At 38.6% G+C, this 72,089-nt stretch overlaps 2 protein-coding genes and 1 long non-coding RNA gene across 7 annotated transcripts; 2 read left to right on the top strand and 1 right to left on the bottom strand.

Moving 5' to 3' along the window:
• Positions 1-14,105: 14,105 nt before the first annotated feature.
• Positions 14,106-65,718, top strand: LOC131229456 (uncharacterized). Of its 5 annotated transcripts, none has more exons than XM_058225418.1 (18): positions 14,106-14,450; positions 31,289-31,351; positions 35,211-35,304; positions 35,397-35,505; positions 35,598-35,636; positions 36,739-36,822; positions 36,925-36,986; positions 38,433-38,538; positions 39,214-39,363; positions 40,851-40,919; positions 41,014-41,070; positions 41,164-41,289; positions 43,292-43,375; positions 43,552-43,662; positions 55,087-55,157; positions 63,676-63,903; positions 64,641-64,734; positions 65,000-65,718. In XM_058225418.1, the coding sequence occupies exons 2-18, from the start codon at positions 31,291-31,293 to the stop codon at positions 65,309-65,311; spliced, it is 1,857 nt and encodes a 618-aa protein (XP_058081401.1). In that variant the 5' UTR covers positions 14,106-14,450; positions 31,289-31,290; the 3' UTR covers positions 65,312-65,718. The 5 variants fall into 5 exon arrangements, with proteins under 5 accessions (XP_058081401.1, XP_058081400.1, XP_058081398.1 ...); XM_058225417.1 differs by having other exon boundaries at positions 14,107-14,450; positions 35,402-35,505; positions 41,164-41,427; XM_058225415.1 differs by having other exon boundaries at positions 14,107-14,450; positions 41,164-41,427.
• LOC131229458 (uncharacterized) lies at positions 60,100-62,418 on the top strand. Its single transcript, XR_009163335.1, has 2 exons — positions 60,100-61,229; positions 61,397-62,418. It is a non-coding gene; the product is annotated as an uncharacterized LOC131229458 (long non-coding RNA).
• A 2,516-nt stretch (positions 65,719-68,234) lies between the features above and the next one.
• On the bottom strand, positions 68,235-71,183 carry LOC131229457 (LIM domain-containing protein WLIM1-like). The gene is made up of 5 exons (XM_058225422.1): positions 70,890-71,183; positions 69,511-69,607; positions 69,365-69,408; positions 69,155-69,244; positions 68,235-68,642 (listed from the first exon to the last, which is right to left on the bottom strand). Exons 1-5 carry the CDS (start codon positions 71,022-71,024, stop codon positions 68,430-68,432), a joined length of 579 nt encoding a protein of 192 aa, XP_058081405.1. The 5' UTR covers positions 71,025-71,183; the 3' UTR covers positions 68,235-68,429.
• Positions 71,184-72,089: the final 906 nt, after the last annotated feature.

Genomic DNA, 72,089 nt, shown 5'->3' with positions numbered 1-72,089 from the left:
GACTTATACATGAATATAGCATCCAACCAAACAGCCGACAAGTTGCTCGACTGATTTATCGAAAGCCCTGCCCTTGCTGGATTGATTAATATTTTGAACTGCGTAAGGGGGGGTTAGGGTCCCTAAGTTCATTATTTTCTTCGAGAAGGGTGAGTCAGACCACTATCGAGCATGTCAATTGTTTCACCATGCAATGCGGTAAGGTTTTGACTCCTGATTTTTTGAAGCTTAGGTTGTTTGGTAACTCATTGACAGGAGCGGCCTTTACTTGGTGTATAAATCTTTCCCTTAATTTGATTAAGACTTGGTTTGAGATGGAGAAAGGATTTCATATACAGTTTTACTGAACTAAGCTTGAGGTTTCCATGACTGATTTGTCCATATTGTCAATTTCTTGAAAAATCAGCCAAGCAATTTATCGCCCTGTTCAAGAAAGCTAAGAACCAGTGTTCCATAATTTTACATGAGGTCAAATTTTCCAAGCTTGCCCCTTGACGACAAGAATTTTGAGCTCCATAAGAAGTTAAAAGGAGTACACTTTGGGCACTTATTTGAACTATCAACCCATGACACCTGCTATGAGTGGATTCTCTAAGAGGAGAGTCATAGGATGAACTTGTCACATGGCACATATTACCATGACCCTTACTATAAGTTGGTCAATATAGAAGTGGTGGTCAAACGTGTTATGTTTTGTTTTAAAATAATATTAAAATTTTGAGTTTTTAAATTTTTAGTGATTTCCCTTCACATTTGAAAAGTTTTGGTACTTTTGTGTTGTGGGTTTTGTCCCACATCGGATTTGACAAAGTAAACTATCTTGTATATAAGATAGTCTTTTTGTCTAGGGCTTGAGCCCTTTTCAGGGAGCATGTGAATTTGGTCTTGTGGGGGGGCTATGTCAATAGCTCTAATCTATGTCATTGACCACACGCGCGCGCGCCGAGCCGAGTCCGAGTCCGTGTGCGCGTACGCGTGCGCGTGCGTGACGAGACGGGTCAGGCTGGGCTGGGCGTGGGCGCGGGTGCGGGTGCGGGTGTACTCGTGTGGGTGTGTGTGTGTGTGTGTGTATGGGTACTCGCGGGACTTTATTTGTGAGAATGTAATCGCACTTGCGCCTTTTCATTTTAAACCACAGAAATGCATCCCTTCCAGTTGGTCGCACTTGTTGAGTTTAAACCCAACGGACCTAACCTTTTGTAAAGGGTGTTTATACACTACTTTAGAGTCTATATAAAGACTACCGATTCCAGTTTTAAATATACGAAATTATTATCTCTCTTATAAAACTCTCTTTGATACGGTTTTAAGAATTTTATTGAGTTCATCGTTGAGTTAACTCAGCACTTTCGGATTAAACTGCAAGTGGTTCGAGCCCGTGTACAGTGAGTGCACCGCTGGGACCGGGTCATAGTCGTTGTATCCTGGAGGTCGATTGGTCTAGAAACCTGTTGCGCTTGGGACACTGTCCAAGGGAAGCAAATTCGATTTCAAGCTGAGTGACTCAGTCATGCCTCGACTCAATTCAATAAGTTCTTCTTTCTCAAAATTTCATTTTCTTTTTTTGGTTCTCGATTTATATAGTTTATTTAATTCAACCAAATATTCCAACAATCTTAAAATCAAATTTGTTGAATTACATAGATTATGACTACAGTAACAGTAAATGCTTTTGCTGAGTTAGCCAAAATCGAACAGTTCGCTAGACAATGTTTTAAACGGTGGAAACAGAAACTGATGTTCGCACTGACCACCCTTAAAGTTTCATACATTTTATTTGAATCATTTACTATAGATCCAACAAATCAAACTGAAGTAACAGATGAAAATAATTGTAAAAATTATATTCTAAACTCTTTATCCAACGAATTATATGACGTATATGCTTCTTACGTGTCTGCTAAAGATATATGGACTGCTTTGGAAAAGAAATACATATTAGAAGATGCAGGTGCTAATAAACATGCAAATGCTAATTTCTTTCATTATGAAATGACAGATGATAAACCTGTCACAAATCAGATTCACGATTTTCAAAGTCTAGTTCACGAACTATCGACCGAAGGAATTAAGTTGGATGAGGTATTTCTATCAGGAGCACTAATAGAATCAGGGACCAAAAAGAAAATAGAAATGAGATAGATTCAAAGGCGAATCTTGTGGAATCAAGTCGAGCAAATAATAAGAAAAAAGGCAACTGTCATAACTGTGGTAAACCTGGATATTACGCAAATGAATGCAGGCTCAAAAAGAAGAATGCAAACAATCAATTCAAGAAAAAAGGAAACTGCTACAACTGTGGAAAGTCTGAGCATCATGTTAAAACCTGCAAGCTTAAGAAAAATAAAGATAAGCCGCAGGCTAATCTTACAGAAACAGGCAATAAGTCTGATATGGTAGTAGCTGTGGTGTCAGAAGTTTTTCTTGTAAACAACTTGGAGTGGGTACTAGACACTGGTGCAATTAGGCACGTGTGCAAAGATCGTAGCATGTTTATATCCTACCAAGTATTAGGAGATGATGAACAAGTGTTCATGGGTAATGCTAGAACGTCTCCAGTTGTAGGGAAATGAAAAATACTTCTGAAACTCACTTCTGGAAAGACTCTAATGTTGAATGATGTCCTACAAGTGTCTGACATTAGAAGAAACTTGGTCTCTGGTTCGCTCTTTAATAAGGCTGGTGTCAAGTTAGTATTTGATTCAAATAAGCTTGTAATGACTAAGAATGGAACTTTTGTTGATAAAGAATACTGTAGAGATGGTTTATTCATTGTAAATGTATCCAATGATAATAATAAGAAGACATCTAGTTCTGTTTATATCGTTGAACCTTTTTATCTATGGCATAGTAGATTAGGTCATGTGAATGTAGTATCTTTAAAGATATTGAAAAGATTATGTTTATTACCTAATATATCTAGTGAAGGATTCGATAAATTTGAAACATGTGTAGAATCAAAATTTATTAGAAAACCCTTTAAACGAATAGAAAGATCATCTGTTCTATTAGAGTTAATACACAGTGACTTAGGTGATTTTATAAATCACATGTCTAGAGGTGGAAAAAGATATTACATAACTTTTGTAGATGATTACTCTAGGTTTACTAGAGTCTATCTATCAAGAAACAAAGATGAAGCTTTAGATGTTTTTTCTAAATATAAAATTGAAGTTGAAAATCAGTTAAATATAAAAATTAAAAGACTTAGAACAGATAGATGAGGAGAATATGAATCTTCTCAATTTAGAGAATTATGTGAAAAGAATGAAATAGTTCACGAAACGACAACTCCTTATACATCAGAACAGAATGGAATAGCAGAACGTATGAATAGAACTCTAAAAGAGATGATGAATGATATGTTAAATAGTTCAGGTTTACCCTCAAATATGTGGAGAGAAGTAATTCTGTTTGTTTGTTATATCCTAAATAGAATTTCTTTTAAATCTTCTGAACAAACACCTTATAAACTTTGGAAGAATCATGTTCTTAGTTACAAATATATTAAAGTGTGGGGGTGTCTTGCTAAAGTAGGATTACTTGAAACTAAGAAAAGAAAACTAGATCCTAAAATGACCGACTGTGTATTTATATGTTACGCATAAAATAGTGCGGCCTACAAGTTTCTAGTTTTAAAAACTAAGAATAATATTCTAGATCCTAATACAATTATAGAAGCTAGGGATGCAGAATTCTTTGATAACGTATTCCCTATGAAATCTAAATCTATAGGAATAGAAGAAGTCAATAAATCAGATATTGCATCTACTAGTAAAAATACTTACGAGAAAGTAGTAGAAGAAATACAACCAAGAAAAAGTATTAGGGTTAGAAGAAAAACTAACCTAAGAGATGGTTTTTTCACCTTCTTAGTAGAAGATGATCCTACAACCTATATAGAAATAATTAACTCTCCAGATGCAACCTTTTGGAAGGAAATAATAAATGATGAATTAGAATCTATTATATCTAATAACACTTGGAACTTTGTAGACCTACCACCTGGAAACAAACCAATAGGCTGTAAATAGGTGTTCAGAAAGAAACTAAAATCAGGTGGGACTATTGATAAGTTTAAGGCTAGGTTGGTAGCGAAATGACTTAAATAAAAGGAAGGAATAGATTACTTTGATACATATTTCCTTTTAACTAGAATTACTACTATTAGGGTCTTAATAGTGATGACTTCCATATATAAACTAGTAGTACATCAGATGGACGTTAAGATAACTTTCCTAAATGGAGACTTAGAAGAAGAAATATATATGGAGCAACTTGAGGGTTATAAGATATCCGGTAAAGAAAATAAAGTATGTAAACTAATTAAAACACTATATGGTTTAAAACAGGCTCCTAAACAATGACATGAAAAACTTAATGGTGTTTTAAAATCAAATGGTTATCATATAAATGATGCAGATAGATGTGTATATAGTAAAATTTCTGAAAATGATTATGTTATTATATGCTTTTATGTTGATGACATGTTTATTTTTGGAACTAACATGAAATTAGTTAATGCAACTAAGAAATTCTTGTCATTTAAGTTTGACATGAAAGACTTAAGGGAGGCTAGTGTAATCTTGGGTATTGAAGTAACCAGGAAAAATAGTGTTATCATATTATCACAATCTCATTACGTTGAGAAGATATTGAGAAAGTTTAACCATTTTGACTGTTTACTTGTCAGTACTCCTTATAATTATAGTGTGACTCTAATGAAGAATACAGAAAATAGTGTGTCTCAATTGGAGTATTTCAGAATAATTGGTAGCCTCATGTATCTAACAAACTGCACTAGACCAGACATAGCTTTTGCAGTAGGAAGGCTAAGTAGATATACACATAACCCTGGAAAAGAGTATTGGAATGCTTTGTCTAGGATTTTGAAATACTTAAAAGGCAGTATAGCTTATGGTTTACATTATAATGGTTTTCCTGCTATATTAGAAAGATACAGTGATGCTAACTGGATTAGTAATTCAGATAAGACAAAATCTACGAGTGGATATATCTTCACTTTGGGTGGAGGAGCAGTCTCTTGGAAGTTTACCAAGCAGACATGTATCGATCGGTCTACTATGGAATCCGAGTTTATTGCCTTAGAAAAGGCTGGATCAGAAGCCGAGTTGCTTAGAAATCTCTTAGCTGATATACCATTGTGGCCAAAGCTTGTATCAGCCGTGTCTATTCTTGTGACTGTCAAGCAGCTATAGCGAAAGCAAAGAGTGAAATATATAATGGAAAGAGCAGGCATATTAGACTCAAACACAACATAGTGAAACACATGTCACGTGATAGAGTCATATCTATTGACTTTGTGAGGTCAGAAAAGAATCTAACAAATCCTCTGACCAAATGACTATCTAAAAGGTTAGTCAATAATACATCGAAGGGAATGGGGCTGAGCTTAATATATGAACTGTCAGTGTCGGCAACCCAACCTATACAAGTGGAGATCCCATGAAATAGGTTCAATGGGTAAACAACAAGACACGAGGTAGACGATTGCACTGAGTTGTATGAGCTCCTTCTATGGTGTACAGTGCGAGCAGCAATACAAAAGGATGAGTTGTTAGAACTCTTAATGAATCCATAGCCATATATTTGGTGGTGTATACAGTTGCTGCATACACTTGATGGAATTCACCTATATGGGTGTGGAGGTGGAGGCCGCTTCCTATGAGAATCTAGGCGAATTCTTTAGAGCACTCATGAAATCCAGGTAACGGTGTATGGCCGAAACGCATAGAACCGCAGAACCACTTACAAAGGAAGAGTTGTGTGAGTGACATGTACTTGCGATCTACATTAAAATGATTCAGGTTCAAGACTATGGTGTTACTTGATTCCTGTAGACATGTCTTGCTTACTCTAATGTCGTTTCAAGTCTATGGTGATACCGACACCATTGCACAACTATTACGCTTTAATTCGAAAGGGTTTTATTTTAAAACATGTGGGGGATTGTTGTATTTTGTTTTAAAATAATATTAAAAATTTGAATTTTCAAATTTTCGGTGATTTCCCTCCACATTTGAAAAGTTTTGGTACTTTTGTGTTGTGGGTTTTGTCCCACATCGGATTTGACAAAGTAAACTATCTTGTATATAAGATAGTCTTTTTGCCTAGGGCTTGAGCCCCTTTCAGGGGGCATGTGAATTTGGTCCTGTAAGACGGCTATGCCAATAGTTCTAATCTATTCCATTGACCACACACGCTCTGTTCACTCCCCAAGTATAGGGTTGTGATGTAGTAATAAACTCGGTGAGACCGAGGTCGAATCCCAAGGGACTAAAACCTGTACGTAATCTGAAACTAACTAGAACTAGAACTAGAATGAGATGAAATTTAAATCGAGTGTAATTTGAGGAATAATGATGAAATAATTATCTAAAACTTAAACAATTCAAGGAAAGGAACTAGGAATTTAGAGGATCTACTTGTAGAGATCAGGGAGATCTTATGCCTGCTTCAAGAACTCAACTGGACTTAGAGTCCCATCTTTATTTAGTTAAAGAGTGTAATCGTGGAAATCAAGACTGAACTTTCATTGATATAGTTTTTAAGAGATGAAAGGTATATAAATTAGAATGGATTCCATCACCAAACCATGCCCAGGAGACAAAGTAAATAACAGAATTAAACTAATTACCAATCAATTAACAATATATGAAGGTTATGAATGGTACCGTCATCCGACCATGCCCAGGAGACGACGGTGAACAACAGGGCTTCCTGACGTCATAAACATAAAAAGGAAAGGAACATGCTCAAAGCTACCACAGACCCATTGTAATTTTGGTCACAACAGACCATTAAACACTAAAAACATCCCCTTAATTAAACTCAAATCAACATCAATTCAGTCTAAACAAAAGGCACAAGCAAAAATCTCCCATCAAGCTACAAGCTTCACCTCTTAGCCCTATCTAAGAGGTTTAGCCTAGCGACATGATTAGGCTAGATCCCTTAGACAAAAATAAAATAAAGGAAAAGAAAAATAGAAAGAAAAAGGAAAACAACTCTACTCTCGATCTGCTCCTGACGTCCCAGCCGTGGATGCCAAGATTGAATGCCCCTAACTCTCTCTTCTCTCTTCTCTTTATAGCTGTGAAGGACGGTGGATGGGAGCTTTCGCACCACAAAGGCGATGGAGAAAATCCGGGCGCGTGCGTAAGGCTTTCGCACTGTGTGCGCGAAACCGCAAATAGCCTTGCTTTTTGGAGGGATTTTCAGGACAGTGAACGTCCTAACCTTGGAATCTGACTGCATGGTGGGGTTAAAGGCCCATTTCTCTAGTGTTTGGACGGTTTGGATCGGTCATCCGACCCTCTCTATGGATGCGTAACAACCCAGAAACTCCGAGTTTCTCCGGACTGCATAAACAGAGCCTGCGCACCCATGGCAGCTTGCGCTAGCTGACGGTTGGGTTCACATTCATCATCGGTTGGGAAATCTACACTGTCCATTGCACTTTACGCGAAATTTAGGTTGGGATTGGTCCGTTTTGGATAGTTTTTGGTGTGGCTCACAGATTTTCTATTCAGCCGTCCATCCTGCGTTTGACGGCTGAAAACCTGATAACCGTTGTCTTCTAAAATTCCATCCTTTAGGCTTTGGTAAAACAGACCTTGTGATTCTAATGGACGGTCCAGATTTGACCTTCAGATCATCATGGTGGCCTACAACCGTCCGTTCACGGCCTCTGTGCGAACGCTGCAAACGGAGATTTCCGTTTTTAACTGGATAGTCAGTCAAACCGACTTGGACCAAGAATTCAGGACCGGTGCACGACGAGTGTAGTGGTGCACTATGCATGCACAACCCAGGTGGGGTTCAATGTGATGCTTACGAGCCATCCAATCCATCCATTCGTTTTGTCTCCCCATTTAAGGGGTTGAGACCAAGATTGAAACATATCCAGATATCAGGTGGGCCTGAAATCCTCAGTTTAAGGGATGATTTGTTCGTTGGGCTACTTCCAGAGGGATCCACTGGCTGAAATTCGACGTGTGCGGTTAATTTAGAGTCCTCAGGTCCTATATAAAGTTTTGAGTCAATCAGATGGTGGGAATCCTGTAATCTTGTATTCTAGACGTCTTTTAGGCCTGTTTAAGGTGAATGGTTGGAATTTCTCTGATCTCTGGCATGTAAATTCTCGATCTTGGTCCCCTAGAGTCCGTCCCTTGCCTTGGTGTCATCAGAGCATTAATTTTATGCTTTTAACACCTTTTTGTAGTCCAGACTCCTAAATACACCTTGCATCACAAACATGATTAAAGCAAGGCATTAAATAGTATCATGCTCGTAAATCTAGGTAATAAATGGGGTCTAATATGCAACATTTGACCCTCAACACGCTCGCGCCGAGCCGAGCCATGCGGTGTCGTGCTGAGCCGAGCCGAGTCTGTGTCCGTGTCCGTGTGCGCGACGGGACGGGTTGGGCTGGGCGTGGGCACGGGCGCGGGCGCGGGTGCGGTGTACTTGCGTGGGTGTGTGTGTATGGTTACTCGCGGGACTTTATTTGCGAGAGTATACTCGCACTTGCGCCTTTTCGTTTTAAACCAGAGAAATGTATCTCTTCCGGTTGGTCGCGCCTGTTGGATTTAAACCCAACGGACCTAACCTTCTGTAAAGGATATTTATACACCACTTCAGAGTCTATATAAAGACTAACGATTCCAGTTTTAAATATACGAAATTATTATCTCTCTTATAAAACTCTCTCTGATACGGTTTTAAGAATTTTACTGAGTTCATCGCTAAGTCAACTCAACACTTTCGGATTAAACTGCAAGTGGTTTGAGCCCATGTACAGTGAGTGCACTGCTGGGACCGGGTCATAGTCGTTGTATCCTGGAGGTCGATTGCTCTGGAAACCTGTTACACTTGGGACGCTGTCCAAGGGGAGCAAATTCGATTTCAAGCCGAGTGACTCAGTCACGCTTCGACTCAATTCAATAAGTTCTTCTTTCTCAAAATTTTATTTTCCTTTTTTGGTTCTTGATTTTAATAGTCTATTTAATTCAACCAAATATTCCAACAAAACGGTTATACGAATGTCCTGCCTTGAAATGAACAGATGTTCAAACCCCCATCGAGGTGAACCCTCGTAAGAATACTTTCGAGTTTTCAAAACAATATTCTTTTGACATCTCCAAGGTTGATGAGATCTTTGAGCTCCTCATAGAGGTTAAATTTATCTAGCTACCTGAATATCAGATTTCATTAGTCAAGGAGTTGAAAAAAAAGGAATATTGTAAATGGCACGGTTTTAAAATTCATTCCCCAAAAAAAATTATGTCATTCTTTAATAATATCTTTCAAGAGAATATCGACAAAGGCCTTCTAAAATTTCCAGACAGAAAGGAGGTCATGAGGATCGACTGAGATTAAAACAATCAACCAACCCATAGAGAAATAGATGATGGGAATACTCTGGCCAACAAAGTTGTTGTTGTCTCTCAGTAAACAGATGGCCATTCTAGCCTTAACATCATTCGTTGTAAAACGGCCTATTCATACCAATCATACGGTAGACACCTCGATAGTTGCCTCAACTAAGGGTAAAACGGTCGTGAAGCCTTTACACATTCTAGGGAAAAGTGCGTCATGCGCATAATCACCTTTCAAGCTGAGAGCTGCCATCAGATGATCAGTACAATTGAAAGATAAAGGGAAGGCCCCCATGAAAGATTTACACTCAAGTAATTCATCTACTAGTGTAAAGCCTAGAGAAAGAGCGGTCACCCCCTATCATGATCTGGTTGAACATTCACCCATGTGCTAGATTTGCTGCAAAAAGAAAAACTATGATAGTAGATGACCATCTCCAGATGCAACACACCAAATTTCCATGTAGATATCAAGGCTACCCATGACAAGAACCCAAACGGTCAATGTGCCCCTAACACCAACCACGAAGGTTGCTCCTAGGCAACTGGAATGTCTAGGCTCAAATGAAAAGGTCCCCATGAAGGCCAAGGCTATAGGTACAGCCCGAGCTAGAGGTGAAACGTTGGCCGATAAATCAAATGAAAAGGTCCCCATGAAGACGTGTGTTTGCTCAAACATTAAAAGCCGCTTAGCCATGATTGGTCCAGTTAAGGAAAAGGAAGCTGATTCGGGCCAAATCTAGCCCACCGATGCGTCTTGGGCCATAAAATGTAATCAATTCTACATGAGACGCTCCACCATTCCCTATTATACATGAATGATCAAATCGAGAGGTGGTAGCTCTCGAACGGCTGGTACTGAATCCCACTCCACCGACAGTCACAAAATCTTAAGAGAAACATGTGATGAGCAGATACAATGTTTAATTAGGCCTGTTTAGATTCGCATATGGTATTGTATTGTATTGCATTTGGGTACTATTCATGTATACATTGGACGGTTTTCAGAATACATCCAAATCAATCAGATACTAATCAATGTTTACATAGGAGGTATTGTTTGACATAGTATACAATACGTTATACAGATCAATGTTTGGATGGGACGTATTATGTCTGCGTATTGTACAATCTTAATTGGGTCGGGTAGCCTGTTTGACGTATATAACTTTTTGATTTCTAGCCCAGATGATTTTCACGTTAAAATGTACCAAATGAACGGTCCTGATCTTACACTGCATAGGTACTAGATATCTTGTAATCGTACAAATTTCAAACTTTCATCCGCTGCCGACTACAATGCAATGAATACGAAGTATTGACGGCAATAGAACCCATTGACAATACTCTACCGTCGGTTCGAAAATTTAGCTAAAGTTTGTATTGGCACGCATGGGATTCAATTCCTATTCACTCCAATCTTAAGGGAAGTTACACTACTTGGGGTGTACAAAGCTAGTCACAATCAAACTAGATATTAATAACCTGTTGAGTAGCTGACTAAGATGTAGAGGCATCATGTACGAAGGCAAATAGTTGCGGATCAATGGAAGACAATTCACAAGACAAACCGACTGTTAGAAAATGGTTTTTTTTTTCCATGGCTGGTAATGTTGCAACAACAAAAGCAGCCACGAGTCAAAAAGCCTATTAATCAAGAGACAAGTACAAGTCAGGATGAACCTACTGAAAGTCTTGCATCACCATATATGAAGTTTAAATCAATGTAGACAATATGGGGGAGCCTATTAATCAAGAGACAAGTACAAGTCAGCATGAACCTACTGAAAGTCTTGCATCACCATATTTGAAGTTTAAATCAATGTGGACAATATGAGGGCTTAAACCTCTGGTTGGTCGAGCGCAGGGAGATCAACTTAGATATTTGGATACTTGGGGGTGACCTTTACATGTGTTGATATCCATGTTGTCCATTTGTTTTCCTAGTGAATTTTAGGACATGGTCTAAAAAATGAAGCATATACAAATCTCGGGTGGACCCCACTACAAGACACGGTGGTCATTGAATGCCCACACCAAAGCTTCCTATGATACAACATAATCTTTAAAGACTTTTACCAAAATAATCTTAGGGCCCGTTTGGCCGGTCGGATTGGAAGGGATTGGATGGTATTGGAAGGGATTGGAAGTCAAATCCCGGGATTGGCCTGGCATGCCAAACAGGGTCGGTGATCTGATCCCAATCCCATGTATCTCAAGACAATCCGCCGACAACACCATCAATACATTTAAATCCCATCCAATCCACCCTAATCCTTCAAATTTGCCTGGGACGTGTTTGGTTTGAGGGATTACAAGGGATGAGAAGGATTAATACCGGGATTGGCCAGGCGCGCCAAACAGACTGGATATAGCAATCCAGGGATATATCAATCCCATGGATCTCCAGACAATCCACTGACAACACCATCATTACCTAGAAATCCATGCCATCCACCCTAATACCATTCAATCCCTTCCAATCCATCCGGCCAAACAGGCCCTTAAGGTTTGGCCGTAGCACATGTTTAGTCTCCCATTTTCATTTTTTCATTTTTTATTTTGCCTTTTGACACTTTTAAAATTTTGTTGAGGTGAAAATGCACCAGCCTCTTTATTTGGAATTTTTAATTTTTTTAGAGAAAAATTGATTGAAACCCTTCTTCATTCGAAGCTTCCTTGCTGGGACCCATTACCACTCTCTGGCCATTACATTCTCCAGTGTTCTATTCTTCAAAACATTTCTTTTTCGAAGCTCCCTCCATATGACCAACCACCACTCTCTGCCATTCCATTCTCCAACAAACATCCTCCTATGTTTCATTATTTGGAATTCTTTTCTTTTTTTTTTTTTGAAAAAATGATTGTTTGGGTCTTATCCATTCCATCTGACTAATGAGTTTCTCATATAAGGGTGACAACTCAGGAAAAATTAATTTTTTGTTTATTCTATGAACAAAGAATGTGTATTTAAACTATGACATGATTGACCATTTTTTATATACTTATTATGTGATGTAAGTATTATGAATGTATGTACCTTAATGTAAATTGTTAAATGATGGATAATGTTGTGAATGTATTTATATAAATGTATGCGGTTCAATGAAACAGCTACTTTATTTTTTTGACAACAACAATCAATTGCACATGACAACGACAATTCATAATACATGACAATGACGCCTTGTAACATATGACAGCGACGACGTATAACACATAACAATAATAATTGTAACATATGACAATGGAGGCTGCAACACATGACAACAACAACATAGAATACATGATAATGGAGACCTGCAATACGTGATAACAGATACTTGTACCACATGGTAACAAAGACCTGTAGCACATAACAACGGGGACCTGTAACACAACAATGATGACTTGTAGCACATGACAATGCAGGCCTATTAAACATGACAACGGAGACCTGTAGCACATGACAATTATTACTTGTAACACATGACAATGGAGACCTATTACATATAACAATGGCGACTCGTTGCTCGTGACAATGGCAACTCATAACACGTAACAAAGGTGACCTGTGGCACATGACATTGACGATTCGTAGCACATGACAATGATGATTCGTAGCACACAACAATGACGACCTACTACTCATGACAAGAATGACGGTTTGCAAATGACAACAAGGATCAACATAAGACCTACACGAAAACATTGATTCCATCAACCTAAAGAACATTTTTATACAATGACTCAATATTCACAAAATCATACAATTATATAAAAAATCATATTATTTCATTTTATCATACACAAAATTTTCAATCATACAATTACATATATACTATAAAATTATACAAATACATACATCCCACAAGTAAAAGAACCGTACAAATAATCATATTCGTATCTAATTAACTTTCTTCCCATTTCTTAGAAAAAATCCCATTGTTACAAGTTTAGATCCTTTTTTCCCTCTTAATTAGTTCTTAGACATTCGACCCAGTTCCCAGTTCATTTATTTCATACACTTCTTTCTCAACTTTAATTTCTTTGGGATCATTGGAAAAAAGAATGCCGAATAATGGAACACAAAATAATCCATTGGAGAGTTCACATGGAGGATGCTTTGAGTAAGGGTTTCGGAGAATGGAAGGCTAAAAAATTAAATATAACGTATGAGAATGCAATCTACGCAGAGTGGTGGTGGGTCTCATAAAGGAACCTTCCAATTAAGAAGAGGGATTTCAGTCAATATCCCTTTTAAAAAAATCAAACAAAAAAAATTCAAACTTGGAGGCAAAATGGTTTTCATCCATGCAAAATATAAAAAATTGACGGGAAGCCAAAAATACGCGAAAATGAGAATAGGGGTTCTATGGTTAAACCTTAGCGCCAATTTTGTAAAAATTCCTAATATTTTTTTACCATCTAACTTCTTAATAAGATTATACAAACCTAGATCAAAGGAAAACACATCTAAAAGCTTCTGTGGCCCATGAAGTTTTCAACACGGGAATTCAATCCTGACCGTGTGGTCCACGTGAGATTTGTATTTGCTTTATTTTTTAGAACATGTCCTAAAATGAGCTCGCAAAATTGACCAAAAGCCTTAAGTACAGCATACATCAATATGGGCCCCACGGACCCTGGCTGGATCCAGGGTCGCACCTAATACGCATCCTGGATGAACAACACAGACATCACGGTGGGCCCTAAGGTCAAGGCGTCGTGAGTCCGCGTTCTTCGCAGAGGAACGAAGTTTTTCTCGAATTGAGAAACCGTCGGAAGCATCGGATCGGGCATCCGGATAGTTTTATCCGCTTATAAATACGTCCTCGATCGTTGTTTTCAACCTTCCTCAGGAATCGTAGGTGGAGAGAGAGAGAGAGAGAGAGCCGTTTGGTACGCATGAGATGGCTCTCTCTCCCATAAATACCGAAACAACCTTCCCTCATTCTTTTCCCCAAACAACTCCAAACGTCACACAAGAAAATGGATTTCGCCATTTCTTTTTCTTCTTCTGCTAGCTGTTCCCTTTCAAGTTCCAAGGCATCTTCCTATCAGTTACAGGTGGATTTCAAATCTCTCTCTCTCTCTCTCTCTCTCTCTCTCTGCAAATCCTGTTACTGGATTGGATCGGAATAGTTTCGTTTTCGCACTGTGCTTGTCCAATTTGGCAATTCTTCGCATTTTCTTTTGATAGAAATGAAATTATTCCGATGCATTTGGTAATTCGTTCGTGGATATGTTGGAAATCTGTTTTTTTAGATGGGAATTGCTGTTGATTTCGGATACTTTTTTTTTATATATATTTTTAAATAGAAGAAATTCGGATTCTTTTCTTAGGCCATGTTTGGATGTGCAATTGGATTGAATTGCGAACGGTCACTAATCAAGTTGTAACCCTGTAGACGATGAAGAGTCCTCTTGTTACTATGCCCGATGCCATGTGTCAGTTTTGTCAATAGTGATCTCTCTACGTATGTACAGATTCCTTAGATAGAGTCCAAGCTATGTTAGGAGAGTTGTTGGATGAGAGTCCTATATAAATTTATATTGCCTTAAGAGTCCAAGCTATGTTAGGAGATTTGTTGGTTAAGAGTCCTATATAGATCCATATTGCATTAGATACCATGAGAGTTATTAGAGAATGTATTTGTTTGGTTGGAAATCAAGAAGTATAATCACATAACTTCTAGCTAGGCTCTATCATTTTGGTATTAGAGTCTCTTCATCTTGTGGTCATTCTTCTTCTGAAGGATACAATGTCCCTATAAACAATGACCTTGATCACATTCGGAATGATCTTGCCTCTCTACCTGTGATAGTGTCACCAATTTACATGCCCGAGTCATTGAGCTAATCAAAGCTGTTTTGAAGATCTAAGAGACCTTGGCTACGCAGCTACAAGTGCCACCTCCTGCTCTTGACTGAGGCCCTCCCCATCGTCCGCATCCCAGGAGCCGTTCCCCCCGCCCCCCCCGCCCCGCGCTCAATTTCTGAGTTTTCAAGGGCATCCAATCCAGCTTGATTTTCCTAATTTTGATGGCATGGACCCTGCAGGGTGGTTTTTTTTTTTTTTTTTTTTTGTGCCCAACAGTTTCAATGTCTTATCGGCATACTGATGTAGAACGTGTCATAGATACATTCTTAGCATGGTTGGACCAAAAGGAGGAGGACCGTAAATGGATCATAACTTTTGATCTGGGTATCATTATGACGCACCAGACCGAGTATCATGAACCGAAGCAGCACGAGAACTCGAGGACGAGTTCTTTTGAAGTGGAGGGGATTGATGTAGAGTGGATCGCGGACACTTTCATGTCCAAGATGGATAAGAGAAGGCCCGATCAGAGGCAGAAGTCATCAAGACCGTCAGAACCTTAAAACAGGCATATCTCACAAACCAGAATGAGTTACTCGACGTACTAATGAAGGGGCATTTTCACACCAGGCTCGAGTGGGGTCGCCTGTGGGATGCAGGGGCACACTCAGGGTGGGCGGGGCCCACGGGGGAGGTCTAGTGTTCAAGACTCCTCACCAGGGGTGATTAGTGCGCATTTCACACCGGGCTCGAGTGGGGTAGCCTGTGGGATGTGGGGACACACTCGGGGTGGGCGGGCCATGTGAGGTGGTACCCATGTGGTTTGGGGCCCATGAGGGGGGTTCAGCCGAGGTTTTAACCCATGAGATGTGGGCATGAGTTATGAGATAAAGGGATTAATTCGTCATGCTCTAATAGTTTGAGCTTTTAGAGCAAGTGATTAATTGTCCTGCATCAAATTGGTATCAGAGCGGGAGGTCTCGTGTTCGAGACTCCTCACCGGGGGTGATTAATGTAGGGGCATTTTCATACCAGGCTCGAGTAGGGTCGCCTAACTCGCGGTGGACGGGGCCCACGGGGGAGGTCTCGTGTTCGAGACTCCTCACCGGGGGTGATTAATACGCATTTCACACCGGGCTCGAGTGGGGTAGCTTGTGGGATGCGGGGACACACTCGGGGTGGGCGGGCCGTGTGAGGTGGTACCTATGTGATTTGGGGCCCACGAGGGGGGTTCGGCCGAGGTCCTAACCCATGAGATGTGGGGCTTGGGTTATGAGATAAAGGGATTAATTCGCCATGCTCTAACAGTTCGAGCTTTTAGAGCAAGTGACTAATTGTCCTGCATCACGTACCATATATGATTTTGGGGTAGGACGAGCTACTTTAGCCAACCAACCCGTCTATGCCGGGTTGCCCACGCCGAATTTGCGACATTCCATCATATCGATGGCCGAATTCCATGTTTAATTTCGTTTTTACTATAAATAGTAAGTTTTAGTTTGATTATAACTCTTCATCCGTTGGGCTGTAGGAGTTGTGCCTAACATGAAAAGTATTTAGAAAAATTAGGAGAATAATGTGGTTAAGCCACATAGGACACTTACTATAAATAGAAAATTTACTATTTATAGTAAGTTACGAATTTTAGTGAGTTTTAGTCAATGTTTTAAATATCGACGATATCAGTTGATATATCCCACGATATATCTTGTATCCCACTTTTGCGATACGAAATGCATAGGTTGTATCGATATATCCCATCTATTCGATTCGGTGAGCATTTTCAATTTTTGATCCATGTTTTTGCTATAAATCACGTTAAACCAGTGTCAAATGGTTACAAATCTATGATTCTTTATGTTTTCCATGAAAAATCATTGGAACTTTGATTTTGAGATTTGGGGGAGATGGGTTTAGTTGCAGAAAATTGAGAAAAATCTAAAATTCTCAATTTCTCACAAATCGGTCGCAATCTTTGTATCCAAACACAAAATTAAACATGTATGTAACCTCATTTAGTGATTCTTCTTTTGCTTTTGAATGTATTGCTTGGGTTCTCATACATGGCTTCTTATGTTTATAAATTATATGAATAAACTTTGAATATACTTACATAAGTTCAGTTGGAAAGCACATATATTAGGACCCCATACAAAGGAAACCCCTATTATGTGCACTTTTATTTTTGGTAATGTTTTGATTTCTATGTGTGTATTGATGTCTTTTTCAATTATCCCTGAAGTTTTAATGAAAAATTCAACCAATTTCCCAATGTTCCCATGTTTCCCAACATCAGCGATAAATCATGCGATACAACCGATATATCCTTTGCGATAACCGATATGTATCCATATCCCAAGGGTGCGATACATTACACGATAACGATATTTAAAACATTGGTTTTAGTTATAGTTTAATTCTTATACTTCTTCTTAGTCTTAGTACCCCTATTTAAAGGGTTGTAGACTCATTTATTTCATTTATCAATCAATCAACAAATTTCTTTCATATATTTTAAAATTATTTCTATTTCTTTTCCTTGTGGATTTGAGAAGTCTCTGTGAGGAGTCCAGAGAAGCTCCATGGATTCGGAATAGTTATCCTTGAGGAAGACGGTGATCGACCTCATCACGTTCATCCCTGTGTCACATACCTGAGGATCACTTGGTTGATATGGCTTTGGTCCATTTGACAGGTGAGGCCATGCATTAATATCAATGGTTGAGCAAGACAATTAGGCATCCTACTTGGGGTGCATTCACTCAAGCCTCGTGTAGTCACTTCAGCTCTTGTGAAGATGAGGACCCGGAAGGATGATTAGTGAAGCTTTGATAGACAACAACGATATGGGATATCAGGTTAAGTTCGAACACTTGGCTAATAGATTCTAAATTTTACTTGAAGCTTTCTTTATTTGTTGTTTTATTTTCGAACTTAATGAGAATATCAGACATGGCGTCAACCTCCTCAATCAAATCTCTCTTCATCATGCTCCTATGTGCCAGCTAGACACCAAGAGGAGGTTATTGTTGCGACCGTTGACCCAATTAATCGACGATTACCAATCTAGGTACACAACCTCTGCGTTCCTTCTCACCTCTACCTCCTCCATCGTTTACTAATCACACCTCACCTATGCCATCATCCAAACTCCCCTTTACAACACCCCAATCGGCTTTTAAACCTCTTAATATACCCCATGGTATCCACCGATTAAGCTTGGTTGAGCAACAAGAATGCAAGGAGAATGGATTGTGTTTCAATTGCGATGAGCAGTTCCGACTAGGGCACCATTGCGAATGTCCTCAATTGTTGCTACTAGAGTTCGGTGATAGTTCGGAATCCAAGCCTGGCTTGGAGGACTATAATGCTCCTATGATGGAAAAATTTCTGAATGCCCTTCTTGGTACTCAAAATTCCAATACAATGCGACTTTTTAGACATATTAAGAAATGATCAGTGACGATACTGGTTAAGTTGGGCGCCACCCATAATTTCTTACATCTTGACTGTAGCCAAGCAATGCTGATTTTTGGTAAGCCGTGCTGATCCCATTAAGGTTACTATTGCTAAAGCTAGTGTCATGCATAGTTCGGGACGTTGTCACAATATCAACTTATCCGTACAAGGCTACAGATTCACCCACAACTTTTTCCTCTTACCCATTTGCGGTCATATTGTAGTTCTGGGGGTAGAATGGCTCAAGTCAGTCAGAACTATTAATTGGAATTTCACTGATCTAACGATGTAGTTTCAATTGGGGAAGGAATCAATTCAATTGACTGACATCGCTTCTATTTTCGACACAGTCAAGAGATCCGTTGAATACTATCTCTGATGTTTTGCCAGTCATTGCCCACACCATTGGGTTCAATGGCCTCCTTGGGCGGATTATTGGTATAACACCTCATTCCACAACTCCATTAAAATGTTACTCTTCTAAGCAATATATGGACGCCCTCCTCCACTCATTGAAACTTATGTGCCAAGCTCCATGAGTGTGCATGCTGTAGACTCTGCCTTGTGTGATCGTGACCATATCCTATGGGTACTCAAAGACACTCTGTAGTTAGCTTAAAATCGCATGAAGGTATATGCAGATCACCAGTGCACATATCGTAGTTTTGATATTGGCAATTGGGTATTCTACGTATCCAACACTATCGACAATGGGCTGTGGGAGATTGTGGGCCACATAAATTTTCTCCTCAATTCTATGGCCCTTTTCAAGTCGTGGCACGTGTAGGACCGGTTGCTTGTATTACTGCCACATTCCAAGATCGATCCAGTGTTTCATGTGTTGGTCCTCAAAAGGAAATTGGTGTCTATTCTCTAATTACACCCCCTTCAATTTCTAATCTTGGTGCTACTAGTGGACCCCATGCAAGAAACTTGATCAATGAATTTTCAAGCATAAGAATACAAAAGTCCTTATGCAATGGGAAGGTTTACTAGAAGAAGATGCCACATGGGAAATGTACAACAACTTTGTTACTCGTTTGCTAGCCTTTGCAGCTTTAGGACAAGTTTCTATTCAAGGGGGGTGTATTGTTACGGTGCCCAATGCCACGTGTTCAATAACGATCTCTACGTATGGAGAGATTCCTTAGATAGAGTTCAAGCTATGTTAGGAGGAGAGTTGTTGGATAAGAGTCCTATATAGGATCCATATTGCCTTAGATAGAGTTCAAGCTATGAGAGTTGTTAGAGAATAGTCCTATATATATATATATCTGTATTTTTTTGGTTGGAAATCAAGAAGGATAATCACTTTTCTTTACTTCGTACATAGTTGGATAGTTAGATAGTAGATAAAATAACTTCTAGCCTGGCTCTATCACCTCGACTACAGTTAGTTCCTTTCAAGGCTGACCCGAAAGTAAACTAATTGCATTTTGGTGCCTGCTTTCTTAATTTTAATGCTAAGGGCCTATTTGCTACGCCTGAAAATGGGTTCATCTCATTTTAGTTAATCATAATTATGTATTAGAGATCATGATCTCTAACATGTATTTCCATTTAGTTAATCATGATTATGTATTAGAGATTATTATCTCTAATACATAATCATGATTAACTAAACTGAGATGAACCCATTTTCAGGCATCTACCTAACAGGGCCTAAGTAAAGTAATTAGAAACACTTGATTTTTTATTTTTTGCTTTATTAGACTAGTAACTTCTGGTTCCATTGGATAGTGCATCCAAGTACGTCCATTATCTTTCTAATTTTGATGTAATGAAAAAAAACTATTTATGTTTGTTCTCTTGTTTCTTTCTTTTTATTTTTGTAGCTATTTGGAGAGGTAAAATGAAATTGAAGAGATAATATTATCCACCATGAAATCTCTTGTTGAGCTTACATTAAACTATTAAGTGAATTTAACTGTTTCTGCCTATTAACTGCATTGGTCCCATGGACACTCAAATTGATGATCTAGAGCATCAATTACTTGTATCATAGCTCATTGTTACAGCTAGTTGAATATGATCATTCCTCACACGTATATAAAAATTATAAATAGATATTTGTCGCTGGCTGTATGTGGTCTTGCTAATTTTGTTTTATGCTTTAGGGCCCACATTGGGGTCCGTGTATTTTAATTTGGATGGACATTCTAAAGAGTTACTTTTATATGCTATCAAAATTTCTTTCATGCCTCAGGACCCACGTTTGTATATGCAGTTTTAAATTTGGATTGACATTTTGAATATGAGTTTTTATCATCATCATCATCATCTAGGTGTACGTTCCATATAGTGTACTCAGTCCCTTCAAAAGATTAGCCATATGACTCAAATACTTAGGATGTCCTTTTCCTGAGTTTTTGAAATCTTGAGTGACCCAGTTTTTAAACTCTAGACCTACTAGTTGTTTAGAATTGTGCATTGCCAATTGGGCATTTGGGCAAGAAAGCAAATATGTATGGATTTTATTTTCTAAAACATGATTATCCTATCATTCCCATGATTAACCTATCGTTTTCTATTTTCTACCCTCATTGGATATTGAGCAGTAAACAGAATTGCTAGTGCCTGGTGATTTTTTCATGACATAGGGTGTTTTATGTAAATTATACTATTTTCATGTAGACAGATTGGCTTCATTAATTCTGCCTCAAATGAGATGGTCCTTGCGTAGTTGTTGTTAAAGTGACGTTCTTGAGAAAAACTTTTACGAGTACAACCTATAGTTGCGCAAAGTGTGAAGCGAAGTGGCAACAAATTTGGGTGTGGGAGCTGGGAAGCATCTCTTTCAAAACTTAAACAAGTGTAAATAGGAAGTGGGCGAGAGAGGGAGAGCCCTGGGGATTCAAAGCAGGTGCCACACCTAGTTAGAAGGACCTGCAACTGGGGTACAACTGAAGCATACATAGATACTGAAGCCAATAAACAGAACCAAATCCAAGTGTTGATTCCTATGCAGATGAATAATTCATGCCTGCAAGGTGAGCCATGATGAGAATTGACTTTTCCATGGTCATGTGAGTCCAATGGCTACCCATTGCCACGAATAAGTCCAAATATCCAATCAAAGGCACATCGACTCTCAATGTGGCTCCTGCATATGATTAATCCATGCATGTGTCGTTTATTTCCGAAGGGTTGGAGGGAGAAAGTAGAATGCAATTTATATATCATGACCCACACATGTTTGTAGTTAGAAAAAATAATTCTATGGGATCTTTGCCCTATTCACATGCTTTGATCAATTTGGAAGGAAATAATGGGATATTTGAAAATAAAGCTTCTAGTGTCAAAGTGGTTGTGACTAAAGTGAGGCGATTTTTACTGCAAAATTCTTCGGAAATTTGCATTTTACCAAAGAATGCCTGGACGAAATGAAATTCCAGGTAGATGCTTTTCACGAGGAGAAAGTAACAAAATGCCCTTGTTTAGTTTTTCTTTTTTTAAATTAATTAATTAATTTATTTTATTTTATTTAAAAGGCGGCGAAGTCGAGAATTGTGGGCCCACATGGTACCCATGTGGTATGTGTATAAGATCCAATCCATCTAACGTATGAGCCCCAACACGGTGTTCGCACCAACAAAAAATTTGGCCGATCAAATTACCAGATGGGCTACAGATTGTTCCGGATGGTTTTGAATGGTGTACGTTAGTTTTAATGGTCTAGCCCTTCTTATTGTTGGATTTACGAGATTTTTGGTATGCAATGGTAATCATTGTGTGGTGAATCTGTTGGACAGGTTGGATGTTAGACATATACATCATGGACCCCACGATTCTCGATGCACCTGTTTTTTAAGAAAAAAGGGGTGTTTACATGATTTTACTCCTCAAAAAGCACTGCCCAATACTTTTGGTTCATAGAGACATTATTTGGTAAAATCCGAATTTCTGAAGAATTTTGCCATAAAGTTCCCAAAAATAATTGTGTGGGGCCTAGCTTGTAAACAGTTTATGGGAGTAAGAAGGAATGATCTTTTTAGAAATTGGAAGGAGGTCACACAAATTTTCAACAGGGGAGACCTCAGAAGTAAGAGTAGGTCTTTGTTGTGGAAGGTGGTGGTGCTATCAATTTTGTGGGAATTGTGGTAGGGAATGTAATAGCCAGGTCCTCGACACTGCCACCGTGAAAATCAAGCACCTTTTTGTAAAATGTGCCCAAGTTCATGGGACAGTTCAGGGGGAGGTAGTAAGAAAAGACTTCAAGACCTATGGTCTAACTGAAGTTATGGCCCTTGATAGAATGGAATGGCATAAAGGGGTTCATGTAGCCAACCCCAATTAGTTGGCATTAGGCTGTGATGATGATAGTGGTGGATGACTGCTGGTCATCCATTTGCATCTTTTTGGCTTTTTGACTAAAATCTTTGGAATCATTCAAAAAAAAAAGAAGAAAAGTTTGATGGAGCTAGTCATTAGCTTTAGTACTCCTAGAAACTACCGTTGATGGGAATCCTGTAATTGAACTTCGGTGGTGCTTTTGCTGTCAAACCAGTTGGGTCATCTTTGCTTGGATTGGTATTTTCAACTCAATCGAGGTAGATATTTGCATTTCATTGACAGGGGTGATGGCGACCAAGTGGTTCCAACTTCCAAGGCTCTCATGCTGTCATCGACTCATCAAGGGATTCAGTCAATGCACTTAGATGGCCTTTTTCCGTGGGTCCCTTTCTGTGGTGATTGACTAACTGGATTCTTCATATTCAGCTGGTTAGTAAGTCGATTCTTATGTGTTCTTTAATCCCCAAGGAGGGAATATTGCGGTCCATTTGTGGGCCAAGGAAGGGGTCCTTAGACCTTCTTTGCATTCTAGCAGCATCTCATTTTTGTAGTCCCCTTCCCATTACTCTAATAAAATTCTCCTTACCAACACAAAAATATTGCTACCATATAGACCTTTATCATCATCATGATAGCCTTGTCCCAACTATTTGGGGCTGGCTTTACGCATTCTATTTGTCTAATCAATCTTAAGGCCATATCCTTGTTAAGAGAACAGGCCTTTATCTCTTCACCAGCGCAGTTGAAGTCCTTTCAGGCTTTCCTTTTATCCTGTTTTTAGGCCTTGCAACCTAACCAACACTCCCCTTACCAAAGCCGTCTCCAATCTTGGTTGCATATGAGCAGACCATCTCAATATGCTCGTCATCAGTTTATCTCTCATTAGGACTGCTCTTGGCCTGCTTCGGATGACCTCGCTCTTAATTTATCCTTCACAATCTTCCCACAGATCCTTGTTAAGAGAACAGGCCTTTATCTCTTCACCAGCACAGTTGAAGTCCTTTCAGGCTTTCGTTTTATCCTGTTTTTAGGCCTTGCAACCTAACCAATACTCCCCTTACCAAAGCCGTCTCCAATCTTGGTTGCATACGAGCAGACCATCTCAATATGCTCTTCATCAGTTTATCTCTCATTAGGACTGCTCTTGGCCTGCTTCAGATGACCTTGCTCTTAATTTATCCTTCACAATCTTCCCACACATCCATCTCAAGGTCATCATTTTGTGACACCCAATCTTTGCTCATATTGCTTTCCTAACTGCTGAACAACTTGCCATATAGCACAGTGGATCAATTAACTGTCTTCTAAACTTAAATAATGATTTTATTTATTTTTTACTAAAATGTTGTGTCATAAGTGTTCTGACCAAAGTTGCACTTGAATACTCTTGATTTTGTTAGTTTTTATGAGTACTTCTCCCTCAGTAGTCTTGTCAATCAACACCACGCCCCTTAGTGAACGACAAACAAGGGTTCTGATCCTGGCCACCAGTTCTTAATTCGTTTAGAACAAGTTCAACATGTTGAGGGCTTAATTCCATTCCCTGACGAAGGCCCACTGCTACTGGTTACCCATTGGTCTTGCCACAGTCTGGTTTCACTCTCGTAAAGACACCTTTATACACATCTTTATCGATATCTATATACTCTCCTGGGATCCCTTTTCCTCTCACAATCGACCACATTACCGCCTTGGGTTGTCAATTGTAATTCTTTTTTATATCCCTTCTCCATCAATTATTGAACTAGGAAAACAACTTCCATCATTGATATCCCCTTTGTCTTTCTTTCTTTCTTTCTTTTTTAGTTATTTTTTTGAGATAACAAAACATGATAGAAAAGAAAAAAAAAGATACATCAGAGTAATGGGAAGGAATCCCCGATACAACAGAAAAGTGAGAAGCCCCTCCTTCTAGTTAGTGCACCGACAAGCCATTTACCTCATGTTTGACATGGGTAAACAGTATGTTTAGCCTAGAGCCTCAAAACACAAACTAGGAAAGTTTCCAAGGATTAGGGAGATCTTTCTATGCCTGGGTCATGACATTCCTTGAGTCATGTTCCATGATTACTGGACATGGGACCTCAAAGTAAAAAGGTGAAGCTCTTTGCTGAAGAGATGCATCACCTTCAACAATGGGCTCTGAGGAGGTTAGAGCTATCCTTCCCTTATCATTTCCAATCACACCCCCAATGTCACTTGCATTGGGCTTGCCAAAGGGACAAGGCATCAAAATTGATCTTCCACCACCGAAAAAGGGGACAAGAGTCACAAGACCACATGCACACTAGAATGGACTTCGAGGCTTTGTTATTCACTGGCAACAACCAATATGTGAATTTATATGTGGTAATCCCCCTAAACTCTTGTAGCACAAGCCGAATGAATGATGCCACTCTTGAATCTTTCCTCCACCTTCATCATAGGAGTTTTTTCTCCTCATATCTTGCTAGTTCTTTTATTTCATACTCCCAACATAGGGCCCCGCCTCAACTCAATTGTTGATCTCTCAAGCATGAAGTCAAATTGATTTTTTGATATCCTCTTTTCTCATCTTAATCTTTGTTCCACCACCCTCCCCAAAGTGTCATAGTGCGACCCCATAAGTTTGATCCATTGATAGTTGTTGCAACTTTGCACATTTCTTTTTGTATTGATTATGGACGAGTTAACGATATTGTTTGTGGATGACATGGTTTTGATTGACAAGAAGAGGATGGGTGTAAACATAAAGCTAGATTTATGGAGGGGTGCTTTAGAATATAAAGGATTTAAAATTATTTGGACTCAAAGGAATTATATGAAGTGCAATTTTGGTATCAATAGGAGTGGGTCCGAGGAATTAGTTAAGATTGTTGACCAAGAAGTTCTCCCAAAATGACCCTTCAAAAAAACTAATGAGGGTGGAGAGATGAGAAGGATGTTGCCTATAGAATTCAAGTGGGGTGGAAGAAATGGAGATGTGCCTCTAGAGTTTTATGTGATTGTCGTGTACCACTGAAATTGAAAGGGAAATTTCATAGGTAGGATGGATATAAGACCAGCTATGCTTTATGGGACAAAACGTTGGATAGTTAAGGAATGACATTTTCATAGGATGAGCGTAGCTAAAATGAGGATGTTGAGATGGATGAGGGGCAAGACAAGGATAGAATTAGAAATGAATGCATTTGAGGGAATTTAGGATTAGGACCACTAGGTAATAAGATGAGGGAAAGTAGACTTAGATGGTTTAGTCATGTGCAACGAAGGCTAAGAACTGTGTCAGTTAGAAGTGAGTTGGTATAAGTTGAAGGCTCTAAAAGGGCCTAAAAGGACGTTGGTGGAGCTAGTTAGAAAAGACTTCATGACCTATGGTCTAACTAAAGTTATGTCCCTTGATAGAGTGGAATGGCAAAAAAGGATTCTTGTCACTGATCTCGATCAGTTGGGATCAATGTTCAGAGTATTGGTATTGCTACAAGTTTCTCTGGCCAGGGATATGGAAACAATATCAATATTGCCAATAACAAAAAATGCGGGGAAACATGGGGAAAATGGTGGATTTTTTCAGGAAACTTCAGGAGATGCTAAAATACACATATTTTCATATTTAGGAATTAAAAAATTGCAAAAAGAACGCATACATAATAAGTTGTCATTTAATGGGGGCCTAAAAGCATGTGTTGTCATAAGAAACTAGTCCAATCATCTCATCCATCCATCCATCCATCCAACCTTCCATCGATATTTCAGAAATTGACAATATACGATGCTTCACCAAGAAATTGCCGACAACTAGAAATGAAACACAAGATCATGATCTTGATATTGCTCATGTTGTGATAACGATAATATTGCAATATGATCGATATTATCGTTGAAAATTTGAACATTGCATATAACCAGTGTTTTAAATATCGACCATATCGCGGGAATATCGGGCGATATATCCCACGATATATCTTGTATCCCACCTATGTGATACGAAATGCGTAGGTAGTACCGATATATCCCAACGATTCGATCCGGTGAGCATTTTCGATTTTTTATCCTCTTTTTTTTTTTTAATTTTTTTTTGCTGTAAATCACATTAAATCAATGTCAAATGGTTACGAATCTATGATTCTTCATGTTTTCCATGAAAAATCATGGATTTGGAGTTTTGATTTTGAGATTTGGGGGAGATGGGCCAAGTTGCGAAAAATTGGGAAAAATCGAAATTTCTCAATATCTCGCAAATTAGTTGCAATCTTTATATCCAAACACAAAATCAAACATGTAATCTGATCTAGTGATTCTTGTGTTGCTTTTGAATGTATTGCTTATGTTTCCATACACGTCTTCTTACGTTTATAAATTATATGAATAGACTTCAAATATACTTGCATTAGTTCGGTTGGATAGTGCATGTATTAGGACCCCATACAAAGGAAACCCCTATTATGTGCACTTTTTTGGTAACATTTGGTTTCCAAGTGTGTCTTGATGTTTTTTTCAACAATCCTTGAAGTTTCCTTGAAAAATTCGACCAATTTCCCAATGTTCCCATGTTTCCCAAGAACAATGATACATTACATTACGCAAAACAACCAATATATCCTATGTGATAACCGATATGTATCCGTATCCCAAGGGTGCGATACATTACACGATAACGATACTTAAAACATTGCATACAACCATGCAGCCATAAAAAGATTCGAAATGATTTTTTTTATTTATTTTTAATAAATAGATTTTTGGCGATATCCTTACATTGGCGATATTGTCAAAATATCATCGATACATTGGTGATACAAGTGACACCTAGAATTTACATAGTTGAAAATTTTGGTAATATTGATACATTAGCAATACAAGCGACACCTGGAATTTACACAGGTGAATATATTGGCGATATCGACACACTGTCGATTCTTAGTGATACATTAGCAATACATCACTGATGCCTGGAATTTCTAAGACTACCAGTGTTATCGGTATCACTACCAGTGTTATCAGTATCGCTGAGCGGGAGATACGGATAATATTTGGGGATATTTCGATAATATTGGGGATAGTCCAAACAATGGTTGGGATAAGGCTTAGATGATGATGATGATGATGCTTCTTGTCCATTCTTTTGGCATTTTGTTTATTCGTAATTTGTTTAAAAAACTTGTTGACCACATTAATTTGTATTGTCTAGTATCTTCTGCACTTTTATAGGTATATCATCCGTCCTCTCAACCTTTCCTTATCCTTATCTAAACCTTTCCTTATCCTTATCTAAAACCACCTTTACCCCTATTCAAATTCCATTTCAATAAGCTTTATTAAGCACGTGTTCCCAACCCTCCAGGGTCTAAGGCCACACGTAGTTTGATGCAGGGAACATCATAGTTCCACCCTCATGCCCGCATCTTCTTTGAACAACTTTTGAAAGTAACCTCTCCATCCTCCCTAATACCCGCGTCTTTCACCATGACAGTTAGATCCTCAGCCTTCTTGAATCTATCATGGTTTAGCTCTTAGGTGTTTCCTCTCCCTTGTTTTTGCTATTTTGTAGATAACTTTCTATCCCTTTCGTGTGCTCAACATATCGCACAATTAATCATCCACCTTTATACTTAGCTTTACTAGCTTCTTTTTTTCACTTCATTTTTATCATTTCCCACTTTTATACTTAAGCTTTACCAGCTTTTTTTTTTGCTTTGTTTTTATCATTTCGTTTGTTTTGAGGTTTTCCACATTTTTACTTCTCTACCACTATATTTATAACAGGCCTTTGTATTGCTAATTGCCTTATGTAGCACCTTTGTAGTAATATATTTTATTTTATGTTCTACGGTTCCATGATGAATCCTATTCTAATCTTGGGAGGCTAGAAGAGGAAGTCCCATTTCCTTTTCCCACATGGTAAGGGAATGAAATCCTGCTGCCAATATTCTAGCTGGGGGTGTGTTGAAAGACCACCCCTTCTTTTCGCGATTAGTCTCCAATTTTCTTTTATCTTTTCTTCTTCCTGATGAAATTTGAATTCTTTTGATCGTCAAACAAAAATTATTACAAAACCCGAAGGGAAAGAAAATGCTAGCAGGGGCCTAATCTCCCCCAAAAAGCAAGGCCAGTCCAACAAACACCAAATTGCAAAAAACACTAGTGCCAATTCACTGATGGAAAGGAACCGTGTGCATGAACAAGTGGTTCACATACTCCCATCCCAAGCTTGAGCAAGTTGAACCCTCCTCGTGGGCCCCAAATCACATGCCGCCTCACACGCGCCACCCGCCTCTCATGGGCCGTCCACCCCGAGTGTGCCCCTGCATCTCACAAGCAACCCCACTCGGTGTGAAAATGCCCCTGCATTAATTACCCCCACTGAGGAGTCTCGAACACGAGACCTCCCGCTCTGATACCACTTTGTTGCAGGACAATTAACCACTTGCTCTAAAAGCTCAAATTGATAGAGCATGGCGAATTAATCCTTTTATCTCATAGCCCAAGCCCCATATCTCATGGGTTAGGACCTCAGCTGAACCCCCCTCGTGGGCCCCAAATCACATGGGTACATCCTCACATGGGTGGGGCCCGCCTCATACGGGCCGCCCAAATGTGGTAGTGAAAAGATTTAACTAAGAAGACGCCAATTTTGGCCCATTTTCAAATTCTTCTGCCCTAATAAATTCATCTGATACTTCCTCACTTAGATTTTGCTTGAAAGGAGACCACACAACTTGACTACCAATCTTATCCAAAATATCCTCCATGTTGGGCTATGGTTGGGATGTGACTTCGAAGAGAGCTGCAAATTTGTGACACAAAGGACTGTTGCTGCTCCGACCATCTTCTCAAAATCAGATAATTATAGTCCCCGACTTCAAATCCAATACCCTGAGAGAAAGTTGTGGTGCATCCAGGATGGCTCTACAAATGACAGAGCTTTGTATATCTTCTTCTTTGTTTCTTTCCTTAATTTTTTTAAAAAGCATAGTTAGAGCTTGCATATCTTGAAGGAGCTGCATACCACCCATTTTCCTGTAAGTCATTTTTTGCCATCATCTCCTTTCTCCATAGAGAAATTTATTCTTCCCCAAATCACTATAACAATTTCCCTAGAAAAGTTGGTTCCATAATTTTGATCGATTTCATCCCCATCTTCCCAAGACATAAGGTTTGGTTTCTCTTCCTATCCTTGCTCGAAAATTTCTTGAGTTTTCGAGCATGTTGACAACATGCTAGGGGCAACTAAAGAGTGACATAATAAATTGGCATGGTGAGGCAGCATTAATGAGAGTAATATGCTCGCCCAAGATTGGTATTTCTCTTTCCAATATGATAACTGACGTTGCATTCTTTCTATGATTGGATCCCATGAACCCTTGGATGGTTCCCCAATACACAGTGGCAAGCCAAGGTAAGTAGTTGGAAGCATAGTTCCAAACTCACTGACTTGACTTGAAACTCAGCCGAGTCGACTCAACTCGCTGAGATTTTGAGGCAAGTCATTGAGAAACTCTCTCATGAGATGGGTTTGATCCTGACTTGGCCAGACTCATCGAGTCAGTTCACTGACTCTGCCAACTCAGTCTGAGTTTGTATGACTGGGGCTGAGTTACTCACATGGTGGAGCTTACATTTTAAATAAAATGATAAGTGTGTGGCATTTTCATCCCTTAATCTCCCGCTGGGGAGGTAGCGAGCTTAACCATCTCAGTACACGTTACTAATCTCACTCTAAGTTCTATTTTATATCATACATACTAGTTCAAATATTAATTTTGCTACTCAGCTTATTCTTATTTAACTATCTCGAGTCGAGTCAGGTAAAGACTTGTTCAAGTCTTCGAGTTGAGCTGACCTGGCTGGACTTTGAGTTGAGTCGTGTTTTTTGGGTTTTTGAACTATGGTTGGAAGAGCACCAACTTTGCAACTCAAAACTCCTAGCAGCTCAGCCACCTCGCCAGTCAAGGCTGACTTGCAAGTTGCAACCCTCAAGACTGATTCCCATCATTCCACCAATTGCTGGGTTTTTTTCGAGGACTGCGACTGCTCCAAAGCATCTCAGTATGCATTTTAGATTAGCCACTGCTGGCTGGTGTCACAGAGGATCAAAGCATTAGCTGCAAACTTCTAATGAGAAATTTCAAAGTCCAATTGATTCACTTTGAAGCCACTGACAAAGTTTGAGTTTGATAAAAAAAATGTGCGACTGTACGATTTAATGATGGCAGTGAGGACATATTGTGCATGCGTGCATGTGTGTGTTATTTATTTATTTATTTTGGGTGGTAGGAAGAGAGATTTTTTTTATCTACTATTGCTTGCAAAGAACTGAAACTTCTGCTCCAATCTTTATTTTCTTCTCCAGGTATGGATGAAAGGGTAAACGATAGTGAATCCTTGAAGCAGCGTATCGAGCAGCTAGAACATGGTAAGTACATTCACATCCTTCCATGACTATACCTGGCTCATATGGAGTTCTTTGCTATTATAACTATATCTTTTTTTTTTTTTCCATATTAGTATCTTTTCACTGTTACAAATTAGAAGTTGTATACCTATTTTGTGTAGACAATAAATATGTGATGGACTGATTTCATGGAATTGCCATATATCCAGTTGCCTTGTGCATGGTCACCAAGACTGCCCACTTCTACAAACCCAAGTGCATTGGTTCATGAATTTAGGGTATTTTTCTCTTAATCTTTTTGGGAACCCAGTAAAATGTAAAATATAATCTTGAAAAAAGTATTCAATATTGGTAATGATGGCCGTAATGGTCACCACCGTTACGATATGGGATGTAACGCCCATGATGACCTTTTTTTCCTAAAACCTGCATCGGTCCCTTAATGAACCGTTATGGGTCATTTTTCCATAACATGTAATGGTTCCGCCGTTATGATCATGTAACCATTTTTTAATATCTTGATGTTGAACCTTGACTAAGAGACTAAGAGGGTGTGATGTGAGCATGGTTTGTTTCTAAGAAGTTGCATGCTTTGGTTCCTTTTATGTAGATGAATTGATAATGTTAAAATCATATTTAAAGAAACATAATACAGCAAAAAAAGGTACTGGAGAAGTATGGGTTTAATTTGGGTATGATTCCAAAGAAAACAGTCAAAGTAGAAAGTACGGCTATGCCAAAAAAGAGGAAGTGAAAAGTTAAGAGTTTAACTTAAAAAAAAAAAAAAAAAACAGTTAAACAAGTAATAATGCACATAGCAACATTTCTAGGATAAGCTCATTATACAGCTCTTGTGCATGGTTCCGCCTTGATGTTTTCATGGTATCAAATCCGTCCGACAGGGTTGCCCCGCCTTAAAAATTGATGACGCCTTAAAAATTAGGCTGATCCACCCGTCATGTCATTCAGCCACCAAATGAAATAGAGGTTTTTGGGTGCTTGCCCATTGTTTTCAATGGTGGCCCACTGTGTTGTTTTTATGCAACCTACCTACGCATCAAGTGAGCCCAACATGATAATGTGATTTTCAAAATATCAGACCTATACAATCATAAGGTGGGCCATAACATAGATCGCAATGGACAACTGCCCGAGAACCTCCAAAATCACACGGTGGACCACACAACCATTGGATTGGTCTTATTTTTGGGGTGTCCACTTCCATAGTTGGCGGATCTTATGAATAGATCCGATGACATACAATCGATGGTGGGTCCCATTCTCAACCTTCGTACAATAGGACGGACTAGCTACTCCCCCCCGCCTGTGCGAAGCTCGGAATAGGCTGGGGCTCTGAGGGGCCACTGTGATATATGGGTTTATCTACACCGTCCATCCATTTTTCCATATCATTTTAGCATATAAGCACAAAAGTGAGGCAGATCCAAGGCTCAAGTGAACCACACAGTGAGGATTAAACACCCACCATTAAAAACTTCTTGGGAGCCACAAAAGTTTTGGATTAAGCTAGTTTTGTGTCTTGCCTTCATTCAGGTCTATGTGAGCTTATGAAGAGATTGGATGGAAAATGAACATCATGGTAGGCCCTAGGAAGGTTTTAATGGTGGGCGTCATTATCACCACTGCTTCCTGTGGTGTGGTGCACTTGAGCCTTGGATATGTCCCATTTTTTGGCTTATACCCTAAAATGATATCGCAAAATGGATGGATAGTGTGGATAAACCCGTACATCATGGTGGGCCCCTCAGAGCCCCAACTATTTCGGAGCTTGGGACAGGCAGGGGTAGTACCCAATCTGCGTCCTGTACAATATGCTTATTCTACATCGCTGTATATATCTGAAGGCCCTGGCATCATTTCAAAAAGGGGAGTTGATTTTAATTCTGTAGATCATGACGCTTGACATGCACCAAGAAATTGTACAAATGGCATACCATAACTCAAATTAAAGTGATTAAATTGTGGAAACCAAGTTGCCTAACCTCTTATTCTTGGCCACTAGTTTGTTAAAATAGGACCATGGAATATTTTCAGTTTTAACTGTCTAATCAATGTCCACCAATTTGATAGTTAGACTCAGATGATAAAATAATCTTAATTTTTGTTTCCTGATACATCTAAATTAGGAACATTAAATTTAACAGTTTAGTTTCAAATACATGTTGGCCAATTAATTTATAAGTGCCTCATGTCATCCACTGCACTCCACCATAGCATCAAAGTTTATCTCTTTGAAAACGTAGGCAATGACTCATTGGGCGGCATACGTGTCATGGATCTGTGTGTATTACATACTTGTTAGAGATCCATAACATTCATCAGGTAGAGATACCGTGAGCGTAACATGAACTAAAAATAAATTTGGTTTTATAATTAGAAAGGTCAAACTTCTATGAAAAATTCTGGGTGGTTAGAGAAGAAACTCTAACGTAAAAATTCAACATAGAAATGTGGCTCTCTTGATTAGTGTAGTACCCTCATTTTTGTGAGATGGCATTTCCGTAGTGCACCCTACAAGATGAATACACATGATCTCTGACATATGCACCATAAGGATGGATATTTAACACACATTTTGCACCCTCAGTTGAAGTGAACACACGTTAAATCACTACTCTCCACCACATTCACACCCCTCTTGAAAAATACTGAAAACTTTAATACTCTATGATAATGTGATGGATGGTGTGCAGGCACTTAGAAATTAGATGGATAAGTGGAAATGAAAAGAAGGATAGAGTTAGATATGAATGCATCTGAGGGAACTTAGGGGTTGTATTTTACCAATAGATATTAAGATGGGGGAAAGTAGACTTAGATGGTTTTGTCATGTGCAACGGAGACCATGAACCGTGCCCGTTAAGAGCAGTGTTTTAAATAGCATATAGCGTGGCGTTTGGCCCTCTATAGCGTGTAGCGTAAGCTACACAATCCTTAATATTTTTAATTAAAATAATAGAACATATGATAAAATTTACAAAATGCATAATTTCTATTAGTTCTTGACTAGGAATCCATATCATCAACCACATATTTCCATGCAAAATCCCTCTCTCTCTCTCTCTCTCTCTCTCTCTCTCTCTGCCTTTAGACATCTCTAAGTATGACTTCTTTATGGTCCGGATTGATCTAAGTGTTTTATCTACGATATGGACCACAATTTGGATGGTCTGGATTAGTTTAATTTAGTGTCATCTGTCATAGGTATAAGTCATCACCATTTTAAAATAGGTGTTTAACTAACATAGAAAAAACACTTGAAAAAAATGAGATTTCAGGTAGCTTACGCTATCCACGCTACACACTATGCTACGCTACATGCAATGTAGCTTATGCTACATACCCTGTAGCTTACGCTACCAGGGAATTACGCTAGATGCATACGCTACATAGCATACACTACACCCTACACTACAATGCTACTGAAAAACACTGATTAAGACTGAGTTGGTACAAGTTGAAGGCTCTAAAAGGGCAAGACCCAAAGGACGTGGATGGGAGGTAACAAGAAAAGACTTGATGACCTATGGTCTAATAAATTGAAGGTCTGGTCCTTGATAGAGTGGCACGGGGGAACATGATTCAGGTAGCCAAGCCCAATTAATTGGGATAAGGCTTAGATGATGATGATATATTAGTTGTTGAGCTTGAGCCAACTTAGGCAGTGCCGTGTTGCAACAATGTGGTTGCATTTTGAAGCTAACCTCTGCCAAAGGAAAAAACAAAAAAGAGGGGGAAAAAAAAAATCAAGTGTTAGGTATCAACTACCGATTATGAACACTATCATTCTATGATCAACTATTCAAGATTCAAGGACTAAGTTAATGAATCTTCTTCATGAACTACTGTTGTTTTGCAGAGCGTGACGAACTTCGGAAAGACATTGAGCAATTGTGCCTTCAGCAATCTGGCCCTAGCTATCTTGCTGTGGCTACTCGAATGCACTTTCAAAGGTGTGTAATTGGTTTAACACATTACCTTTTTGTGTTGTGCATTTCTATGCAACCAATAAAATTTCTTCATACTCAAAGTAAATCCCTACCAGGACAGCTGGTTTGGAGCAGGAGATCGAGAACTTAAAAAAGAAATTATCTGGATGCATGAGAGATAATCGGAATCTTCAAGAGGAGCTTTCAGAGGTCTATCATATCAAAGTAAGGCTCCAATTTCATTGTTCATGGTAGTTATCCAAGTGTTAATTCCTGTTTCAATTTCGTCTCTAATCTGGTTACCTTTTTGTCTTCAGAGCCAGCTAGCAGATTTACATAGTACGGAGGTCTCAAAGGTAACTTATCTTTTCTTTTTTTTTTTTTTTTAAATAAAAATTTCTTTGGTTTTCCTTATTGCTATTTGTTTTATTTATTTCTACAAATATCTATTCAATTCGTGGGTCAAATCTCAGGCCCAAAGTCCTTTTTAAGCAATGAAGGAAGCATTAAGGTTGGCCTACTGAATGTGCTGCTTCCTGCGTCTTGCCAGACAAGCTCAAGAAATGCTGATTTAAGAATGCATTTATTGTCTGCTTCATGCATTTGAAACTCTAAATAGTGATCTAACTTTAGAAAGGATTGATAGGGCTTAAATATGGATTTTGTCTCCCTAGGCAATTTTGTTTGTGCCAAATGACTTCAAAGGGAATTCCTGCAGTCAAATGAAACAACAAGAGTCGTTCTATTTCTTCTTGCTACATCTTTACTTCCTGTTCATCAGCCAATTCACATTCTCAGGCTGGTTGTTAAGTAGTATCTAGGAAAATAGTATTTTCCTTTAAATAGGGGGATTAATCAAGGTCTACCTGCTGTTATTCTTCATTAATTTTTCCAGAACTGTTTTTCTATTACCGCTTATATTAAATTTCACGGAAAATTTTGGGGTTGAGGTTGTCTTGTGTTATCAAGAAGTTGAATTTCAGTTTATTTATTGAACACTCCGCTATGGTTTTTTTTTTTCCAGCTAGGTACTTCTCCACTTGGAATGTAACGGAAAAGTGCAATGATTACAAATTCCTTTACCTGTCCTGAAAACATCTGCATTTGACCAACGATTGCTGTGTTTGGTTTATCAGCAGTAAAACCGTAATGATGGCTGGCACTTTTCCATTACTTTAATGTCAAATCATCAAATTCATACACTGATGTGCCTGTTTGGATTTGAGATTTCTATAGTAATACATGAAAAGCACAATGATTGCAAATTCCTTGTCTCCTGAAAACATCTGCATTTGGCCGATGATTGCCACGTTTGGTTTTGCGGTGGTAAAATAGTAATGATGGCACTTTTCCATTACATTAATTTATTCTTTCTTCAAGCTCTGGCAAAACTGTATGTGCACTTCTTTCATTTATTTATTTATTTATTTAAATTTCTCAGTTCTGTTGTTGCTGCAGAACATGGAAGCAGAGAAGCAGCTGAAATTCTTTCAGGGTTGTGTAGCTGCAGCATTTGCTGAAAGGGATAATGCATTAATGGAGGTTTTAACATTTTAACTTTTTAGAGTCATGCAATCTTTGACATCATTTTCATGCATCTGTTTTCTGAATGGTTTTAGATCTGTGTCTCGTAAATTGTATCAGGCGGAGAAGGCAAAGGAACGAGAGGAGGCCATGCCACAAAAATTAAATGTTTTTGAAAAGAGGTAACTTTTTGGCCTCAAACTTGTTATTTTCATTTAATCCCGTCGTATAATGTTCTCAATGGTTGGGGATGCCAAAACTCTTTGAAAAAGTTCAGGACCAACTAAAGAGAATATAAACTTGAGAATGTGGTAAACTTTGAGTATTTGTATATCCTTGAAGTCATTGGAGGTGTAATATGTGCTATGCAATGTGGTGAATGTTGCCCTCTGTGATCATATTGGAATTAGTGTTGTTGGAGAATCTGTCAAAGAACTTGCAGAAAACTTAACTAAATTGCCCAAATGAGGTCCCGACATGTATTACTAAACTTTAGGCTTGATAGTTTTCTGTCAAGATGCTTTTGGAAACTTTGAACTTGTAGATACAACAGGAGTTCTGATGGTGTTACCAGTGTTTGAAATATTGGTATTGCGTTATGTATCGCATTCTTGGGATACGGATATGTATCGGTTATCGCATGTGATATATCGGTTGTATTGCGTAATGTACCGATGTTGTTGGAAACATTGAGAAATTGGTCGAATTTTTCAATGAAACTTTAGCGATTGTTAAAAAAAGACATCAATAAACTTATAAATCAAAATATTTAAAAAAAAAAAAAACACGTGCACATAATAGGTTTTCTTTATATGGATTCCTAATCCATCCGTTGTCGATCTGTTGATGCAAGTATATTCAAAGTATATTCATTTAATTTATAAATGTAAGAAAATGTGTGGAAAGACAAGCAATACATTCAAAAATGAAAGAAGAATCACTAGATTAGGTTACCTACATGTTTGAATTTATGTTTGGACAGATTGCAATCGATTTGTGGGAAGTTGAGATTTTATTTTATTTTATTTTATTTTATTTTTTCAGTTTTCCATAGTACGGCCCATCTCCTCCAAATCTCGAAATCGAAGCTTCGAATCTATGATTTTTCATACAAAATATGAAAAAAAAAGAGGATTTATAACAATTTGACACTGATTTAACATGATTTACTAAAAAAAGGATTGAAAATTGAAAATGCTCACTGGATGAAACATGTGGGATATATCGCACTACTTGTGCATTTCGTATCGCACAGGTGGCATACAAGATATATCGTGTGATATATTGGCCGATATCGTTGATATTTAAAACACTGGGTGTTACTATTTAAGAGATATCTAGGAAAATGAATTTCGTCGCATTATTGCCAAGAGATATCTTAATATTCGAGATACCATTTGAATTAACATTGCTGTCAGAATATCCTAACATATTCTAAAAAAATAGAGCAATAACATTGTAAAAAAAAATTGTAACTGAAATTCTAAGTTAAACAATTTGAGATAACTATGGAAAAAGAATATTGTAGCATATAACTATGTAAAAAGAATTTTTTAGCATTATTGTTAGAATTATGTCGATGATGATGTTTTTATTTATTCCTGACACATGCAATGCTACCTGTGTAGCAGAGTTGAGGAGCTGAGGTCAGCATGTCTTGAAGAAGAGAAACATAGGACTGCTCTTCAGATTGAAGTGATGAATTTAAAAGACCAAAATGAATCCCTTGAGAAGGTAAATAACTGAACCATATTGTTCTCATCATTTAGAGTTTGAAGATAAGACATCTCAACTAAATCAGTTGTTCTATTTGATGATTATCTGCAGTATATGGTACGGCCCATTGACATCTCAATTAGCATTTGAAGTCTAACACATGCACATGAGGCATTGAATGTTAACTTTTGCAAAGAAATGTTTTCTTAGAATTCTATCTCAATGTCTTCCTGTCTGATTATGCAAGAAGCAATTTTTTGCTGTTTTGAGTTTCTTTCTCTGCTCTTCTTTGCTTAAGACTACATAAAGATGCTTTGACAAGAGTATGTGGTTGTTGGATTCAATTCTTTTGTCAAATTTCAATTAGGACTGATAGATGACTACTCCATGATAAACTGAAATCTTAACATGAATTTCTGTTTCGTTGCACCCTGATCCATAGCTTACAGTGTTAACTGTTAATTGCATTTAGCATTTTTTTAAGCAATAGTCACTTGAACTTATCTCCATGCATATTGTTTCTCATCTCTATGTCAAATACAATGCTGGACTTCAGAATATACCAAGTGCGATTGGTTAGACTGACTTTTTGGATCTCTTTTGAATATAAACTATTTCTTTAATAATTTGATCAGCTTCCTTCAAATAGCATTTTTTTTATGCCTTATTCTTTTTTCTTTTTTTTTTCTTCAGGTTATTAATAAGTTTTATGATATCAGACAAAATGCTCTTGGGCACTTTGAAGATATAAATATGAAAGATAAATGTGGATGCCTTTTGGAGGATCCTGCGGAAATATGGAGTTTTGATTGCCACAATGAAACTTCCACCTCTAAATACATTGTGAGTTAAGAGTACCTGTATCTGATGCATTTTGAGGCTGTGTGGTCAACTTTATTGTTTTGCATTTAACCATGATTGGAATCCATTTATGGATTTAACCTCAAATGGTGTATGTACGTATCTTTTCTGATGTTTGGAAAACTTCTTAAGCTTTGCCTTTTAGTGCGCGCACACACACACACACACACACACACACACACACACACACACACACAGGAATGCTCACCTGTGCACCAGTTCTCACGAGAACTCATGAGAACTTTTTCAGAACTCATCACAGGTGATGTAGGCCCAAAATTTGAACGGTCCATGTGATGCAGCACCTCATAAAACCCCCGCGGCCCGACTTTCACCCTTATCCAAAACTTTGGTGGGCCATGGCAAAAGAGAGACAAATCAAGGGAGGAAACTGTTTCCTTTTTCCATGGCCCACCAAGGTTTTGGATAAGGGTAAAAGTCGGGCCTCAAGGGTTTCATGGGGTGCTGCAACACATGAACGGTTCAGATTTTGGGCCCACATCACGTGTGATGAGTTCTGAAAAAGTTCTCATGAATTCTCGTGAGAACTGGTGTGCAGGTGAGCATTCTAATATATATGTATATATATGTATGTATGTATATATTTAGGTGAGAACTCGTGCACACCTTTGCACACATGTCATGGGCACAAAATCCAAACAGTCCATGTGATGCAGCAACCCATGAAACCCCCAGGGCCCAACTTTTAGTCCGATCCAAAACTTTGGTGGGCCATCGCAAAGGGAGAGGCAAATCAAGGGAGGAAACTGTTTCCTTTATTATGGCCCACTAGAGTTTTGGATCAGACTAAAAGTTGGGCCCTGGATGTTTCATGGGGTGCCGCATCATATGGACCGTTTGGATTTTGTGCCCATGACATGTGTGTAGAGGTGCGCACGAGTTCTCACCTAGGAAGGTGTGCAGGTGATCATTTCTCTCTCTCTCTCTCTCTCTCTCTCTCTCTATCTATCTATCTACACACACATGTAGATACACACTTGTATGTATGTATATGTTTTTATGTCTCCTAACACCATTCATCAATCATTATGCTGCATTAGGATCGAGCAAACCTTGACATTAGTTAACTATTCCTTTGAACTGGAAATACCTACAGAACTAACACATGTTTGGCATCCATATCCATTTCATGCATGCTCTGGAAACTAGAAATTGGATGTAAATTCGAGCTTTTGTTTTGACAGATTTTGTTCTTAACTTCACAATCACATCCATGATATATCCTGCCATATCTTGTACTTGACACTCTAAATCACCTCATCTGGATACAATACTGCATGCCCATGCAATTATCCAGGTAGCATTGTGTAGGCCCCCTTGCCAACCAAATTATGGCCAATGTTTCCACTGTATGATGCATATTTTTGAATTATATACATGTTTTCCCCCTAAATCTCATAGTATATATGCTTCTGACAACTAAGAGGACTTTTTTTTTCCCCCTACAGGGCTCTCTAGAAGAAGAATTGGAGACATTGAGAAGTTCCATAGACAATCTTCAGAACAGATTGCGTATGGTATGCATTCATTCATGGCAGATTGTCATTATGAATTTTCCAGACTTGCTTTCCCTTGCATTAAAAATAACACTGGTCGTCATCTCTGGTATAGGGATTGGAGATTGAAGAACACTTGAGAAAAAAGGTCAGCACATTGGAAGAAAAGCATGTAAGAAGTTAGATATTGTCATGGAGCTCACCTAGTCATCTCTGGCATTTTGCATCTGTTCATTTTCTTATACCTTATTGACTCCAAATGCAGATTCTTTCAGATGAAATGATCAGTAACAGATTATCAGCATTACGCCATTTTCATACTCAACGCAGATGTGAAGTCATGGATTTATTGGAGGAAGAGAAAACTTGGATAAAATCATTGCTTGTTGAGGTACACGAGAAAATGGGACAGCTTCGCATGAGCAGAACATCTGATTTTGAGGCTTTTCAGAGAGATGCAAAGTGTGTTGACGTTGAGTGCAGGGATGTACATATAACTAGTGACGTTGATCCTAGTGTGGTTGCCATGGTTTGTTTCTGTTGCTCGAGTCAAATACCACCAGCTTTTTGTTGCTCTCTGATTTTGTTTTTGGTTGCAAAGTTCATCTCTCTTGGCTTTATCATTTGTTTGTTCTGGTTAATTGATTTGTGAGTAACTATACTAGATAATTCATGAAACATTAAACATGTATCTTTTGTTTCTTGTTATACCTGTAAATTGGAATTCACAGGATTGATGCCCAGAATAAGAAAGATGCTGACATGTTGTTCGAGAACAGGGTACTATCACAAGACTTAGTGAGCCTTAGGGTAGTTATCACCATGCATGGTCTGCCTTTTAGTTTCAGAGGACTTGTGTGCAACAATATCTCATCTTTCTCCTGTTAAACAAGGAATGGGCAGCAAGGAGGTCTTTTTGTTCCTTCCCATCTTCACTGTTATGTGGTGGAATAGAGGAGTATAATGGATGAATATATTTGAGGGAAGGCCTTGGAGGAGATGGATTGCCTAGGGGGTTTAAAAGAAAGGGAACAAAGAAGGAAAAAGAAAAGACTGCTTGGGTCCCTACTCATGGTTCAGTAGTAGATACTGTGTTTCAACACTGAGGGCACGGGTTCGAGTGCCCATGTGGTGTGTTTGGGTGTGAGTGTGTGTGTAAAAGAAAAAAATAATAATAATAATAAAAGAAAAGAAAGAAAAGACTGCTTGCAGTGGATGGTGAGAAGAGGACCACCTGGCTCCTTTATTTGATCAGTTTGCACTTCTTCAGAAGTTTGATGCAAGTTTACAAACAGTTCCAACCTACTATTCTTTTTCATGATGTCTAGAGCCTATGTCTAACGAATTTCATGAAATTAAACTCGATGGTAAGAGTACAGGAAACCAGGTCTTGGGGGATGGGGAGTGTTGGTTGTTTTCTCTTACACCTGCATGCATGCATATTGCCACTTGAGAGTTGAGAAGCACTCCTAGTTTCCTCTTCTTTTGTTTTGAACATGTTTTCGTTCTAATTCTTATTATTTTTAGAAGAATTTTCATCGAGTTGGTTGAGTTGCTAGCATGTTCCACTGATTCCGAAACTTCAAAATTGAAAGAACAATTTCCAAGTTGAGTTCAAGTTATTGAACATTTTGTCATTGCCTCTAAAGATTGTCTTACCCATTCTGCAACTTTTCTTTGGGCATGTCTTATTCCATTCTATGCATGCATCTATATTTTACTGGAGTCATTTTCTATGATGTCAGGCATGTCAATATCTGCTGTGAACTCATGAAAGCTGTGGTTTTAGATGATCAATGTGTGCATTTGGGAAGGGTAATGGTGTTAGATGCACACATTGCAAGAATGGGTTTGGATGAAATACACACTTTGTTGGAAGAAAACTTGAAATCCAGAAGTTCGTGCCTAGATGAGAATAATGAACAGATGATTGCCTTAATGGATAGTTGGCTCTTTTCATTCTTGGTTCTTAATCAATTCTAGTATTCTATCCATAAAAAAAAAAAAAAAAACATTAAACTCAATATGCATACCATGTGGATGAGATGCCATATTCATATCCAAGTTCTAGATTTCAGGGAATGAAGAGTCGCATGCCTACTTCTTGTGTCTGTGCCTATGTTCATATCTGTATTTGGGACATGTACATGGATACGGCTTGGCATCAACAGATATAGATTATTAGTGCCTCTAATTTGCATAGCACTGATGGGATCAACAGTCTGGCGATGCTAAATATCTATGCATTTGAAGCTATACTTGTAACTTCTCTATTTTAGTCTCTCTCTTTCTCTCTCTTTCTTTTCTTTTCTTTTTCTTCTTCTTCTTCTTCTTTTTTTTTTTTTTTTACTGGTTCAAGTTCTCCATTAAATGAATTTAGTTTTGCGGTGCAGAAGAACAGTATTGCTTCACCAAGTACGGTGCCTGATGGAATGGTTCATTCCTCAGATGCCCTTGCACAGGCAATGCAAGAGAAGGTCTTTTTTTTTTTTCCTTCGAATGTCCCATCATGTCTTCCATATCAATGTTTTTCGGTTAACTATTCAGCATATATATATATATATATATATATATATATATATATTATTTATTATTTTTTTTGCCTTTAGAATGTTTTGTAGGTCACTAACTTTACCTGTTGTCTCTTTATCAGGTTTCTGCCCTATTACTACTGTCACAGCAGGAAGAAAGGCATTTACTGGAGAGGGATGTAAATGCAGCTCTTCAGAAGAAGATGGATGAACTTCAAAGGAACTTATCTCAAGTAATTTCCCATATCAGTTATTTGGTGCATTTTGGCTCAGAGATTGACTCTCTAGTACATAAGTCATATTGAACTGTTGATCTACATTGTTCAAGTGTGACTATAAGACCTTCAGAAAAGTGTTCTCAAAAAGCACGTTAGCATCATCATCGTCATCATCAAAGCCTTACCCCAAAATTAATTGGGGTCCATAAATCCTATTCCACCATGTCACTCTATCAAGGGTCATAACTTATAGTTGGACCATAGGTCACCAAGTCTTTTCTTATTATCTCCACCCATGTCCTTTTGGGCCTTCCCCTTGCCCTTTTAGAGTCTTCAACTTATACCGCCTCACTCCTAATTGGCATAGTTCTTGGTCCCTGTCTTTATATCCTGGAATTCGTAATAAGAAGAATAAAATTAATAGAATAATTGAAGGAGTTAGTTAGCTTACTCACTGATAACTAACTCAAAGGAAATTTAGGAAGTAAAGTATTGATGACAATGAAAGCGGTGGGGTAGGACAGGCTATTCCTAACCTAGATATACGGGTTTGATGTCCATCTGCTAATGTGACAAAAGACATGGATTGATGACTATACTAACTGAGATAAAACACTATGCATAACGCTCATATGACTGGAAGGTCCTGAGTCAATGACCGAGTGTGCATTATCGGATGATGCAAGACAAATGCTGACTGTGCAAGAGTAGGTGTGGATGACGATGCATAGGTGGAGTGATCGTTCAGAAGTCTGGCAGATTCTTCCTTGAACAGTGTAACTGTATCACCGGAAGTACTGGGCTCAAAAGTGATAGGCTTTTAGAGACATAACCCTCGGTGCCATCATCTGAGGTATGAACCTAATTCGCCCAAGCAGGCTCACCAATAAGATTTTATTATGTGTCCGTTGTGTGGTTACTGAGACCACAATGAATGCACTGTCGGTTGCTACGACCACGACCACGGCTACCACTGAAATCTGTACCACAACCACCCCAATTGTTTCGGCCTCCAAACCGACCTCCCCCTATGTCTCTACCACCAAAACGACCATCATAACAATGGCCACTACCATGAATTCCCACATCTCCTCTACTAGATGCAGACATAATTGCAGAACTATCTGGCGAGGATGAATTCTATACATTGACCACACCTAAACACGAACAAAAGCCTTAATAGTAGATGGGATCTTGTTACCTCTAAGAACCTAAGCTTTGATGGGCACTCAAGATGAAGACTGGATAGGAATTTGGCAACATGGAATTTCTCTCTTTACTGTCGCATAGCTTCATAATCTGTTGATAGGGTCTGGTATACGTTTAGTTACTCCCACATGCCTTGCAAGGTAGAATAATACTCTCCGATGCTCTTATGTCCTTGTCGAAGAGCGAAAATACTCTAAAGTAACCTTATAAATTCAAGTTGAGTCTTGTTCTTTTGAATACATATCACCTTCAAGTTATCCTAGACTTCCTTCGTTGTCTTGAAAAGATAACATTTGCACTAATCTGAGGCTACATACTATTCCATAATAAAGCCTTAATTTGGGCATCCGCTGCCACCCAATCTTTACACTCTATTGAACTTCCGTCAGGTGTTGGGGAATTCAAGTATTTTAATCTCCTTGTAACAAATGCCTCTACTGATTTGACCCACTACAAGTAATTTACCCCCATCGAGTTTAGTTGATGTAATATGAAAATTCATTGACTCAGATGGAGGCAAAAAACTCTTGGCTTCATTCTTGACATCCATCGATTGAGGAGAAATCAAACACCCAAGGAACGATAACTTTGACTTGCCCTATAGGTATTTCAAAAACCAATGTATATGAACGAACATGATCACTTGATGGAACTTCTTCTTTGATCACTTGATGGAACTTCTTCTTTCAACACCTTGATGCGTACATTGATGCTTTAATCCTTGCAATTCTCATCTTCAAAACATATTTTCAATCTCAAATCTGATTACAAATCTGGCCATAAACACGTAGTGCCCGACTTTTGTCCATCACGATGGATCTATATGAAGTGGGCCTCACATACATTCAAGAGACAAGATTACATGGCCTACCATACGATGGTTGAGAGAGATTCGAGTAGATCAGCCCCCAACCACCTTAGATTTTCACCTCAAAACAATAAAAGGAAAAAAGAAAAGAGAAGAAACGTTGAAGAAGAAGGAAGAGATCGATGCTCAGATACATTTAGGAGACGATTACATGGCCCAGCATACAATGGTTAAGAGAGATTTGAGTAGATCAGCCCCCAACGGCCTTAGATTTTTCCCTCAAAACAATAAAAGGTAAAAAGAAAAGAGAAGAAATGTTGAAGATAGAAGAGATCGATGCCTACATCAATTATGCTTTGATAATGTGTGGACGAATTGAGAAAGGAGGAAAGAGAAGAAGAAAAGAGAAGTAAGAGAGAGAATGAGGATTAGGGTTCTCAGTTCTCACGTCCCCACCTCTCAAGTCTATTAACATGGTTTTCAATATTTACAAGTATGCCATCAATAACAAAATAAAAAAGTTCCCATTACTGATGAGGATGAAGACAACCAAATGTTAGACTGGGCTGATGTACTTGCCGAGTAGTTTTGGGATGGATTAGAGAGTATAAAGAGGCCTAAATATCTTCCACAATGGGCCAAATATGTAGATCCATCAATGGACCGCGCATTGTGGCACCCGCGGTACACTTTTGGGTCCACAAAAGGGTCTTTTGGTGGCGTTTTCCTTTGATGTAAGGCTTAGATTAGTGCTAGGGCTTTCATTTTGTTTCCCTCTATATAAAAACTTAATAAACAGAAAATGTCTAGTAGCTTTTGGGACATTTTTATCTTCTTGACAACCCTTGGGCTAAGGGTTTGTGCGAGTGCATGTTTTCACGAGTGGGGTGCATAATCGAGGTCATCAAAACTGGTGAGAGCTTTGATTATTCGCTAATTATTGCCTTGTTTTTTTTTTTTTTTTCTTTTTCTTTCTTTTTAAGTGGAATAATCTCTATTCTTGGATTTGGTGTGTTTGGACATGATTAGGTCCTAGGGTTTGATATAACTACGTGCCGTTGACAATTTTCATTTGTTGGCTACACTATATTTAGTATCAGAGCCTCAACTTCCACCAATGTTTTGTCCTTGCATGAGCTTCTTATTCTATGATGATGTTGCATAGACACAGATCCAGTAGAAGAGATTTGCTATATTAGAGGCAAATGTAGACAATAGACACAAATCCAGTAGAAGAGATTTACCATATTAGAGAGGCAAATGTAGACAATCTCTCGACAACTTGCCATGCTATTAGCGAGGAATGAACTATCAACTCAAGAAGACGATGACAATGAATCGAGTGGGAGTGACATTAATCTATTCCATCGTGAAGCTCTATTTATTGAGCCGCGATGAGTGAGAAGGAGGGATTATTATAACCGAAGTAGAGAGCTGGAAGTGAAGGTGGAAGTCCTTGAATATCATGGCAGTATAAGTGGGGATGATTTTTTGGATTGGATCCATGCAAGGGAAATAATTTTTTGTTACAAAGATGTGCACGGAGCAAAGTTTAAGGGTAGAGCTTCAGCGTGGTGGGAACATGTTAAGACCACTCAAGAAAGGCGTGGAAAGTCCAAATTGAAAACATGGGAGAAGATGAAGTCGCTCATAAATGAGGTCTTTCTACCCATCAACTATGTGTAGTCTCTTTTTCAACGATTATAGCATGTCCAACAAGGGGACAAGACCAAAGAAGAATACGCGGAAGAGTTCCATCATCTGGTAGCTTGAAATAATTTATTCAAGATCGAAGAGTATAGCTGGTTACTCACTTCATGAATGGGCTACGACCCACTATTGCAAACCAGTTGGGGACAGTGTTCCCATTGTTGACGAAATGTTGATATTATCGCCGATAATATTGGTGTCGCTAGACTAGCGACATCAATACTCCAAATTTTTGTCTCTCCGGATTATCGGCGAAATATCGGCGATATCGTCGATAATTTTGTTATCGCGGAGAATATCGATTGTAGCCACCAACCACATAACCTATTACAAGAAAACAGTTGCCAACGACCTCTTTTTTCGATAAATAGGTAAAAATCGGGAAATAAAATCGGAATATCGCTTTGATTTTGCTATTTTTGTAAGTACGCGAGAGTGATCTTGTACCTGGCTGATTGAAACTCAAAAGTCAGAATAATGCCTCGATCGACAACGCCAATCTTCGAACATTGCACAGAGAGGTAAGAAACCTTTCTCGATTGGAAGCTCGAAAATTCGGCAAAAATCAGGGATTTTGGGAATTTCCTCCCGATTTGGGAATCATTTAGGGTTTTGAAACCCTCCCTAAAAAGTCCCTCTTTCTTCGGTGAGAATCCCCCTCTGAATGAAATTTCACGTTTTTTTTTTTTTTCGACTTCGAGTTGTCGATGACATAGGGGACGCAGAATAGTGCAGAAAGGCTTAGTAGCGATTCGCTACATCACCAAGTTCCGTGGACGCCACCATGATATATTTGTTATATCCATACCATCCATCCATTTGGTGAGATTATTTTATTCCATGAGTCAAAAAATGAGGTATATCCAAAGCTCAAGTGGACGCCACCACATAAAATAGTGGGGCTAGTGATGCCCACCGTTGAAACCTTTCTAGGGCCCACCACGATGTTTATTTGAGACCTAACCTGTTCACAAGTTCACACAGACAAGGAAGAAGGAAAAATCATAAATATCATCTTGATTGAAAACTTCTGTGGCCCTTTTGAAGTTTTTAATAGTAGGCGTTCAATCCCCATTGTTTTCTATGGTGGGGTCCACTTAGAGCTGGGCATCGGACCGAGTCGGATCGGATTTGGTTCAACTCGATCTGAGCCGAAAGCTAAGTGATCTGATCCGAACCGGATCCGATCCGGGATTGAGTCCGGGACACCTAATCCGAACAGACCCGACGCACTGTTTGCCTGACCCGAACCAGGTCCGACCCGGTCAGGGAAACCGAGTCGGATCGGGTTGGTTAGATTTCGGATCGGGTTAGATGGAAAATAAAACGTTACGGTGGGCCATACGAATTTTTAACAGTAAAAATCATTATTCTCGCTGCTCTGTGTGGTGTGGTCCATTTGATCTTCAGATATGATTTTTATTTATTTTTATTTTTTTTAATAATACTCCGAAATGATCTCAAGACATGGATGAACGCTGTGGATATAATAAATACATAACTGTGGGGCCATGTAACTTTTATCTCATTTGAGCCGTTCGTACAACTCGGAGCTCGAAGTCTGTCACTGCTTCTCTTTGCACGACATGTATGGCTGTCACAGCCTAGTGACGTGCTGGGCACGATATCGGTACAGCCCTACAGGGCTACTTCTGAACACGGATTAAATATATATAAAGGTTTTGAGTTGGCGTCACCAAGTTCTGTGGGCCCCACTATGATGTATGTGTTACATCCACACCGTTTATCCATTTTTAGATATCATTTTATGGTATAAGCCAAAGAACGAGGTAAATAAAAGTCTGTAGTGGACCACACTAAAGAAAACAGTGGGGAGAGTGATTTCCACTGTTGAAACTATCCTAAGGTCCATCATAATGTTTATTTGAAATCCAACCTATTAAAAAGTTTTAGAAAAAATGTGAAATAAGGAAAACACAAATATTAGCTTGATCTAAAACTTTTGTGGCCCTTTGAAATTTTCAACGGTGGGCTTCATTGTCCCACTGTTTTTTGTGCTGGGGTCCACTGGAGCTTTAGATTTAACTTGTTATTTGGATATTGCCTTAAAATGATCTCTCCAAATGAATGGAAGGTGTGGATACAAAACATACATCATGGTGGGGCCCACGGAACTTGATGACGTAACTTCAGTAGCTAGTCCTGCAACTCAGCTGCCTGCCACTGACGTGCTGTGCACGCAAGTGTTTGACGTGCACAGCACATATGTCTCTTGGTAAACTATGTTGGGGCCCACCAAGAATGCATGTGGTTTATCCACGCTGTTCATTCGTTTTCTTAAATCATTTGTGGTTGAACCCAAAATTGATGAATATCCAAATCTCAAGTGGACCATACCACAAGAAGAAATAGAAGTATTGATTTCCACCGTTGAATCACTCCGGATCGAATCGGAACGGTTCGGATCGGATCCATTCAGTCCGAATTTCGGATTGGAACGGTCCGATTTCGCCATGGTCCGACCTCGATCCGATGAACGGTCGGATCCGACTAATTCAAGCCGAACCGCATCGATCCAAGCCTTCGAATCGGGTCGGATCGGCTAGGATCGGGTCGGATCCACTGGATCGGACCAAAAATGCCCAGCTCTGGGTCCACTTGAGCTTTGGATCTGCCTCATTCTTTGAGTCATACCATAAAATGATTTCTCCAAATGGATGAACGGTTTAGATATAACACATACATCATGGTGGGTCCACAACTTGGTGACATCCCTACACCAACACGTTTTTTTTTTTTTGTAGCGAGTAACTCGTACGCTTAATTGTACTGAGTAAACTCCCTTGGGCCCATCGTAAATGTTTGTGGTTTATCCACTCCGTCCATCCATTTTCCGGATCATTTTCGTGGTTAATCCCAAAATTGAAGCATATCCAAAGCTCAAGTGGACCACACCAAAGGAAACGGTGAGAATAATGATTCCACCGTTGAAACCTTCCTAGGGCGGCTCACAGTGACGTTTTTTTTGTCATCAAAATAGTTCATCAGATCATATAACTATGGATGAAGGTAAATCATAAAAAATCAGCTTGATCCAGAACTTGTGGCCCGTAAGAATTTTTCAACGGTATACGTTCAATTCACAATGGTTCTTGTGGTGTGGTCCACTTGATGTTTGGATATGCTTCATTTTTTACATGAATCCCTAAACTTATAGGGTAAAATAGATGGACAGAGTGGATAAACTACATAAATCACGTTGGGCCCTACACACTTTACTCAGTACGCTCATCGTACTCAGTTACTCGGTGCACAATCTGTTTCGGATTTTTCCCAATGAAGTCGTGGGCATGCGACTTCCATGGCTTGGTGCTTTGTGGGGCCACTGTGATATTTTTTTGCCATCCAACCTCTTGATTAGGTCATACAGACCTGGATGAAATAAAAACACAATTATCAGCTTGATCGGAAACTTTCATGGCTCCTAAAAAGTTTTTAATGGTGGGATTAAATCACTATTGTTTCCGTTGGTGTGGTCCACTTGAGATTTGGATCTACTTCATTTTTGGGACCATATACTAAAATGATTATTTGAAACGGATGAATGGGGTGGATTTATCACAACGATAAAATTGGGCCCCACATGATAAAGATAACACGGTGTTACCTGGGTAACAGTGAGCAGCTTTGGTGGATTCTGATATCCACCAGGTGCATGTGACCCAGACTCTGGGGCCATCTTGACGTATGCGACTACATCCATGCCGTTCATCTGTATTGGAAACTCATTTTAGGGCATGATCCCAAAAAAATGAAGCAGATCCAAATTTTAAATGGACCATAGTATAGGAAACAGTAGTAATTGACCATTAAAAACTTCCTATGGGCCACAAGGTTTGGATCAAGCTGATATTTGTGTGGTCTCTTCATATAGGTCTGTGACCTTATAAACAGGTTGGATGGCAAATAAACATTCTGGTGGACTTCATGAAGTTTTTAGTTGTGGGGATTCGATCATGACTGTTTCCTGTGGTGTGGTCCACCTAAGATTTGGGCATGCTTCACTTTTTGGATTATGCCTTAAATGAGCTTTGAAAATGGTTGGGCGGTGTAGATTTAAGGCACATGCATCACTGTGAGCCCCATAGTCAGGGGTCCCACCCACCTCGGCGGATCCAGGGGACCCACCATAATGTCTATGTTTATCCATGTCGTTCATTCATTTTTTCATATCATTTTAAGGTATGAGCCAAAAAATTAGGTATATCCAAATCTCATGTGAAGCACACCACAAGAATCAGCGTGATTGAACGCCAACATTAAAAACTTCTTTGGTGTCATAAAAGCTTTGGATGAAGCTGATATTTGTTTTTTCCTTCAATCACCACTGTTTCATGTCCACTTGAGGTGTGGATTTGTCTTATTTTTGGGCCCAAGCCATAAAATGTGTATTTAGGCATGTCCTAAAGTTTCACTGAAAAATTTCACAATTTTCTCCATGTTTCCCCAATTTTCCCGCATTTCCAGTTATCGGCGATAACGATATTATATCTTTATCTCTAGCCAGCGAAACTTGTAGTGATACTGACAACTCGAACATTGGTTGGGGATTTAGCCAGTGTTTATTGTTGCAGAAGCATACGGGCATGCTGCCTTGGTTGAAAAGAGGAGCAAAGCTAGGTATGGTCATATGGAAACTCTAATTGATCCACTAGTATTCCGAGTAGTAGTAAGCCTGCAAGGGATTTGAGTCGAATAAAAAAATGTCACTCGTGCGTCAGGGTCACGATTTCTAAACGATGAGGTAGTAGGACGAATAGGTCAGAATAATATCCAATACTACAAATGCTACGGAATTGAGCATATTTTCTCAAAATGTAGGAAGTGGCAAGTCAATTTAGCTGATAGCTCCAAAGTAGTTGTGGAGGAACAGTCAATTGATGATCAGGGTGAGACCACAAAGGGAACACATGGTGCAGATTATGACACTAATGGTGGAGATGACAGAATATATGGTGATGGTCTAGAAACACTAGTGATCCGAAAAGCTCTTCTTGCACCCAAATTGCCTAAGGAAGAGGATTGGTTGCTGGCTAATATCTTCTACACGAGTTGCACCATGAATGGCAAAGTCTATGGGGTGATTGTGATGGTAGCAATTGTGAAAACATCATATCCAAAGAGGTTGTTAGTAAAGTTCTAGTTGAAGACCGAGAGACATCCAAATCCATATAAACTTGCTTGGTTTAAGTAAGGTGGTGAGGTAAAGGTTTCTCATTGTTGATTGGTTTCTTTCATGACCGATAAAGCCTATCATGACAATATATGGTGTGACGTAGTCCAAGGGATGGTCGTGTGCCACATTATTAAGTCGACCATGCGGACCATTCACGACAATTGAAAAAATACGTACACCTTTATGAAAGATAATTGGAAAATAGAATTGAAACCCATGAAGAGGCTCTGAGCGAAACTCGTGACTATGGGGAATGTTAGCCTTCTGTCCCATGTAAGGTTTGCAGCAGATAGTCAACGTTTGAAGGCAATTTTTGAAGAGGGAGATCTGGTGCGGGTTTACATGAAAAAAGAAAAAGAAAAAAGGGTTTATGGTGGGCGCTTACAACAGGTTAAAGTAGAAAAAATTGGTCCGTGTAAGATATTGGAGCAGATTAATGACAACACCGATCGCATTGAGCTACCACCTAAAGTGAGCACTTCTAATTGTTCAATATTGTTAATCTTATACCATATAGGGCAGCGAATAGTGAATTGGACTAGAGCTTGAGTCCTTCCCAACCCGGGAAGGATGATGAGGACTAGGACAACCAAATGTTGATGGATTAGGTTGATGTACTTGCTGAGGAGTTTTGAGATGGATCAGAGGGCGGTAAGGGCTCCAAATATCTTTCATATTGGGCCAAATCTGTAGACCCATCAATGGACCACACATTGTGGCACCCGTGTTATAGTTTTGGTTCCACAAAAGGGTCTTTTGGTGGCATCTTGCTTTAGTTCCGAATTTTATATTATTTTTGGATGAATTGTGATTTATTTTTTCTTTGCTTATATCTCACTTAAGTAGATAGGGGTATTTTAGTCATTTTCTTTTAAAATAAATTTGTAGGGCTGAGATTATAACATTTAGCCCATAGTTTATGCTTGATATAAGGGCCAGATTAGTGCTAGGGCTTTTCTTTTGTTTCCTTTCATATAAAAACTTTACAAACATAAAATGTCTAGTGGCTTCTGGGACATTTTTATCTTCTTGACAAGACTTGGGCTAAGGTCTATGCAAGTGCATGTTTTCACAAGTGGGACGTATGATTTAGGCCATCAAAACTAGTGAGAGCTTTGATTATCATTGGTTATTGCATTGTTTTTTCCCCCATCCTTTTCAAGTGGAAGAATCTTTATTCTTGGATTGGGTGTGTTTGGACATGATTTGGTCCTAGGGTTTGATACGATTGCGTACGGTTGACGATTTTCATTCATTGGCTACACTAATTACCTTCTAAACCTAGATGGGCCTAAGAATGGGCCATATAACAGCCTGCATTTACAATCGGTAACCATCCCAATGTAAGTATGTTCTAGATCTTCTTTTCGAGGATGGCTTACTTGATGCTCGCGCTTGGTTGACATACCTATTGAGGTAAATCATAAGTTGCATGATATATTTATCTCAATTTTACTTGGCCAAATATCTCTTACACTATTGGAATTGTAAGTAAGATTTATGCAACGATCTTGTTGTCATCATCTTATTTTAAAAGCTGCACCTAGTAGAAGTCTTCTTTAATGATCGGGCTTTGTGATGTTGCTTGGGATTGTTCTTCCTCGATCAACACTCTAGTATAGGGTATTGCACATTTGTAAGAGGAAATCTGGTTACTTGGAAAAGCAAGAAGCAATCCGTTGTCGCTTGCTCCTCTTCCAAAGAAGAATGTCATGCAATGGCTCATGCAACTTGTGAATTACTATGGGTGAAAATCATCCTTTAGGATATGGGATTCACCATCTTTCCCAATTCCCCTACATTGCGATAATCTAGTAGCTATATACATTGCATCCAACCTACTCTTCCATGGATGCACAAAGCACATCGAAGTCGATGGTCACTTAATACACAGCATCGTGTACTCCAATGGTGCATTGTATTAGAGTGTGATTCCTCTTATTATTATTATTATTATTATTTTTTTTTTTAATTTATTTATTTTTATTGTGATTGGGCTAGTTTCTAATTAAAGCTTATCTCTTGTAAGGAGAGAGGGAAATATACGTCAACTCTACTCTCTCTCTCTCTCTCTCTCTCTCTCTCTCTCTCTCTTCCAGTTTCACATATATGACTATATATGATGCTACAACTGATATAATGTAGCACTTTTATGAAATCCATTTTCACATATTCTGTAAATTCTTGCTGATGCAACAAATATTTTACATTGTTACATAATTCAAAGCTGTACAATCTCTTCCTTCTTTCTCATCATCTAGCCCTGTAATGGGTAGTGTGTTTTCTTGATTTATTTAGTTGAATGAATGATATACATATCTAATTTTGGATTTACACATCCATAGAGAATGGAACTACACATACATAGAGAATGGAACTATGTATCTTTTTTTCCTTATAATACTAGATATAATGCATGGACTCTCATTTTCATAATTAGTTTTGGTCATTAAATTGATTATGAACCTCGTACCCAATGTTGCTTACCTGTCTGTAATTTCACCTTATGTACTAGGTAACAAATGAGAAGGTGAAGGCTCTTATGGAGTTGGCACAATTAAGGCAGGAATATCTGTTGCTGCAAGAGTATGTTTGTTCTTTAATTGATCAATACAAATGAGTACTTTATCAATTGAGGCTTTCCTTCTGTTTCAGTTATCTTATTTACTTTTATGTCTATGGAAGCACTTCTTTAATCATGTGGAACAGTGGGTCTGTTACTGTTGGAATTTACTAATATCCTAGGATACCCAAATGCTTCCATATGCTTTGTGGTGCAACATGGTTATTGAGTCAATGAGACCTCAGTACCCAAAATCACAAAGAAATGGACAAGAATACACCCACAAGAATAGTGGAGTAGAGAGGGAGAAATAACTTTATTGATATCAAACTTCTTGTTACAATACTTTACAAAAACTCACACTAAGAAAATTTTGGAATGCCTGCCCCCTATAACACTTCCCCTTTTATAGACCGTAAATGAATCTTTGATGAAAATCCCTCAACTATTAAGATTGATTTCAAATCAATCTAATCGTTCTAAGATGGTATCAAGACTAATAATAGTAAAAACAAATCTATGAAATAATCTTCAAAATCCTCAATTCAATTACATCTTTAAATCAGCCCACATATCTTCAATCACATCTCACCGTATGTCTAATAACATCTTTAAATCAGCCTCCATATCTTTAAAAAATAATAAATTACAATTCTTGATTTTTAGGCTCTAATATATTATAAACAGTCACGAAATTAGCACATTTTGGGCCATTGTGGGCTTTCATCATTCCCCAGGTTGGAAAGAACTCGAATTTGGTGAGATGGACACTTCATACTAGTAGACGTTCAGATCCAATCTTTTGAATTCATCTCCTGTGATCCCTGTGCATTCAGAATTCCGTTTCACCAAATATTACTTGTATTGGCCCCATCGAGTGTCAATAGTCTTCATGCGCAACACTTGTTCAACTTCTTACTTCTTTTTTCTTTAGGAGTTGTTTATCCATATTGGTAATGACTTCATCTTGCACGTTGGACACCTTGCCATTGTACTTGTACAAATCCATCACATTGAAAGTCAACAAGATATCTAAGGTCATCTGGCTACTCGATCATATAGGGGTCGTTTGGATGCCTGTAAAGTCCTCAAGTTGTAAAGGGATTACAGGTAATCTGATTACAGGGGCTGTTTGGATGCATGTATTTGCCCGTAAAGGCTTTACAGGCTGTAAACAGATTACCTCTTTTAGCTGTAATCTGAAACCTGGTAAAAGCCATGTTTCATATTGCAGGTAAAGTCTTTTCACATGTTAGAACACAATGGTTAATATACACTCATGATATGTGGGGCCCACCGTAATGTGTATGGGACATCCAATCTATCCATCATGTACTACCCTTGATGCTGTCCTTTGGCCCTAAAAAAACAGCTCGTCCATTATCAAATGGCCCACACAAGGGAAGGATGGAACATCCATCATTAAAAACTTATATATTGCATTTTGGGCCCACTATGATCTGTGGAAGATATCCAATCTGTTTAGTTTGTGCATGCTTTAATGCTCTCTTAGGGCCCAAAAAAAATCAAGTCTTTCTTATGAATACCTACTTATTCAATGTATACACTTTATAGGCTAGCCAAACACACAATCTGTTTACCTGTGAATAGATTACCACTTAAAAGCCAAATGGAATAGCATGTAAGCCGATTACACCTGAAACTCTTTTCAGGTGTAATGTGTTTACAACTAAAAAAATTAGAGGCATCCAAATGACCCCGATGGCATTGTCACCCAACTTCCTCATGACTTGGCATGGGCCAATATTCTTAGACTTGAACTTATTATAAGCATCTCTTAGAAACCTTCCTTTGCAGAGATAAACCATAACTTAGTTACCTTCTTTATTTGTTTTAAAAAGAAATGTGGGAGCACACCACCTTCTTTATTTTTTAAAAAAGAAAGGTGGGAGCACACCACCTGTAACTTTGTTAATTTGGCAACAATGTTGTATAATCATTCTGGTAAGCACCTCAAAAAGAGACAAGCCTCAGCTATCGTGTATCATAGCTATACAACCCATAATAGAAAAAGGAAAAAAAAAAATACAAGAAATCATAGTCCCAAAACAAAGCCTCTCTGTGTAGCTAAATACTAACTCACCACTTAGCCTCAACATCCACTATCACAACTGCATAAGCCTATCTGAACTGGTCCAACAAGTGACATTCTTTATATACATATTCTTGTGGTGATGTTCATTTGTTGCTTTTCAATACTTGCTAGGCTCTCTTGACATCCTTCTTACGGTTTTTTTTTTTTCTCTTTCTTTTGCACTTCTTTATGTTGGACCATTCAACCGCTAGGTGTTCAATTTGTTTGGTTGGACTAATTCGGTAATACACAAGATTCAGAAATGTTCGAACTCGGCACCAAATCAATGTGTTGTTGAATGTTCCTCATAGGAGGAAGTCCAACTGGGTTCTTAGGGTACCAAGTTTTCATATTCATGAAGGAGCTCTTGTATTGGAAGCGGAACATCTTGACTGTTTTGTCTTCTTTAGCAACCAAGACATAAATGATGTTAGTCTCATTGCTTTCTTCTTCAATCTTTTCTACATTGAGCAATTTTTTACCATCTTCTTTATCGGATTTAGGTGCTGAAAGATCTTTCACTAGGTGCAGTGTGATATAAACACCATTCTTGACGAAGTAATAGGTGTTAGCTCGATCCAATTGCACCATATATTAATCCTACAACCACATTCTCTCTAACAAAATGTGGCATGCATCCATGGGGACCACGTCCCACCACACATTATCCTTGTATTTAGATCCAATAGAGAATAAATCCTTGTATTTAGATCCAATAAAGAATAAATCCTTATAGTTAGATCTAAATCTAATAAAGATAAAACTAAGTATTTGGAGTTAATAGAAACTTCTATCCTTTTCTTGAACCAATAAATCTGGTGTGGCATGGATGCTTATGTTAATTGAGTTTTAATTTATTCAAAATTTCTTGTGAGATCATGTTCTCACAACTCTCCCTGTCTACCAAGATCATGCATATCTTCTCATCAAATGTGCAAATAGTATGATCTTAAAAAAAGTGCAATAGTATGGAAGATATCATGTCACAACTATCGCCCCTCATCAATCACCCGGAGCATCAATAGCATAGTCCGTTGAATAACCAACGATTTGCCTCAATCATCATAGACATCTGTTGTATCTTTCCCAACATGTACTCCATCCTCACATGCATGTTCTTCATATTCTGTGTCATCTTCAACTTTCATTTTCATGATTCAGGAGAATCTTCAACACATTCTCCTTCCTTGACCAAATTCACTTTAATTGTGGACTAATGTTCATGAGAGTGAAAAGAACGATGTCCCGGTTGCCTATACTTAAAGTACATGAAATGAGTATTATGCTGCCTTAAGTTGGGGGCATTAGCCCTTCATCATAACCATCTCTCCTGGGTTGGGTTTGGCTTCATTGTTAGATGTTGGCCCATCGTCCCTTGACCTATGGGGAGGTCTTATGATTGCCTTATGCGGGAAGTTATTACATTGTCCCATTGTCAATGACAGTCCTTGTGGGCACTAAATAATCCAAGTCCCCAATTAATTATGTCCTCAGCTTTTAATGCAAATGTTTATGCATCGGACATCTTAAATACATCTCTGAAAGCCAATTCAATTTTGATGTTTAGTTTAAATTTTTTTTAAGGTATCTCAAGATCTTTTGGTCGTCATTCTCATGAAACCTTGCGTGTGACGTCAATATATGGAACTCTTCAATGTATTCGTTTAGCTATTTGTTCTGTTGATGTAGATTGTGACATCTTTGATAGAGATCACGGGCATAAGTCTCGGGCAAGAACTTCCTTTTTAACATTTCATATTTTTTCAAGAATTTACTTTATTCTTACCTTGAGTGATTCGTTTGGCCTGAAGATCATCCCACCATGTTAATGGTTGACTGGAAAACTTCATAGTTGCTAACTTAGCTTTCCGAGTGTCCTCCCTCTCTTTATACTCGAACTTCTTTTTCACCTTAGTCAATCGATGAAGTTGTCAACATGCAACTAACCATAGAATTGTGGAATTTCTACCTTAATCCCAGGTTCTTTGTCTCGTTCCAATAATTCGATTATTGGAGTCTTCATAATTCAGGATTGCTTGTTATTGGTTTGGACCTTGGTGGGGACCTTCCCCTACATGTCCACGTGCTCCAACTTTGGTCTCTGAATTCTCTACATGCTGGAACTCTCCCTCTTGATTAGTAAGCTTGCCTACCGTATGTGTGAGTTGATCTACTCACTCTATGAGTACGTGGATCAAATGGGTTACTTGTGCAAACTCTTCAAGTGTCACCCTCTTCAAAGCCGTTAGGAGATGCTGTAGAGTCGAAAATACCCAAGGATGATCCACTCTGATACCAAAATGATGCAACTTGGTTATTGAGTCAATGAGACCTTGACACCCGAACCGCAAAGAAATGGACAAGAGCACACCCACAAGAATAATGGAGTGGGAGAAATAACTTTTATTGATATCAAACTTCTTTTTTACAATACATAAGAAAAAACTCAGAAGCTTTTGGAATGTCTACATCCTATAATACCCCTCTTTTATAGATCCTAAATGAATCTTTAATGAAAATTCCCCAACTGTTAAGTTGATTAATTGATTTGAAATCAATCAAATCATCCTAAGATGACAACATGAGTAACAATAGTAAAAGCAAATCTAGGAATCTAATCTTCCTAAGATGGCAAGAAGCCTAATAATAGTAAAAGCAAATCTAAGAAACAATCATCAATCACATCTTTAAATCAGCCCCCATATCTTCAATCATATCTCCCCATATCTCCAATCACATCTTTAGATCAGCCCCCATATCTTCAAAAAATAGTGAATTTCTTGATATTTATGCCATACGGTGGGTCGTGGGCTTGCATCACTTAAAGGTACTAGTATTGTTTCTTGTCAATATCAGTGATGGCATGAATTTCTTGATATTTCTTGATATTTCTATAAATAAACATTCTAAAATCAGCACATGTTGGGCCCTACGGTGGGTCGTGGGCTTGCATCACTTAAAGGTACTAGTATTGTTTCTTGTCAATATCAGTGATGGCATGGATACTTCTAAGGTGTTTAAACAATATCATATCGTGTTGGGTTCATAACTTTCTGGGCTCCTATGAATTTCATATACCTGTTTTCATATCCTTGGCCTTGACTTCAGCAAATGTGGAGTTGTATTCCTGCTCTCTATATCCATCTCCATATCTGCATCCATGTCTGCGCATCATAACTAATGCTCAAGAATGATTTGAAGGGATTAAACTTGTTAACATTATTCTTATGGGTATAATAATCATGTCTATGATTATGACTGAAGTGTACCTGCACAGGTAAATAAGTGAAACTCAGAGATAGGGAATACCCTTTTCCCCCTTTTTGGTAGGTAAGCTGGCTTGAACTTGGGACTTCAATGTTGAAGCAGACAATGTCTTCCATTGATCCATGAGCTTGAACCCAGATAATAATCATTCTATAGACCAAAACACTGTCTAACATCCAGAATGTTTGTTTTCTGTTTCAAATTGCCGAGGAGTAAAAAATGTGGACTTCTTTTTCTTGAACTAAAGAACTGATGTCCAGAACCAAAATTTCTTGGAGAAATAAATTTTTAAAAAAAAAAAAGAAAAAAAAAGAAAAGAAAGAAAGAAGAGCTGCAACCTGGTATTTGAAGCCACCTAAGCAGTCTTTTGGCAAGAGATTTAGTTGGTAGAGCCAATCATTTTGTTTGCCCATATAGTGAGTGGGGCGTATGAGATGGCTGAGACTTCGGATAAAGAGGGTGTCGGTAGATCTTTTCTACTTGTTGCAATTTCTTCTCCACTTTTTGACATACTCATTCAGTTCTCTGAAAAAAATTTCTGTCATTCATCAGAAAGTCTTCTCACCAGATAGCATCAGAACTCCAAAGTAAGCGTCTTGGGCAAAGGCTAGGATTGGTGATGGAAGTCCTCATGCACCCGTTCTCTTTAATAATAATTATGGAGAAAAGAAGGAAAAGAAACAAAACAAAAGAGGTCTAAGATGGAAATTAAAAACTCAATCTGGCACTTGAGGTACCACTTTTTTTTTTTTTTTTGGTTAGCTTGTTAGTACTCCCCACTGTCAGTTCATACTTCACTGTTAGCCACCCCCACTAGGGTTCGATACCAAGACCTCAGTGTTGAAACGAGCTATCTTTCACTCAGTCTACCACTTGAGCTATGGATCAGGGTCACTTGAGGTATCACTCAGTTTTCCTTAAAACCTGGGATGTGAGAACTTAACCAAGCTATTCTCAGATTGAACAAGTTTATATGACTTGGTAAATCTTTTGCAAAAAGACCTTAGCAAAATTTGGATAAATTCTAGACAGACTTGTATGGGAATTTGAAGTTCTTCCCTCATATAAATAAGGGTGTCTTAAATGCTTTTGCTAGCAGCTATGATCCGGTTAAGTTTGTTATAATTGGTTGTTTTTACATGGTTTGTGGCTGTTGTGTTTTATTTCTCCTTTTCGTGTCATTAATTAATATTTATTTTGAACAATTAAACAATGAAAATCAATTGGCAATATAAAAAAGAAAAAAGAAAAAAAGAAAGGGAGCATTAACTTTGCTAGCAGCCAGGGAAAAACGGCAACCTGTTAGTTACATCTGCAGCAATGAATATTCACAAGTTAGCCTCATAGCCTAGTTATTACGATCCACTCTGTGTTCCAATAAGTACTAGGTCAAGGGTTCAAATCCTGATTACCGGGCAGATATAAACTTCAAGTTCAGAGAAAGGCGTCCCTTGTCCTTGCACTTATTTGATCATCCTAGTATCTTACTTGGGTACTACATTTTCAAGAATCAGAGTACCATACATACACTTATGGGATCTAGGAATGTAGTGGGTTATGCTGTATGGTACTTAATGACCCAACATTACATTTTTTGGAGAATCGGTTGTGTGTACATAACAAGAGTTGTGCGAGCAAACTTCAAAGAGAATACATGAACTGTGCAGTAAATGATGGTTTGAAGTTTGCTATGGGTTTGTTACGTAGATGATAGGATTAAAAATCTGACTGGGGTGGAAACAATAAAGGATACACCTCTATCTATCGTATCCCTCTGTGAGGAAACTTCATATCATGGAGTGGCTGGGAACATTTCTTTCACATTCAGTCATCGAAGCGAGTGTATAGAGATGGCAAATTGTTTGACTTAAAAAAAAAAAAAATCCAAATTTATGTTCCTCTTCAACGATTTGTGCTCTCAATCATCACAGCATTAATTCAGAGCAGCAGCTTCAATCATTGCAATTCATACCAGTTTCAATTGTCTATGATGGAAGATCAAAATATGCAAAGCATGTTGACATGCTGTCACTTTGTCTTACAAAGGAGCTGTTGTCTGTCCAATAAATAGGTTGTTGACATTTTCAGCAAGGCTGATTAAGGGAAGGCATTAAACTATCATAAACAAATAAAGAAACACACAAACAAAGATAGGCCCGACAAGCTTTTAATGCATATATATATATATATATATATTTACCACACACACACACAACCCCAGTAGTGGGATTTCACCACCTATGGGTACTCGAACCCTTGACCAGGTGTTGAAACTCCTAAGAGTCTACCACCGGAGCAAGAGTGAGGACACCAGGTTCTTCTTCTTGCAAATTGTTAATGTACCCATGTTTTCTTAAATAGCAAGGTAAGACTGTCAGCTCCACGCGCGTTATGGGAATAATCCAATGCACCTGTGTATAATGCATAAATAATTCATTTCAGCCTGAGCGCAGAATTAATTATGATTATACTAGCTTATTACTGTGATTACACAAAATGTGAGGGTGTGTTAATCATTTGCATTTTACAATGTTAACGTATCGCAGAAAGCACCTAGTTTCCTTTTTGCACACCTTTTATTTTTTGTTAGCTTGTTAGTACACCCCACTGTCAGTTCACACTTCACTGTTAACCACCCCCACTAGAGATCGATACCAAGACCTCAGTATTGAAACAAGGTATCTTTCACTGTGTCTACCACTTGAGCTATGGATCAGGGTGTTCTTTTTTGCACACCTATTTCTTCTTATAGGGTGTTTCATTCTTCCTCATTTGCTTGTTGTTTCCTTTTGTTTTTGTTTTTTGTTTTTTGTTTTTTGTTTTTTGTTTTCCTGCTGTTTCTTTATTTCCCTGTTCTGTTCAATGGACAATTTTCCTGTTCTCCAGCCTTATTGCTCCAAACCAAGTGAGATCATTCTTCTCATGTCATGGTTCTATCAAGTACTCCCTTACATACCTTAGGCCCGAACATGCTGTGCCCATCTTTGCTTCTATCTTTTGTCGTCAAGAATGAACTGAAACCTTCTACTACAAGTTCTTTTTTTTCCTGGGTGGTGGTTGGGGCAAGTATTGCCTCTATGTTGTATTTACTGGCTGTAGAATGTTTGATCCCTTTGAATTTCTTGAGTTTTCATTTCCAGAAATACTCTGAGGTTATTTTAACTTACACACTTCTACAGAAGCATCAGTCAGGGAATGAAACAAGGAAATTTTCTCAGCAATGACGGGGACAAAAGCCTGGCTGCTCGTGACAGAGATGGGAAACTCAAAAATCTGCTGAAGAAAACATACCTAGGACGTTGGGTCGGCAGATTGGATCTCCATGGAAATGAATCTGGTGTTCATGTGAATAATGATGAGAGCAGTCCCATGAACAAAAGACCAAATTATTCTGTGGATTTTGCAAGGTCTGTATTAGTATTTCATATGCTTGCTAAAAAAATACATGGTGCACTAGCTTTGTGGGAGAATGCACTTGGTAGTTTGCAGTCATTGCTTTCCAATATCTTGGCTTATTTTTCTCTGTTATTCTTTCGTCACTCGTCATGCATGAATGGAAACTCTTCTTTCCTTCTTTCTAGTTTTGATGCATTTAAAGCATGCAAATTGCATAGTTATAGCCATGATTTTTTCTCAGGAAAAAAGGTAGTTATAACCCTTTTTTTTTTTAAATTTTTAAATTTAATTTTAATTTTATTTTTTTTAAATAAATTTTATGGGTAAGCAAAAGTTAATTATAAAACACACATGCATGCACGCACGCAAACTTGTCAGTTTTGGTCAATTTGGTTTCCATTTCTGTCCTGCTTCGGATGGTTTCTTTAAAGCGTGGTCGTAATTGTTTCTCAACTTCTATAGATTCCCGCTCTGTTTTAATGTTTTAATTTGTTCGTCCCTATCTTTCATGGATTGAAAGTTTCTTTTGGTTATATAGTAAGCATATGTTGTCTTCAGAAAGATTAAACTCCAATACTTTTAGAGGCAGATTGGCAAACCGAGATCCATTTAGATCTTTATTATTATTATTATTGGATTAAAATTACAATTTAATGGGCATGGATTGCCCAGACGATTGCCAAAACACAACAGACGCCAACACAAATTTAAGGTGAAATTTTCTCAATCTTTTTTATGCCTGTTGCAGGTTGAAGGTTGAAAATGCAACCCTTCAGGAAAGCATTGCAAGTATGGAGCATCTGACCTCTTCAATTCACAAGCTTCGTCTTGCACTTCTAAAGGTAAGTGCTCTGTGCAATTATTTGTACCAGGTTCTTCTTCGTGCAAATTGTTAACGTACCCATGTTTTCTTAAATAGCAAGGTAAGACTGTCAGCTCCACACGCATTATGGGAATAATCCAATGCACCCGTGTAATCATAATCATGTCTATGTGTTTCCGTCTCTTTCCTTTTACCCTCCCATACCAAAAATAAAAAATAAAAATCATTATTCAAATGGGAAAAAAAAAAAAAACATATTTTAATCTTCAAATTCCATTTGCCAGGCAAATGACGCTGCAGCATCCCAAGGTCCTGTTGACAGTATTACTGAAGCATTAGATAGTATTATTTTTGAGGCAAAACTTGTGAAGACAGCCCTTGGCAGCTCGCTTCCTGTCAGCTGGTCAGGTGAGGCTGACCTTGGATCTCCTGATGAGAACATCAATCAGCCAACCGATGTTTTGCGGGACTCCAGCTCCGAGAAAGTTGACTGCGTTTCTGCAGCAGGATTTGAGATGGTGGAGCTCTTGATAATGGCTGCTCAACTTCTAAAAGAGATGATAATCCAAAAGAGCTCAGAAGGTGGGGTGAGCTGATCAGCTTCTGATTCTTTTTGGTCCGACTTTGAGGGGGCAATCCATCCTACCTGGATTTGTATCAGGCAAGGCAAGAAATTCTCTCTGCCTCGAAAAAAGGAAGATGTTGCGGAGCAGGTACTGGATCCATCTATGACCTTCGATGGTTAAACTAAGATGTATCCTTGTTCGTGCTAGTGCTGAGTGGAATGTAATGAATGTGGGCCATAGGTTGTTGGGTCAGTATGATATCAGAGAAGGTATGGTGTTGATTAGAAAGGATGGGCATTCCTATGCTTCTATGCATGCATGTATTCTCTGTTGTAAATGGAATCCAAATAATGTAATTAACCTTTTGTTATCAAGATATATGTTATATCAAATTATAAGAATGCTGACAGTTGCACTCTTTGCAGCTGTTTATGTGTGGCACACATGTATTTCAATATAGACTGCTCCCAATTTGAACGGTATATGGATCGACATATAGCGATGCCTATGCTGACCGGGTAGTGGTAATGCGGAAGCATATGATCGGTGGCCCCCATCTCTGCATAGTCTATATCAATGTTGTCAAAAGCAATCGCATAATTATGTGATTGCATAAGCGCATAATGCCATCCATATGGCATGTGCGATAGTCGCATATGCCATATGAATGATATGTGATCGTATATCGCATATGCGATTATGCGATCACATACTTTTCAAATTTTTTTTTTAAAATTAAAAAAAAAAAGTTGTGCAATCGCTTTTTTTATTTTTATTATTATTATTATTTTTATATACACACGCACTCACACCCTTGACCAGGTGTTGAAACTCCTGAGAGTCTACCACTGGAGCAAGAGTAAGGACTCGAGTTGTGCGATCACTTATGCCATAAGTGATCACACAGGATCGCTTATGCCATTTGACAACATTGGTCTATAAGGTCCACAACAGTCGAGAGCAAAACAACCATCGTGATGCTTGTCATGCATCATTCTACAAGGAGAAATGGACTGCTCTTTAGACCTTTTGGTGGCCTCACAGGCATTTGGAGTTCTAATTTGGCGGAGGCTATGGCAGCAAAAGGGTTTGTCAGCTCTATCTTGTCTTTCTACAGGAACCCAATTGTGGAAGGAGAATCTAAGGGTATCTTCTGCAAAGGGTTTCCCCACAAAAGAAAGTTCATGGGCGAATGGACCTTTTAGCACCTATTTCAATGGCAGGGGATCGAATGGGGTTTTACCAAAATGCATTCAAACACACAACATGGAAAGGGACAAACGTCTTTGGCTTAAAAATGGTGTTTTATGCCTTACATGCCCCTTTTGAGGGAGCATCCAAACAGGTCCCAAAAGACCCATTGGGGAAGGATATTCTAAGGGTATCTTCTGCAGATGGGTGGAGGGTTTTCCCACAAAAGGAGGTCCATATGGACTTTGTTGGTCATTTTCCCAAACAGGGCGAATGGACCTTTTACCACCAATTTCAATGAGTGGGGTACCAAACACGGCTTACAAAAATGCATTCAAAGGTTCAAAATGGCATTTCTGCCTCAAACGTCCCTTTTGAGGTAGCATCCAAACAGGCATTAAAGTGCCAATCCTCCGCTTTTTTCAGCTTCAACATGTCATGCCATGAAGATCACCCAGAGCAAAAATCAAAACGATCCACTCATCAGGTGGGCCACACAACAAATGGACATCCTAATGCATGTGACATGGTGGGAAGGAAACCTTGCAGGTGAACTTCTCTGCATTGTGGGCTAATGCCGTTTGATGTTTGTATCAAGAGGTTTGCTACCACACATACCGACATATTGCAATAGGATATGTTGGGACTTTAGCCGTTGATTCGGGGTCCTTTTCAATGATCCATTCCGTTTATCAGACGGACTTTACCGCTGATGGAGAACACCCAAAAAAATGTCAATGGGCTCTTGTTTTCCGGCTATCGCTCCTCCAAGTTGAGCCCCATCTTAAGAACGGTTTGGATCATTGAAAGATGACCCCAGATTCAAAGGCTAAAGTGGCAGTGTATTCTATTGTAATAAGCTGGGATATTATTCTAGCAAACGAAATTCAAAAGGATTTTGAATAAAAGTACATTTGAAAAAAGCTTGTGTTTCTTTGTTAGAAATTCATGGTATCAGGTCAATGAATATTACAAAATATCAGAGGAATCATGTGGTTAGTGGATGTGCTGTAAAGTGGGGCCCACTGTACAACCCATCTGATCAAATCATTGCCTTTATCCATGGAAAAAAGGATTAGATGTATTATAAGGTCTCCTGCCAGCTTGTTATGAGCTGTTTGCATGTGGACTCAAGTGGGTGAAGTGATGGCTCGTATTTGAGAATTGTCTAAGGCCCAATTGCTAGCATGGCTCTTGTATGACATCCAGGCCATTCAACAAGTGGGTCCCACTAAGAACGTCCCCTGGCCCAAAATCAGCTATTCCTTTTTAATGGTCATTCTTTTTTCAATCATTCATCATTTTTCTACACTGTGGCCCACCTGGTAAGCAAACTATTCTGAGCTTTTAGGATCAGGTACATAGCCTGCCTGGCGAACGGCCCAGATCCCGCACACCTGTGCCCACTTACAGATTTGTTCAAAAGTCCACACTTTTTTACCATGCAATCCTGCATCAATCAGTAGGGGCCCACTAATGACTAAGTGGCCCACCTGATGAACGAACCAACCTGATTTTTGGACCAGGTATGCGGCCCACCTGGTGAATGGTCGGGATCCTGCACGATCGGGCCCACTTATAGATCTGTTTAAAGTCTACAATTCTTCCACCATGTGATCCTCCATCTAAGAATCAAACATCACAAAATCAGTAGGGCCCCACTAAGAACTAACTTAGTGGGGCCCACTAACATTTATTGAAAATGAATAGGAACCCAACTAGGATTGTGACATACAGATATCAGGGCAGTAGCATGCAGATATGATCATCAAATGGGCCATGTCTGATCTTAAGCTAATATGTTCCAACAATCTCAAGGAACCCAAACAAGGAAAAGATGAAAAACAACAACAGCCCACAAGTGTTTTTTTCTTGGCAACATCTCAAACACTCCCAATCCAAACATGTAAGAGACTGTAACAAAACAGCATGGCAAAACACAATCGGGTCCGACAGATTACGATTCTGCAGCGGCTACAGTCTCATCTGTGTCCTTCTCATTGTCGTTCTCAAGCTGGCTGTAGTTGCCTTTCTCTCTGAAGAGTTGGATGTGGTGATGCTTGCAATACAGCTTCCCTTCGTGTGCAATGTAGTTGGATGGGCTGATCACACACCCTCCATAGGTGCACTTGAAGCAGCTCTTGTGGTATGCAGTTCCATTGACAGTGACCTGGAAAATGTAGATGGACAGGTGATGATTCGGCACGGATGGGTACTCGTACGGTGATGATAAAAAAAATAAAATAAAAATGTTTGTTGGAATGTAGTCTAAGTATTATAATTGTATGAGAAATGCTAATTAGTTATGTAGTCTAAGAATTATAATTGTATGAGAAATGCTAATTAGTTATGTGTGTGCGCCCCACCATCATGCCATGTGGTGCCTTTCGTCAGGTGGGGTCTGTCACAAACAGCTCAATTGGGATGGTTACTTTGTATACACTGAATATGGACTGTTGGTTGTGTTTCATTCTAACCAGCAATTTTCCTCATACATGTGTGGTCCACAACCAGGTCATGTTCACAGCCAGCCCAATTCAATCAACGTAAAGTGGGGCCCACATTGTCGGGTGACCCTGAATCTTCTTTGTTCAATCTACTAGACTTTCTCAAGATTACATACCTATTTGGACATGTATAGCACTAAAATTGAACTAAGATGATGGCAATGGCTGTGATTACCTTTTCGATTGGATACACTGTCCTTTTACATCCAACGCACTTCTCTCTCGTACCAGCGAACATATTCGACACTTTGTTAGCAGAGGCGTTCTGTTCAAGCAAGCCCATATTCAAGATCAGCAGCAGTTCATCAAGTGTTAGAAACCAGCTGAAATGATGAAACTAGTGCATCCAAACGCATATGCAATGCTGTAAATTTGAGAGATTTACCTCACTTTCGGCAGGTTTTTCGGGCTTGACGACTTTTGGGGTTCCTGAAACAGGATGTATATGAGAGATTTGAGTGTTGCAAAAAGGGGACGACAGAAGTTTGATGGATTTAATGGACTGATTAATGAATGTAGGCCGTTCGTTACCTTCGAAGCTTTTATCTAGGCTGCCAGTTCTCTTGAAGAGCTGATCGAAGTGGGGCCTGCAGTAGAGAACTCCCTCAAAAGAGTTGTAGTTTCCAAGCTGCAGAAGGGAAATTGTCATTGATTTTGGAAATTCTAAGTCCTTGAAATGTAATTTTCTTTCAGGAAAATTAAAATTTTCATGCGAAAGGAAAGAACACGTATGGATATGAAATCAAAGCAAATAAGATTTTAAATCCAAAATACATATTTTTGCAATATAGCTCTTGATTGGCATTGATATGCCATATCTGATCAAACACATAAATACATGCATTATTTCAAGCCAGTAATTTTCTTTCTAAGATTCTGGAAGGAAATGTATAGATCTAGGCCTTCTTTTCACATCTTAATATAGAGTCCCATTAGATCTTTAATCTAACATACATTGATACCATAACTGATGATTTTGCAACTAAGCTGTTGATTTCTGAGATAAATTGCCATTACATTGCATTTTTTTTTTTCAAACATGAATCTAAGATCAGATTAGTCTGCAAAATGAAACAGAACAAAAGAGGAATTGGGGGATCTGATCGAATTGGAATGAGACTATGGATTATCAGTACCGATTGAAGCCCATTTACAGAAAATCAAGAAAAAGAAAAAGAAAATAGAGATCCCTCTCTTCACATCTAAAATTCATTCACCCAGAAAATAAAACATCGACAATAAGCTTGAGGTGATTTTTTTTTTTTTTTTTTCAAAACAAGCCCATGTAAATATTTCATCTAAAATTTTTCGAAACAAGCCCATCTAAATTTTCATAGAAAAACCATATCTTCCATGATAATTAAGCAATTCAACAAAATTGGTCTAAAAAGAAAGACCAAGTATTCAAGTCCTTGTGCACACAACCATAAGAAAGAAAGAAAGAAAGAAAGGAAAAAAAGAAAAAAAAACCTGAGATAGAAACTACTGCTAATAATGGAAATGCAGGATCTACACCCTCAATATTTCATAGAAAGAGTCACGATGATTCATCAATTCAACCAATTGGGTCTTGAAAAAGATTTCAAAATTTCCAAATACAACGGTGAAACCCAAAACCCAAAATCATTAAAAACTCGTATCAAAACAACACAATAAAAAAACAGAAACGCCATCAACCACCTTCATAATTTCACAGAAAGATCAAAACTTTCTTGGTAATTCAACCGCTTGGGTCTTGAAAAAACTACCCCAAAAATCCCAAATCCCACCAAACCAATACCCAAACTCATTTTTTTAAAAACCACAATTAATTAAAAAAAGAACAAAAATGAAAACCATCAACAACCATAAAAAAACCCAGCTCCAAAAATGCAATTCAAGACAATTCAACAACAACGAAATAATCCAACCTTGAGAGTTCCTTTGCAGTGGTGGCACCGGAAGCAGGCCTTGTGGAAGATCCGGTTATCGGCGGTCAGCTTATCGACAAGATAAACCGTCTTGTCGCAAGCCTGACATTTTTGGGTTGTTCCAGCAAAGGCCATTGCTTCTACAGCACCCAAAAGCTCTACCTCTCTCTCTCCTTTGCCTTTCTGTCCTTCCTATTCAAAGCTTTTTCAAGAGGTGAGAACGAGAGAGGGGGAGAGAGAAGAATATAAAAGGATAAGAGGAATAGTAAAGAAAGAAAAAGAAATTTAAAAATAAAAAATAAAAAAAAGCAGTTGCAGAAAATTGCGGTTTGTGAAAGCAAAAACAGTAAGGAGAGGAAGGCAGTGGTAATGATTTTGTCCGAATTTACAGTCGGTAACTAACGGTCGTTATTTTAAATTTCGGACAGATAGAGAATAAATAATAGGTACTGAGGCATTTGCGCACCATACTCGGGTTTTGGTTTCTGACAAGCTGGACCCACGGTTTAGTAATCCACACCGTTGTTATGTTGATTATACAGTGGGTAGGCCATGTCCATATCCCTACCTGATTTTAAGATTCCTTGGGAATTTTTGTAGTTGAATCTGGACCGTCCCTGGATTTATTTTATTAACGGTCTATTTGGAGGGTACAAATTTCAAGGCAAGCATAATCCTATCAAGCTATTTTCTAGGAAATTATATATCTATTGTAGTCTCAACAATTCAATGGTCTAGATCAGTGAAACATGGGTTCCAATTGTCAGAAATGAGAACCCGAGTATCTGGGCAGATACTCGGGTAGAGCATCAGATAAATAATACGGATTTTATCTCTCCGTGTCTCCGTCGATTTTGAACGTCTCACCCTCTAATATTTATTTCAGGAAATTAAATATCTATTGTAGGCACAGAAATTCAATGGTCTGGATCAGTGAAGCATGGCTCCACTTGTCAGAAATGAGAACCCGAGTATCTGAGTAGAGACTCGGATCGAGGATCAGATGAATAATACGGATTTTATCTCTCAGTGTTTCCTTCGATTTTGAACCACTCACTCTCTAAGATTTATTTAAGGAAATTATATATCTATTGTAAGTCCAGAAATTCAATGGTCTGGATCAATGAAACATGGCCCCACTTGTCAGAAATGAGGACCCGAGTATTTGAGAAGGGACTCGGGTCGAGGATCAGATGAATA

This window comes from Magnolia sinica, chromosome 16, assembly GCF_029962835.1.
Source record: "Magnolia sinica isolate HGM2019 chromosome 16, MsV1, whole genome shotgun sequence".
In the NCBI taxonomy this organism is placed as follows: domain Eukaryota; kingdom Viridiplantae; phylum Streptophyta; class Magnoliopsida; order Magnoliales; family Magnoliaceae; genus Magnolia; species Magnolia sinica.
Note: the sequence above shows the minus strand (reverse complement) of the source record. Positions and strands in the feature narration are given on the sequence as shown.

What these genes read in the sequence shown, in the direction of transcription:
- LOC131229456 (XM_058225415.1), top strand. Translation starts at nt 31,291, where the DNA reads ATGGATGAAAGGGTAAACGATAGTGAATCCTTGAAGCAGCGTATCGAG. An exon ending in CAGAGGTCTATCATATCAAA is followed by an intron (nt 35,506 to 35,597) that starts GTAAGGCTCCAA and finishes TTTTGTCTTCAG; the next exon opens with AGCCAGCTAGCAGATTTACA. An exon ending in AAAATGAATCCCTTGAGAAG is followed by an intron (nt 38,539 to 39,213) that starts GTAAATAACTGA and finishes TTTTTTCTTCAG; the next exon opens with GTTATTAATAAGTTTTATGA.
- LOC131229457 (XM_058225422.1), bottom strand. Translation starts at nt 71,024, where the DNA reads ATGGCCTTTGCTGGAACAACCCAAAAATGTCAGGCTTGCGACAAGACG. An exon ending in CCTAGATAAAAGCTTCGAAG is followed by an intron (nt 69,409 to 69,510) that starts GTAACGAACGGC and finishes ATCCTGTTTCAG; the next exon opens with GAACCCCAAAAGTCGTCAAG. An exon ending in CAGTGTATCCAATCGAAAAG is followed by an intron (nt 68,643 to 69,154) that starts GTAATCACAGCC and finishes TACATTTTCCAG; the next exon opens with GTCACTGTCAATGGAACTGC.